This window comes from Schistocerca nitens, chromosome 4 (genome assembly GCF_023898315.1).
Source record: "Schistocerca nitens isolate TAMUIC-IGC-003100 chromosome 4, iqSchNite1.1, whole genome shotgun sequence".
Taxonomy (NCBI): Eukaryota; Metazoa; Arthropoda; class Insecta; order Orthoptera; family Acrididae; genus Schistocerca; species Schistocerca nitens.
The window spans coordinates 253,856,590-253,928,678 of NC_064617.1; positions in this window are offsets into that span (position 1 = coordinate 253,856,590).

Below are 72,089 nucleotides of genomic sequence, written 5' to 3' on the forward strand. Positions count from 1 at the left end.
AGAGTCTCTAGGGCTTTCAAATTCCTACATACATAATTAATGAAGGGTCTGTAATTGCTCACCGTGCCATGCTTAACACTAGGTAAGGCCAACAAATGCTCCGCATCCATTGCTGCACTTATTGTGGAATCATCGTATTTCTGCATGATGCAGACACCCTCCACTCCTCCCTCCCCCCTCCCCCCCCCCCCGTCCCCAGAAATCGTTATACTTCCTGATGTGATTGGTTTTTTGCTTCACCTATCATAGGAGAACTGAGGTACTGAAATTTTTGCTCGTCACCACTTCAGTTATTGGTCGTAACTGGAATCGAAAAGGCATGCGTGTTCGACGACCACTTAAGACAGCCCCTTCAATATTTAGCAGGTTAATACACGTTAACTTTAAAGAAGTGACATTGCCTGACGCACTCGGTAATTTTATAGGCTGCGGGAGGTGAGTCTGCCCCTTCTTTAAACGCTTGGTAGTGGATTCAAATGAAGTCACAGTAATTCTCGAATTTTGCGCTGTCCTTCCTGTGATACACGGATTCGTTTCCAATTTACAGCCACGCCTGAGACACTGAAAATCAATCCGAATCCACAACAATCTTCTTAATTTTGCTTCCGGCATTTCAATACTAGGACTGTTTGTTACTTGCACAGAACTCCCTATGCGCCTGAGAGAGGCCTTTGCCACACCTCTCTGTTTAACCAGTCTCGCCCCCTCAAAATAATCCATTTTTGGAATGGGCAGATGGTTGCAGGAGGCCAACAGTTGCACTTACCATGCTGCAGTCATCGCAATAGGGCTGTTCCCACTTCAACCCCAGTGACGTCACGGACGCTCATAAGGTGCTGTGGTACATCTACATCATACTTCGCAAGTCACCTAAAGGTGTCTGGCACAGTGTTCTTCTGGTACTATTAAATGACACTCCCTTTCCTGTTCCACACGCGAATGGCGCGTGGGACAAAGACTGCCGTAACCCGCTATATTAGCTCTAATTTCTCGAAATTTCTCGTCGTGGTCGTTTTGCGAGTTTCAGCAGTAAAACTTTCCGCAATGCACAGCGCCTCTCTTGTAACTCTTGTCACTGGAGATTGTTGAGCATCTCCTTAACGCTCTCTGGCCGACTAAACGATCCCGTGACGAAACACGCTGCATATCGTTGGATCCCCTCTATCTCTTCTATCAGTCCTGCCTTTAAGGATCCCAGGTAGTTTAACAATACTCAAAAATCGATCGAATAAGTGTCTTTCTTGCCACTTACTTCATGGGTGAGTTACATTTCCTTAATATTCTTCCTATGAATGACAGTCTGGCATATGGTTTGCCTATTATATGCTTCGTGTGGTCATTCCGGATAGTTACTCCTACATATTTTACGGTAGATTGTGTTTCCAAAAATTTGTCATCAATAGTGCACAGTAGTGGATTTCCTTTGCTATCTATGCAGTATATTACATTTATTTACGTTCGGGGTCAACTGTCACAGCCTGTGTCATTCATCAATCCGCTGCAATTCATTCTGCAAATCGAAACTGTCTTCTAGCGTTGTTGCTTTCTTATAGACAACCGTGTCATTTGCGAACAGTAACGAGCTTCCGACACTTCTTAGTAGATTATCTACATACATTATTAGCAGCAACGGTCCTATCACATTTCCTTGGGATATTGGGGGAATTATATTTACACGTGTCGATTCTGTTCGGTTCAGGGCGATGTGTCGAGTTCCATCTGCAGTAGCAAATCGGGTCCGATACTTGGTAACAATATCGAGAGCATCTCAATAGTTCTGTTTAGGGGAGCTTCACGAGAAGTGGTACACCGTCAGAATATCTGTTACACTACACGTAAGGCCTACCTAGGCGACTTATCAGGAGTGACAGAGGGGATAAAACACTTAGATTCACTTTCATGACGTCAAAAAATACATTTATTTATTTGTTAATGCTTTTGTCTTAGGTTGCAAGATGAGGGCTTTCAAGCCCTATCTTACAGCTAGGCAGATCTCCTTAGTGAATTAATATTATAAAAAGGATAGTTCATGTGCAGCATATAATTATAATAATACACTCATACTCATAAATTAAGGATATCTGCAGAATGTGGTGTCACACAACGTGGTACTACACAAAACTAGCGCTAATAGAATAGGCACATACGGAACACACACGACACAGATCTGTAAGTCCACGGTACTGGTGATAAGTTGAGGAAACCGTCCCGAAACACGTGTACCACAAAACGCCACTATTTCCTGCACACGTACACAGGCCGCAAAACGGATTGGCATACTCTGGATCAGGTAGTCGAGCAGATGCTGGGGTATAGATTCTCATTCTAGCACCAATGCCTGTCGGAGCTCCTGAAGTGTCCTAGAGGTTTGAAGACGTGCAGCGATACGTCGACCGAGAGCATCTGAGACGTGCTCGATGGGGCTTAGGTCTGGAGATCAGGAAGGCCTTTCCATTCGCCTGATATCTTCTGTTTCAAGGTACTCCTCCACGATGGCAGCTCGGTGGGGCCGTGCGTTATCATCCATCAGGAGGAAGGTGGGACCCACTGCACCCCTGAGAAGGTGGAAATACTGGTACAAAATGACGTCTCGATACACCTGACCTGTTACACTTCCTGTGTAAAAGACATGCAGGGGTGTTAGTGCACCAATCATAATCCCATCCCCGCACCATCAAACTACGACCTCCATACGGGTCCATTTCAAGGACATTAAGGGGTTCACGCCAGATGAAAACCCGGCGAGAATTACTGTTCAGACTATGCGCGGACTCGTCTGTGAACATAACCTGGGACCACTTTTCCAATGCCCATGTGCTATGTTCTTGACACCAGGGTTTACAGGCTCTCCTGTGACCAGGGGTCAGTGGAATGTACCCTGCAGGTCTCCCAGCGAATAAACCACGTCTGTTCAGTCGTCTGTAGACTGTGTGTCCGGAGACAACTGTTCCAGTGGCTGCGGTAAGGTCCAGAGCAAGGCTACCTGCAATACTCCGTGGCCATCTGCGGGCAATGATGGTGATATGTCGGTCTTCTTGTGGTGTAGTACACTGTGGACGTCCCGTACTGTAGCGTCTGGACACATTTTCTGTCTTTTGGAATCGTTGCCATAATCTTGAGATCACACTTTGTGACACACAGAGGGCCCATGCTACGACCTGCTGTGTTTGACCTGCCTCGAGTCGCCCTGATATTCTACCCCTCATACGTCATCAAGATGTGTCCTTTGAGCCATTTTCAACACACAGTCACCATTAGCACGTCTGCAAACGTCTGCACACTTACTCGCTGCACCGGTACTCTGACATGCACCAACACACGTCTGCATATGTGGACTGCTGCCAGCACCACCGTGCGACGACCGCAGGTCAAATGCACCGCATGGTCATACCCCGAGGTGATTTAAACCCGCAAACCGCCCACCAAAGCGTCGTTTCACCATGTATCAGCATTATCCTTAATTTATGAGCATGAGTGTATAATAACTTCAATATACCAATGATTATAGGGAAGTCAAGAAATTTTAGTGTTTTTAACAGTTTTAACCAATTTACTGACTATTTTCTTCTTGAATATGAGTAACGTCAGCTAATATCTAGGGACCTCAAAAAGTGAGTGGCACATGGTGTACCACTTTAAAATCATTACGTAAGAAGATTGGAACATTGTCTGAAAAGAGCACATATTCCAGGCTTCCTCCAATCACAGTTCTGGCATGGTGAGACTTACAGGAGGGTCACAGTGTGAGAGTGAATAGCCCATCAACTGGAAATGTATGCGGGAGAATACAATTCTTGTGGGCAAAATGTCTAAATTGCACACATATTCAGTGTGAAAATCTGGTGCTATATAAACCAAACACAACGTCGCGTCCAGCCAAAGTGACTCCTGTCATCTATGTTTGACCATGGTTCGCACAGATGTGGCGGATGCCGATCGGGAAGTTCATATCTTGCCCTATGCGACGTCGGTATTTTCGACTAGCTGAATAAACATCTTCGGGGAAACAGACTGTCGAGTTATGAGGACTTATATGGATATGGTGTCTGTCCTTTCGGACATGTCCGAAAGAACAGACACCATTGATGACCTGCAGCTGTCTAGAAAGAAATTAGAATTATATTAATACCTTAAATTATGGAAATTACTTACAAAAATTTTGTTTAATTCTGTTCGGTCATTTAGGATATCTTGGTGAATATGTTGAAAAACGATGTGATGTATCTATGTCTCTCTGAAGAGCCGTGCAGGATTCAGTTAAACTCACTTGCCTTGTCATAATAATGTGTAAGTTACTTTTCGAAGTCCCCTCGTAGCAATGTATGGCGGATCGCATAAGGAATCAAACTTCGGGAAGGGAATGACTTGTCAGAGGAAGATCGAAAAACAATTGGATCGGTTCGGACATGAGATGGGGGGGAAGAAAACAAATAGATAGGAAAAACGAAACCACGCGTTGTGTTAATAATGTGGCCGAAATACTCCACTGATTCACAGCTGGACCGAAGGAGTATAGTATTTGATAACGTTCACTGGAATACACTCACTAAAATTCTGAAGGTAGCAGGGGTAAAATACATGGAGTGAAGGGTTATATACAATTTGTACCGACACCAGACGGCAGCCGGCCATTGTAGCCGAGCGGTTCTAGGCGCTTCAGTCTGGAACCGCACTGCTGTTACAGTCGCAGGTTCGAATCCTGCCTCGGGCATGGATGTGTGTGATGTCCTTAGGTTAGTTAAGCTGAAATAGTTCTACGTCTAGGGGACTTGGACTGATGACCTCAGATAGTGAGTCCCATAGTGCTCAGAGCCATTTGAACTAGACGGCAGTTATAAGAATCATAGGGTATGAAAGCGAAGCAGTGATTGAGAAAGGATTGAGACAGGGCTGTATATCCCCAATGTTATTCAGTCTAAACATCGAGCAGCCCGTGAAAGAAATCAAGGAGAAATATGGAAAGAGAATTAAAGTTCAGGGAGAAGAAATAAAAAACTGAGGTTTGCTGACGATATTGTAATTGGAGATGGCAAAGCAATTGGAAGATCAACTGAACGGAATGGCCAGTGTCTTAAGAGGAGGATACAAAATGACTAAAAAGAAAAACAAGGGTAACGGAATGTAGTCGAGTAAATCAGTCGATGCTGAAGGAATTAAATTACAAAAATTGATCACTAAAAGTAGTAGATGAGTTTTTCTGTTGGGCAGAAAAATAATTCATGATGTCCGAAATAGAAGGAATATAAAATGTAGACTGGAATAACAAGAAAAATATTTCTGAAGAAAATAAATTTGTTAACATCAAATATACACTCCTGGAAATTGAAATAAGAACACCGTGAATTCATTGTCCCAGGAAGGGGAAATTTTATTGACACATTCCTGGGGTCAGATACATCACATGATCACACTGACAGAACCACAGGCACATAGACACAGGCAACAGAGCATGCACAATGTCGGCACTAGTACAGTGTATATCCACCTTTCGCAGCAATGCAGGCTGCTATTCTCCCATGGAGACGATCGTAGAGATGCTGGATGTAGTCCTGTGGAACGGCTTGCCATGCCATTTCCACCTGGCGCCTCAGTTGCACCGGCGTTCGTGCTGGACGTGCAGACCGCGTGAGACGACGCTTCATCCAGTCCCAAACATGCTCAATGGGGGACAGATCCGGAGATCTTGCTGGCCAGGGTAGTTGACTTACACCTTCTAGAGCACGTTGGGTGGCACGGGATACATGCGGACGTGCATTGTCCTGTTGGAACAGCAAGTTCCCTTGCCGGTCTAGGAATGGTAGAACGATGGGTTCGATGACGGTTTGGATGTACCGTGCACTATTCAGTGTCCCCTCGACGATCACCAGTGGTGTACGGCCAGTGTAGGAGATCGCTCCCCACACCATGATGCCGGGTGTTGGCCCTGTGTGCCTCGGTCGTATGCAGTCCTGATTGTGGCGCTCACCAAACACGCATACGACCATCATTGGCACCAAGGCAGAAGCGACTCTCATCGCTGAAGACGACACGTCTCCATTCGTCCCTCCATTCACGCCTGTCGCGACACCACTGGAGGCGGGCTGCACGATGTTGGGGCGTGAGCGGAAGACGGCCTAACGGTGTGCGGGACCGTAGCCCAGCTTCATGGAGACGGTTGCGAATGGTCCTCGCCGATACCCCAGGAGCAACAGTGTCCCTAATTTGCTGGGAAGTGGCGGTGCGGTCCCCTACGGCACTGCGTAGGATCCTACGGTCTTGGCGTGCATCCGTGCGTCGCCGCGGTCCGGTCCCTGGTCGACGGGCACGTGCACCTTCCGCCGACCACTGGCGACAACATCGATGTACTGTGGAGACCTCACGCCCCACGTGTTGAGCAATTCGGCGGTACGTCCACCCGGCCTCCCGCATGCCCACTATACGCCCTCGCTCAAAGTCCGTCAACTGCAGATACGGTTCACGTCCACGCTGTCGCGGCATGCTACCAGTGTTAAAGACTGCGATTGGAGCTCCGTATGCCACGGCAAACTGGCTGACACTGACGGCGGCGGTGCACAAATGCTGCGCAGCTAGCGCCATTCGACGGCCAACACCGCGGTTCCTGATGTGTCCGCTGTGCCGTGCGTGTGATCATTGCTTGTACAGCCCTCTCGCAGTGTCCGGAGCAAGTATGGTGGGTCTGACACACCGGTGTCAATGTGTTCTTTTTTCCATTTCCAGGAGTGTAAGTTTAAAAGACAGGAAGTATTTTCTGGTATTTGTCTTGAGTGTATTCTTGTACGGAAGTGAAACGTGGGAGATCAACTTTCACACAAGAAGAGAAAGAAGCCCTTAAAACGTGGTGCTACAGAATAATGCTGAAGACAGTTGGATAGATGCGTAACTAATGAGGAAGTATTGAACAGAATTGGGGATAATAACTATCGAAAAATAAATCATCCAAAGTAAAAGTCTTTACGAATATTATTCGTGAAGAAGGTTACTGGAATAAAAGTTTCTGACGTTTGACGGGTGTAACTCAGATTGTTCAAAAATAACGTTGGCGTGAACTTAATTTTTTTTTTTCCTTTCTCCGCTGCAGTTGATTCTTCCAGTAAATTTCTTAAGTGATGACGGGCCCTGGTTCTCAATAACGTGAAAGGTGAAAGAGCGATACGGGTGTAGTCTGAATGTTGTTTACTTCATGACGTGATGTTACGCCACACATTGCAGCTCAGCATCTCAACTTGTATGGCCTTCTCGCGAGATTTCTTGCGGGTGTTATATACACTGGCTGACAATCGGAACATTGTAGATATAGTAATTTCGTTAATTACAGTCACAGAAGTTGCCCAAAACTATGGAAAATGTTATCATTCGGTGGTTACAAAAGACATACATGGAACAGGATACAAGGTCGAATAGGTATATGTCGTTTTCATGGAGAGATAAGTGAAATGATTCAAGTAGACAATGCTGATTACATTTTTGTTAACTGCACTGAGACTACAATATCTCTAGTAATCATACCACGTTTCCTGCTTCAATTACGAGCCCATTATTTTTCAATGTAGACGGAATTTCAGTTGATAGTCCAGTAGCCTAAATCAACAATTTGTTTATATTCTCAATTTAGTTTCGTATTATGACATAAAGGAAATACGAAGGAATTAAATTTCATTATGTTAAACAATAGTACAACAAACTGAGAACATGAAATACAGAGTTGTTAGAGGTTTGTAATATCACAAAATACAATATATTCGGTGCTTTCTTGTTATCTAATTGTTTATAAACGAATAGTGCTAATTGCAATTAAACGAATAGACGATACAAGTTCTTAAAAATGAGTGGACGTACTATTAGCGACTAAATCGATATGAAATTGTTGAAAATCACATTGCAGAGCTCAAAAGGCGAAATTACATGTGTGGGTCCTACGTAGTTAATCAGAAGACCTAATTTATCATCGAAAACGTATGAAAAACGGGCAGTTACGTTTCAGGAGCAAAGAAATTTGTGTCATAATTTAAATAATTTAAATAAAAGAAGTGATCTGTAGAAAGGACATATTCTGAGACATCAAGGGATCACGAGCTTAGTATTGGAGGAGTGTGTGTTATCTGTGTGGGGAAGGGTGGGGGAGGGGGGCAGGAAACGTGCTGTAGACGGAAAACGAGAGATGAATACCGTAAGTAGGTTCAAACGTATGTAGGTTGGAGCAACTGTTCGGAGATAAGGAGGCTCGCGTAGGATAGTGTGGACGGGCCGGCCTATGTGGCCGAGCGGTTCTAGGCGCTACAGTCTGCAAGCGCGCGACCGACACGGTCGCAGGTTCGAATCCTGCCTCGGGCATGGATGTGTGTGATGTCCTTAGGTTAGTTAGGTTTAAGTAGTTCTAAGTTGTAGGTGACAGATGACCTCAGATGTTAAGTCTCATATTGTTCTGAGCCATTTGAAACATTTGAAGTGTGGACGGCTGCATCAAACCAGTCTTCAGACTGAAGACCACAAGACATGGCCTTAAGAAAGTGAATCGTTGGTGACTTTTGTGGTTTCAGAAACAAAGTTCTGTCTCCGCTTAGATACCGAAGTGCATTTGGCGCCAGCACAGCGTTCGGGCCCTGGCCAGTGTTACGGGGCACAACTTCTCGCCGCCGACACTTGTTGTGACTATGGTGGTTTGCCGCCATTGCGACTGCTGCGGCGCTTTTATCGCGGTGGCGTCTCGGAGGGCGGCGCCGGCGCCAGGTCGTGGGTGGCAGGTAGCGAGCGGCCTCGCTGGGAACGCACGCGCCGCCTCACCGCCTGCGGCTGATGCTTATCGCCGGTCGAGTGTCTCCGAAGCGGCAGCCCGGCCTCTTACCGCGCCACGCAGTGTCTCTTCCATTTACGACTATCTCTCTGTTGCGCGAGGACGCGCGACTCCTTGGCGCCACGCGCCACACTTCGCATCTTCCTCAGGGGACGCCTCGCGTCCAGACAACTGCCACATGTGGCTCACAGTGCCAATCTTTCTACGCAGGTTCCTCCAATGTTAGCTTTATTGGCGAAATTACAGAAGCTGCGTATTTATAAGCTTTCATTTTGATAGCCCTACACCATTCAATTTCGGGATCTGTATTTTGATGGTGATTACCACGATTTACGATGATATGATGTTCAAATAACATACAGCAATGTAAGTAGGAAACGCACTAGACGTCATCCAATAGTTCGATTGGTGAACACTCTTAGCCGCGCGGGGTAGCCGAGCGGTCTGAGGCGGCTTGTCACGATACGCGCGGCTGCCCCCGTCAGAGGTTCGAGTCCCCCCTCGGGCATGGGTGTGTGTGTGTTGCCCTTAGCGTAAGATTAAGTTAGATTAAGTAGTGTGTAAGCTTAGGGACTGATGACCTCAGCAGTTTGGTCCCGTAAGACCTTACCACAAATTTCCAATTGAACACTCCGTCATTTGCAGTGTACAAATGAAACGAGAAATAGCTTTGCATGACAGTTTTGGCTGTTCATGTGCTGGCCTGCGCAGACCAGAAGACCAGAAGACAAAGTATGCAGAAAGACAACATACATCGTAAACAACTACGGCTACCACGCCATCAAATACGAGCAACGTCAGACGTTATCGATAGTGAAATATTAAGCAACTTCAGCTGACTATGTCGTGCTAACTCTGTTCCTCTGGTGTTTGACCAGAGAAAGAGAGAGAGAGTGAGAGAGAGTGAGAGAAAGAGAGAGAAGGAGCAGAATTTAAGCAACAACCTCCGTCTCTTTAAAGTCACTGCTTATATGATTTAACTGCTTCCTTAAGGGGAGATTTACTATCTTTTGGTTCAAAAAATCGATTTTTTTAATTGCACTTTTGGATCCACAAAAAAAGTGTTTAGAATCCACCCCTGAAACGGTTTTTCCGAATACTGAACGGAAATGTTTGTTATTCGCGGTTGAACAAAAAAAATGGAACTGCTTGAAATCGGCCTTTCTCACGCACCAATTTTTTTCGGGAATTTCGCCTTTGTAGCAGCGAAATATTATTCTATGTGCTTGCCCATGACTAAAACTGATAAAGGGATCAAGGAGCTGACGGCGTACTACGGCTTGGCAAACCGACAGCATTCCAATTCGGTGGAACAGATGAAGAAGGCAATTTGGGTAACGTACTTCCACAAGTGTTCGACGGATGACCACGAACAACACTAAAATTGTCCGGCTGGGCAAACTAGTTGGTGCAAGAGGCGCATTGCAGAGGCTACCAGACATCTGGATGAATATCAATAAGGCCAGCCGCTCTCTAAAGAAGTTCAAAAAGTGATTCATCCGATCTACGAGGTCCTTTAAGAGGACGAGTTACTGTACCGGTGCTTAGGAGGAAACACACAAAATTCAAATGAATGTTTGAACGCATGTGTTTGGAAGTTAGCCCCCAAGCATTTGCATTCTGGCGCGAACACTGTGGAGATTCCGACTTTCCTGCCAGTGAGCAGCTTCAACGCAGGGTATTCAGCAATTCCGAAGACCATGGCCACGATGGACGTCATGCTGGGACTCTATTAGACGCAGTTCGCCAAGCATTCGAACGACCACCGTATTCAAGGGGCCGAAAACCGCTTGTCACCGGCCGTACGAGCGGCTTTGGAGCAGCGCAGGCTGGCCCAGATCAAGCAAACGCCCTCTATGAGGAAGAGGAAGGACTAGTTTATGGACTCGGAATAGCAGATTGAACGTAAGTTGCATAATATTGCATTTATATGTAGTCAAAACTTCAAACGTGTTTTTCTCGAAATGATTTTTTTTTTTAATTGCACGGTATGGTAACGTCATATCTACTCAATCAATTGGCGTGATTCTTTGTTTCCGACGTAGCTACCTAAATTTTCTAGGAATTGTACCACTTCTATTCCGATCCATCAACTATAAATATTTTTACCTGGCCGACAAAGTCGAAAAATCGATGAGAAAACCCAATTTTTTCAAATGGCCGCCATTTCGTTTCCTATTATCCAAATAACTTAAGCGTGGTCCAACTCCTAAAGAATCTTATATACTTCGCTAACGTCAACTCAATTTTGATTTCAGATGAGCCTGCTGACCTGTGACATACCGCGTGTGGAGGTCTACATTGAAATTTTGTTTCGTTCCGACGGCACTTCCGCCTTTGCTCTTCGACATTTCCGGTCGAAAAAATTCCAGTTCGTAGAGGAAATATCAGTAAACATTTTGACCAAATTTGACATTGATGTCTATAACACATCCCGAGAAAAAAAACATGCTTTTTTCGGGCCAAAGATAATAAACCTTCCCTTAATAACAGTACCCCAGTAACCGTAGGTGTTCACCAGTATCGCTGTGTTGTTCTATTCGATCGGATGACCAGTCCCAAGACAATATTCTGCAATGTTGAATCTGTCTGCCTCTTATAAGCATGTGTTACATGTATGGTCGATACTCCTATCCTGCACAATCTTGATGGTTTGACCTATAGATGACGTGCCACAACTGCAGAGAAACCGTAGAAACTGGCCTTGTGGGTGAAAGCACCCAAGCTCATAGTCTGCAGATCCTAAAAGGGTTCTAATGTTTAAAAGGGTCTAATTTCCCTCAGAATATGATGAATCCTGTTATAAATATTAACTGCTTCAGACAATAAAACTGTAGACTTAGGTACCATATCTTTAGTCTCATCATTCAAATAATTCAGGACTGATCGATAACCCAACTCCCGCCTGAGCTGTCTTTTACCATATCCATTATGGTGGAAGGTTACGTCTTGGTGGACTAATTCGAATGACAAACCCTCAAGGTCTAACCGGAAGTGCTCCTTTGAACATAGGTATGGGCCAGTACGGCAGGGAGATCTGTAGTTCTGTGCTAAAATCACTCCTGAGACAAAAGTGGTTGGAAGACGTGAAACAATTTAAAAAATCAACAGTAATTGAAATATTACAGTTCCCAGTCCTTCTCAAAATAGTTGTAGTTTCATGAAAAAATCGATAACAGCACAAGTTCGGCTGGCTGACCAGTGGACCAACCCAGGATAAGCTAGTCACTGAATAACACACTACATGCCCTCCGTTACAATATTTCGTAGAGTGATTTGTGCGTCGCAACCATTGTAGACAACGGAAGGTGGTGAGACAGGGGGGGGGGGGGGGCAGGCTATCGTCCCCGACGAATGTATAAAGCTGTGCCTTAAACGACTGTATCCTTTAAGGTACATGTGAAGCATCACCTCTGGAAATGCTTCAGCGACCACCTTGTGGTGCTGTAGTGTAATACAACCCTCCATTAAAAAAATGCCAGTCTCAAGGTGTGCTGCGCGCCGATGTGGTACATGGCTGTTGAGGCAGAACAGCTGTTAGCGTGCGACCTCTAGGGAACTGGCTGCACCTCACCTGCATAAGGCGTACCCAGGCAAACAGGGCTTTGTCTGGGTGGACCTTCATATACCTAACTGCTTGTAGGAATACCATGACTAATGGCAGTGAATGTACCATATGGGAGTATTCACACCCGCTCTTCCAAGACACTGAAGGAGGCTAGTCCTCCATCGTCCAGCCATTTCAAAGTCAGCCGCTTTGTACTTTTACACTCGCGGAGTGCGCAACAGACGATGATGGGTCGATCCACGCGAGGATGTCGACGTATCACTGCTTGCTGTACTATGTCGCCGTCTTTATAAGTTTATTACAGAAAGTGGCGAATTCCACGATTTATCCTAGCTGAAGCCGCTACATGTATTAATTAAATACGTAACTAACATGACTTCAGTTCCTTCTTTCACATTTGAGTCCCAGAAAGATGAACATGCTGCTAAAATTTCGACGTTTTCGTATACCAGCAAGTGGCCAGTGTCAGTACAGTTCTCTTCCACCACCGATATATTAGGCTGTAAGAGCCGGGTATACCTGTGGTGTTCGAGCATCGTTTCGCTCGTCTAAAGTATGAAAGGCCACGCTCACAGGGGATCTTGTAAATGTCGGGCTTCCGAAGCACCAAATCATCACTGATTGAATCCAGGACTGTCTTTGGTGGAGGGTGAAGTATCACTTTGTGTTTGCTGAGGGTGCGTCCCGATTTTATGATAGGCCTCCAACACATCGCAGAAAAGCTCTTTCCTTTTCTTCTTCTGCATTTCCTATCTCCATCGATGGGTTCATTCATTGTGCCTTACGTATCTCGTGTGGATTCAAAAACTCTCTTCAAGGGTAGAAACCCATCCTCCCTACTGCTCTCGTCAGCAATGATGTGCGCTTTGTGTACTCATCGTCTTGGGAGGATGGTGACAACTATTTGATCTAGTATGCATCGGCTTCAGATATACTGCATGTCTCAAAGTGCCAGCATCTTTGAGTCGTACCAGAACATCAAAAAATGCCATCCCTCTTCTTCGACTTCCTTTGTAAGCTGCACTTGTCTGTGGATCGAATTCTTGTAATTTATGTACACCATGAGGCCGCACTACAAATGTGTCATAAACGTTTCTCCAAAATACTGTAGGCTTCAAGCTAGCAGATTGCAGCGCCTTTTCCTTGATCTCTACAAACAAGGACGGAGCGAGTTCTGGAGCGTCAGCCACTCGGTTCACACTGAAGGTGGTTGAACGATACACAACCTAAATGTCAGAAGAAGAAGTGGAATTTATGCGGCTACACGACCGCAGTTTCCTGGAGCAGTCATCGCCCCGCGAAAACATGAAGATGCACAAAGCACACTGTTCATAGAGGCTTAGAAGGGGTTTCTGGTGACTTAAAATCTATTAAACGTTTATAAATGGCTTCCTGCTGATAGAAACTAACAGGTCGAAGCAGGTGGAACTTCGAAGGAAGTTAAAAAAAATTTGTTGCATACGATACAGTTGTTGAGATGCACAACTCCCTGAAATCAAGCAAGCTTGCGGTCACGTGCCATGATATTGTGGACATAGGCGTAGGGCTCCAATACATGTTTCTCAGCACCGTGTTCTCTCGAACCATATTTTTCTTTTTGGAATAGTGGAGTATCGATCTTTGATAGTAGCATAGTTTTTGGCCATACCCAGGAATCACGTGTATTAAGTCAGATAAGGCGAGTAGAGTTGTGGTTAGTGTCGTGTGTCGATGCGCAGCTGATCACTTTGTTGACCATATACCCCATATTAGTGAAAGCGTTTGTCAAATAAAAATGTTTAAGTGACGTTTCTTTAACCATTCTTTTTGTCTTGTGACGTTAAAAATGAATAAACCTATTGTCATTTAGATCACAACTCCTCCCTATGTTCTGATTAACATTACCTTTGCCATTTTTATTAATGTCCATAATATAAAAGAAATTAGCATGCTTGCAATAATTCGGAGAAAAACTGTGTGAATGGATATAAGATCCATACGGACTCTCCTCTTAAGGAATAGATCTTTTTGTCTCTGTCCCCATGAGACTCGTATTAAAAATAGGGACGCCCTTGTACTTGGGGCTGTCACCTCCACAGGATAGACATACTTAGTGTTGACAGGGCCAAAGGTGGGCTTTCGTCAAAGGTACGTTCCACTCCTCACCTATGTCCTTACCCAAACGCTATAAGGATCCACATTAATGTCACAAAGTGTCCATGAGCCTGCTCACAGGGAGATTCTCAAACAGCTTGTTCCTGAACTGCTGCGTCCCTTTCTCCTCATAGAACATTTTAGTGCACACAGTGCTCTATGTGCATGCGCACTACTTGCCCCAGGAGTGAAATACTGGGGGATCTCACACAGAATGCAGATATCATGCTGATGAACATTGGTGAAACTATTCATTTTAGCCCTGCTCCGGTTCCTTTACAGTCATATAGTCATATACCCCTCTCTTTCTGCTCACCTGCCCTTGTAGACACTGCTCTGTGGGAAGTGGATGACGACTTTCATGGAACGAACACTACCTCTTCTGGATCGATCTGCCAAACGGGTGCAGATCCTTAAACAAATCCGCAGAGATAACTGTTCAGGGGGGCTGACAGTTTACAGACAGTTGGCTATTTTCGAGCGTTGTGAATACATCCACTACGAGGTGGATCACAGTACAGCCGTGATTCGTCAAGATGCTGATGTATCCACCCCCAAGTCTTCAGAAATACCTACGTGGCGGTCTGTCCCCTTGTGGTATCGTTCTGCAATTAAGGATATAATCGTGGCTCTACGAAGGTTCGGACGGTTCGCTCAAAAGGTTGCAACCTTTCTGTTGACAAGGTCAAAGGCAGGGATCCTAATTCGAGAGAGTAAGAAGAGGAGTTGGGAAAAGTTCCCGAAATTCATCCATAGACTCACAGCCAGCAGTTAAGTATGGGAATCCATTAGGAAGATTTCCTTGCGGAACTGGCGACTGTCGACAGCGGCTGTCAGAGAGCAGGTATGCCTGCTAGAATGGCCAGGAGACATAGCTCGTACGCTGACTGAAACTTGTAAGACCATAACGGCCGATTGTTGCCCGTATCCGACTTTCTGTCGCTATCGGGCTACACAGGTGAGGGTTGGGTGATGTTTCCGTTCGATTAATTTGGAGAAACAAAGAAGTCCTTTCTTTCTTTAGGAAGTAGACTCCTCATTATCAGTAACTCGTAATACTGTGACCGGTCGGGACCTCATAACTTAAATCGTGCTAAAACACTTCAACCAGCAGTTGAAGCGCGTCCTCTTTTAGCTTTTAATGAAATTTGGATGGCTGGAGTATTTCCCGCCATGTGGAAAAAAGCTATTTTAAAACGACGGAAGATCCAAACTCCTGTAGTTGTCATAGCTTCATTGGCACTAGGTGTATAGGTCATACATTAGAACGTATGGTCAACTGGCGCCTAATGTGCGTTCTCGAGACCATGTCATTACTAACTCACTCCTGTTGAGAATTCAGGAGGTATCAGTCTACAACCTGTCGATGTATTCTTCAATTTGTAATGGCCTATGGTATTATATGGAGACATAATATTTTGTTTCGGCTCTACCAGTGCAGTTTCCATTGGTATCTCCTCACCTCCCGGAAATATATTTTAGATACAGGGTCTGGATTGTCTCGTTTGATCGTTTTAAGCAGGGGAACGACGTCCCTGTACGCAATGTTTGAAGCGTAATGGCGTTCGCCATTGTGATAAACAGTGCTACACCCACGGTAAAGAGTCACTACAGTGTTCTGTATTCGTGGACGACTTCTCCACCTTCTGTGCGTCCTCCAAACTTGAGACGACTTCTCAACAATGGCATTAGACGATCAGCAGTTAGGCAGAATGGGGAAACACCACAGGTTTCACGTTCTCTTTGGATAAATCTGTGTGTGTTGATTTTAACAGCTCCCGCTCGCTTTTTAATTTACTTTTGAAACATCCCCTTTGAAAAATTAATGAACTCAATGCATTTCTCCCAGTTCATCGTAACTCATTCTCTTATATAGCCTATCCCCTCTTAAGCTCACTTAAATCTACTGAGCTCAGATGCATAAACTAAGGGATGAGGCAATGCAGCAGCACAAAACAATTAATACAAACAGCAATGACAAAAACAATGCAGATTGTCAAAGCAAGCAGAGGTATATCTAAATTAGGAAAGCAAATGCAGCATTTCGACTAATATGAGGCAATGTGTAGCAAACAAGAAAAATAAATCAGTAGTAAAACTGGCTTAACAGAGTAATACAAAGTGAAATTCAGTAGCACTATGTCTGGCAAACAGCAGCAGCAAATGCAATAACTTATATCTAAACATGACCAAGCTCAAGCAGAAAAGATATTACAGTAAAGATGGCCATGTCTAATACCTATGTCACATCTTAACACTAGAGTGATGCATCACGATAACTTGGTCTAGCACACAAGTTACTAAATCGTTAAAAAAATATTTATGCAATTCCTGTGAAGGGAACTGTCTATTTGTGTTCCCTTTTTTTAAGAGAGTAGATCATAAAATTATTGTTTAATGGACCTGTAGACAGAAAATATTTACATTAGTACAACTATTAAATTTTATTTAAACCAATACTGCAGTGCAGCTAGAAACTAGATATTAAACAAAATAGGCAAATGTATATACAAAGCAAAGTATGAAATATCATTCACTAGCCATATGGCATTTCATAAGGCAGTAGAAAAATCTCTCAACTAGAAAGACAGTAGTCATAATCAGGTGTATAGACATAAAATATTTCTCATCATTTCATTAGGCATTTCAGTAAATATCAGAAAGTATGAGCTCAAAAGTGTAATCATATGTTTCAAGTATGAGCGTGTCTTATTTGAAATGTCTCTACAAAGAAATGCCAATAGCGAGGTTAATGGCCTCTATTTTTTTCCACCTAATGGCTTTTTCTCCAGGCGACTGGCACAGCTGGGCTTCCACAATGCATTACGTCAAGGTCACTTTGCTTTTTTACCGGAATATTTACGACAGCAGTTTGTGCTACAGTGCCAGTCTCATATTAAAAAATTTCACAGTTCGGGAATTTGTGTTGCAAATGTGTAGAAGCAAAATCCTATAAATATAACAGTGTCCAAGAAATTTTCGCTGGCATTGTGATACATTCACGAATGTATGCACATTTCATAACTCATAAAGTATGATTCTTGGTTTCCCACATCCTTTTCACAAATCAGAGTCCCTAACTACTACTCACTATTCCTTACCTTATTACACCAATACATACTTGTCGACTATTCTTCAATATTTCATCATAATAAATATGTATCATAATCAAATTCCTCATATAGCATCAGCTTATTGATCATAAAGATACCTCAACAGCATAATACACATCGTCGTTGTAATAATAACATCATAACACCTCAGTCAAATCTCCAAAACGTCGCAACTTCTTTCAATTATGTCATCTACCTCAAATTTACTTCAAAAATCATGATCCCTTACCAAATACATCATTCAAAGCTCTCATAGTATCACAATGGTTCCGAAAAAATATGAACAGTTCACAAAGTACAGACAAAATACAATTTCATAAGTGTGAAGTTATCCAACTGTGTAATTGCGTAAACATGTGTCACTGACATACTAAAAAAAATGTTTGTTTCTTTGTTAGATAATCAGATAGCTGTGTAATTCTGTGTTAGAGAAATATGGTACCGATGTGTAAAGTTGTAAAAGCAAATACCATATTAGCTAGGGCTCCTTGTGCTTGCCTCACACATGGTACACAAAGTAAGCGTGTACCCCCCTGAGGATTAATGTAATTATACCCTCAGGTGTTACAGATTACAGCAATGGAATGAAATGTATCATGGAAAACCTTTGTATCTTTGTAATTCAAAAATGTTTAAAAATAAATGTTTTAAGTACAAAATTAATCACTCAAATACGTGTAGTGTAGCGCTAAACTGTGCGGCTTGTTGTAAGATAATCTCTGTCATTACTTAAGGGTAAAAAATGTGCCAAGTGTCGAAATTATCGTCGTCCATAAGCAAAGTACTGTGGAAGTCTATGTACTTACCTAGTTATAAACAAAAGCGAAATGCTATGCCTATCGTAGTTACTATGTACAGTACCGTGATCAAGAAAGTACTTTACTGTAACGTATTGTTGTACTACGAAAAGGCTGTCTCATTGTAGCTATATCACAAAAGTTACTATTAAAAATGTTTTACTTTCCAGAAGAATTCAGACAAACTGTGCAGATATAAAACAGATACAACGCAAAAGCAATAATGTAAATTGTGTCACTCATTAGTAGCGTCGTGATATAATCGTGTAGCTGTCAAATAAACTAACCACTGTGTCATCTGGTATCTCTCAGAAAGCACTTTAAATCCACAATGTATTTTCAAGTAAACCAAAATGTTGCATTAAAATCTCATCAGCAGTACCGGTATATGTTCTAAGTATGTAGCCGGCCGCAGTGGCCGAGCGGTTCTATGCGCTTCAGTCTGGAACCGCGCGACTGCTACGGTCGCTGGTTCGAATCCTGTCTCGGGTATGGACGTGTGTGATGTCCTTAGGTTAGTTAGGTTTAAGTAGTTCTAAGTTCTAGGGGACTGATGACCTCAGGTGTTAAGTCCCATAGTGCTCAGAGCCATTTTCTAAGTATGTAAACTTTGTAGTCGTTACGTAATCGTGCAAATAACAAGCAAGGATGTACACACACAGTAACACTGTGTCGTCTGTTTACTATAACAATGCATTTGTAATTACTGTCTAAATAAGTTCCCTAGGTTTTTGACTGGATAGTTAACTTTAAAACATAGTTACATGTTAACAGTTTCTAAGTGTGACAAAGAGTACTAGTAACGTGAAGTAAAAGATTTTATGGCAAAGACTAAGTTAAAATAACAGATTATCTCTCAGTAAACAGTTTTACATGTGAAATGTGGTGCAATCCTTTACTCTTCCTAGTGTGCAGAGTTTCAACTTCAAAGCAATTATCTTGTTGTTTACGTCGGTAAGGAATGCTAAACTTGTTCTCAAGGTTATTTTTCTCTGAGCCAGCTGGCGCACGTGGCTGTCTGCAGTGCGAGTCAGTGTCTGACCCTTTGTTGGCGCACGTCGTAATTGGGATTAGGAGACCTAACTTCTACAAATTCACCTTGTCGAGAGGGCCCTGCCCAGTTTGAATCCGGCCAGTTCTGATGTAATACATGTCTGTCGTTTTGTCGGTAGTTTACATAGTTTCTTTTTTGTCGGTCATGTGGCGGAGAATTTATCCCAGAATCATAACTGCGCGGTGCACCATTGCGTCTGAAGTTATTCTGTCTCCCTTAATAACAATTATTTTGGTTCCCATATTGTCTGTTTCTCTGACTGTCTCTGTAGTAGTTATTACTACTCTGCCAACGGTTGTCATATGGGTGGTGTCTGTTTTGGTCACGATTTCCGTTGTATGAATAGCCTTGTCGTCTCCAGTATTTACTTCTTTCATTGCGTAATTGTGCCGGATGTGACCTGTAATTGTTGTGTTCCTGTTTTCGCGTCCCGCGATTGTCAGTGTCAATTTCCAATTCTTATAACAGTCCCTGAAAAGCTTCAATGTCGTCTTTGCAACGTCCTGCCAAAATAATATGTCGTAAATGTTCAGTCAATTTGATTAAGCAAATGCGGATGAGTTCTGAGGGGCTGTATGGGTTTGACAGGTGCTGATTCTTGTGCAACATGTCTTCAAAATATTTCACAAGACTGGAAAATTCAGATTGTTCGAAATGTTTCATCATTATGATGCTGTGTTTTACTGGGACTTGTGTAGCTTGAGACCAATATGCTGAGAGGAAGGTATGATAAAATTCTCCTTCACTGTGACAATCGTGAATGACCGATCGCATTCTTACAGCTGGTTCATTCTCTAAGTAGCCACACATAAATTCTAATCTGTGCTCTAATGACCAGTTTGGAGGAAAACAATGAGAGAATTGATGAAGCCACGCTTGTGGATGAATGTCGTTGCCGGAATTCTTAAATGTTTTGAATTTACGTGTTGTAATGAACAGCTTATAGTCAAAGTCATCATGACGTCGAGTCGCATATCAGTCATTGTTACGTCGTGTCGGCGGTTCCATCTCAAAATTCGGTGCACCTTGCCAATTTCTTTCATAATTTCCGAAATTCCCTGTGTTATTATTTTGTGGCTTTTCCGTATTTCTAAGTCCCTCTTCCTGTGTTGGTGGGCGAGTGTCCTCTGAAATATGTAATTCTTGTATTACTTGTGCCAACTGATCTTGTACTTCCCGGATTTCTCTTTTGTACTGTATATCTACAGTGGTTGGGAAGGAGATGTTTTTATGCTGAGTGAGAGGGCACATTGGATTGGGGGAAACGAAAAGATAGGTGTTGTAGCCAAGGAGGACTATCACGATCCTCTGTTAATTGAATGTTCCATTCTCCCATTCCCTTGCATGATATCGTCTCGCTGTAGAGGTACAGAGTAATGCGTCGATGGGAAGAAGAACGGCTGGAAGTGACATATAATAAGATGACTGTAGTAAAGGCCACAACGCGGTGGTGGCATACCTTCTTCCAGCCACGCAGACGGGAAGAGGTCCTTCATACTCGTCTTCACATAGGCCCCAGCCCTATGCCACATGGCTTCTGTTGCGAGAGGACCGTCCAGTGTGTGTTGCTTCTCGCATGCAGACCACAGTGCACTACATTTTAGTAGACTGTGTTTTACTTTCGGACCAAATGGTGGCAGCTCATTTGCCGACACGCTCGCCCTCTATTTTAGCTAACATCAAACAGGTGTGATACGACTTTTAAAATTTTATGAACTGTCTTCAAGTTTCGTGATTTTCATGAACAATAGTTTGCAGTTCTTTTATGGATGCTTCGTGATTCTGTAATGCAATTTCATTTCGCGAAAAAAGTGGTTGAAAATGCCCACAAATTTGTGTTTTTACCTCATTACAGACTTTTTGACATTTCGGTTCGATGTCATGTAACTCAGTAGTTAAATTTTCATGTGTTTGTTGAATTGTATCTTTAATTTGTTTCTGATTTTGTTCCATTTGTTGCTGTGACTGTTTTTCATTTTGTTCCATTGCGTCTAACTGTTGCCGTGTTTGCCTCTGGTGTTGTTCCATTGCGTCTAACTTTAGAAGATTTTGTCCCATTTGTTGCATTAACTGTAATAACAATGCACTGGTGTCTGAAACATGTTGCTGAGTGCTATTCGGTAGTGCATTTGAACCGGCAATATTCGCATTTTGAAAAGCAGAAAATATGTCTTGACGTATTTGAGAAAACGATGAGGACGCAAAACGTGAATCTACAGTTTTTGCAAGATTGTGTCCTGCCATTTTGGAATACTGAGGCGAGCTGTTGCCGACCGATCTATCGATAATGCGTCCCTGTTCACTAATTGTTTCACTGTCTTCACCATTATTTGCCACCCGCCCCATTTCCCTATGCACAATCAACAATTACCAAATTACTACTTTGACCGCTACGGTCGCAGGTTCGAATCCTGCCTCGGGCATGGGTGTGTGTGATGTCCTTAGGTTAGTTAGGTTTAAGCAGTTCTAAGTTCTGGGGGACTGATGACCTCAGAAGTTGCGTCCCATAGTCCTCAGAGCCATTTGAACTACTATGAATGTCTGTTAATTCATTACACAGTGGTGCTGATAAGATACGTTCGTCGTCACTATCGTTTCTCAGTTTACTTTGGAGCCTAGTGATACGTTTTTCACACGCCATAATTATCACGTATTTCACACGATAACAAGATAAGCACAACTTGAAGAGCAAAAATAAGAAAACACATTAACATAGCACAGAAAATAATATCTAATTAATTGCAAGCACAGCTGCGAAATACTTGGTGCAAATCTACGTGCATGCCACATCTGTTTTACTGTACAGCTATGAAAAACTACAACTACAGAGAAGATTCTCTCTACAATTACGCGCTAGCATTAAACAATAGCTACACTAATTACACAAACTGCAAGAAAAAATCAGAAGATTCCAGTGATGTATCCTCGGCTAAGGGTCGACATATGAAACATCCCCTTAGAAAAATTTATGAATGACTGTGCTGATAAACCTCTACGTTATTTGATTTTCAAACAGTTGAGCAAAACTGAATGTACTCAGACACTTCGCTCTTTACCTATTCTGATCAACACTAAACTGACACACTACATTTTTAGCGCTACGCAATCTGACTTTGAAAAATCCCTACAAAAGAATGGCCCTGACTAATATTAACCTATACTTTCACAAATCACTTACCTCACAAAAATCTTAGTTACTCGAACTACTGCAATACAGCGAGCGCCACTACTGCCAGCTAAATAAAAGATTCTACTTACTGAAGGCACTAACTACTGATAGGCATAGTTAGCAAATGAAAGATTTTGATACAGAACAAACAATGTATGTATTTACCTTAATAATGTTTAAAAGTCATCATATATATATATATATATATATATATATATATATATATATATATATATATATATATCAGTTCATGATATCCACTATTACAAATTTACTCTTTCGGATGGACACACGTCCAGATCGTCCGCTCTCAGAATTCTGCCATCTCTCTCCCCACATCCACCACTGCTGGCAGCTCACCTCCAACTTCGCAACGCTACGCGCTGTTCACATCCAACTGCCCAACACTACAATAGCGGATATTCCAACAATGCCAACCAACCACAAATTGCACACAGCACAGTCAGTGATTTTCATAAAGACCGCTAAGTGACGTTACCAACATATAAACCTAAACAGCCTACTTACACCTCATTAATATTGTTCCCACCTTTAAGATAAAGGGGACATATGTATGTCTCACTTTAGATGAAAGGGTTACGTGGCTTCCACACCTTAAGAACTGAAATTATGATAACCCAAAACTTTAAACATAGTAAAATGAGTCCGTCATCGGATCACGTCTGTTCCAATTGCTTAAGAATAGTTATGGAACAGACGTTACAGTGGCGGCTGGGCAACGAAGACGGCTGTTGGCGGTTTTGGAACGGACTGAGACCTGAAAGATTGGTCTTCGTGCAACCCTGGTTTGAATATGCACACCACATCTATGAACCTGCAAGGCCTTCAAACCTCAGCATACTCATTGTGGACAACCACTAGTTTAGTCTGTCAACAGGGGCTCATCGCACGAGTCTAGCTGCTACCTTGTGTGCGGTAACTGTCCATTCGACACTTTCTCCTCGTGGTACAGGAAGTAGTCAGGCCTCAGCCCGTTCAGCCAACAGCACTCTTGGTGCCCAGCAGCCACTGAAAAGTCAGTTCCATAACTGTCCATGGGCAAAGAGGCCATTTGTATTCCGTATGAGGGAGAGCCTTGAGTTATTGCAGGTGGTGGGCATTAACGTCCAAAGCGAGGTGTGGTGCAGGGTATCCCGCTGGCTACTAAAGAAGCCCAGGTTACTTTTTGAACTAAATTTTAGAAAATTTTAAATCGTTAACCATATTTTGCTAGTGTTTAGACTGAAAAATTCAAGCAGGAGGTCTTTCTTGCCTGCTCCATCTTGTACCGTGAATTCGGCCTTGGTATAGGGTTCCCAGAGCATTTGCCCGTTTACTACGCGGAAATGTTTGCTGTTCTGAGGCCACTGGAGCAGGTTAGTTGTGGCAAGAAATTTCTGATCTGCTCAGATTTCCGAAGTCCTCTTTTTGCCTTTGGTCAGATATACCTTGCGGGTAGGATGGACCAAGACGTCCAGGACGCTCTCCTTCTATTGCAAAGGCAGGAAAAGAAAAAGAAAAAGTTCTGCTGGATTTCAGGGCACATAGGATCCAGGGAAATGAACTCGCTGATATGACTGCCAAGGAAGCTTGCTTCCTTCCTTCCACCTCCAACTATCTTTCTGTCCCCTTGCAGCTTGTTACCACATATGTTACACGGAAGACTATGTGTTTTTCAAGGCTCAGTGACTAAAGAGAGGAGAAATAAGCTGTGGCCAGGGAACATTCAGCGCGACCGTAGCTTATCTCCTTCCCGCCAAGGCGAGCTGAAGAAGCAGCAATTGCAAGGCCCATATTGGGATGTTACTCATTCACACATGGATTTCTCTTACTTCACGAAGAACCACCAGTTGACACAGATGTGGAACACAGCCACCGATACAACATATTTTAATTGGGTGAGTTTGGTATCAAAAGACGCCAACTGTTTATTGATCAACCCAAATCTTTAAATGCGATTACTTTAGATTAGGCTTTACCGTGACTGTTACTGATACCGAATGAAACAAGTTTACAGTTACCAGTCACTGTTTATTTACCTCCACGACGCGTTTCGAAGGTTTATACCTTATACCTCCATAATACCTCCACTTTCTCCTGGTGGTACACGAAGTAGTCAGGCCTCAGTCTGTTCAGCCAACCATACCTCCATAATCAGGTGGATTTACGTTTATTAGTATGAGATATATTTGTGTTGTACTACCATTTTAGGGGACCTTGTGGCACTGTCTAGTGGAGAAACAAAACATTATTTCGAACAAAGTTTTGGTTTTTTTTTTTTCTTACTAAAGCCTAAACGTGTATCGAACAGCGAAAATAAAACAAGTAAAACGGAATACTTCCAGTGGTCACAAGTTCCTTTCACTTTAATAACTCATCGCATGATCACATATAAACTGCCATATTTTATTTAGAAAAAAGACAGTTTACATGTGATCATGCGATGAGCTACTAAAGTGAAAGGAACGTGTGACCACTGGACGTATTCTGTTTTACTTTTTTTATCTTCACTGTTAGATATAAGTTTAGTTTTTAGTCAGAAATCCCCGAAAACTTTGTTCGGAATCGTGTCTTGTTTCTCCACTAGACAGTGCCACAAGTTCCCCTAAAATCCTAACGCAGCACACACATATGTCATACTAACAAATGTAAATCCACCTGATGATGGAGGTTAAAACTTTCAAAACGCATCGTGGAGATAAATAAACAATGACTGGTAACAGTAATCTTTTTGTTTCATTCGATAACCCGAATGTTTAAAAATTGGTAGTTGTTTCTTCGGATGGACGCTATTTCGTCATATACCATGGCCTTCTCATAGCTGTGAGCTTGCTACTGAACAAAGCAGTGCTATCTGCCCCTGAATTCCCAGCTACCTGAAAGCACAGAAATATTAACTGAATGCAGCCCTAGCTTCTGTCTCAAAGGAATGGCGCAACAGGAGTCGAAAACCGCACTGAAGATCGACTGACAAGGGACTGAGCTTTACTAAATGCTTTCAAGTAACTTTCACATACGTGGTACATGAGGTTCGCGAACGCTGGAGGAAGGAAGGTGTGTTGGTGTGCACATTGAGAAAATGTTTAACGAACTAAACTGATGCCGGCTGGTGTGGCCGAACGGTTCTAGGCGCTACAGTCTGCAACAGCGTGACGGCTACGGTCGCAGTTTCGAATCCTGCTTCGGGCATGGAGGTGTGTGATGCCCTTAGATTAGTTAGGTTTAAGTAGTTCTAAGTTCTAGGGGACTGATGAGCTGAGAAGTTGAGTCCCATAGTGCTCAGAGCCATTTTTGAACTAACTTGATGTTTAAAGTACATTTATTCAAAAAACAGAACGCTTATTAAATCCTAACCTTGTGGTTCCAAAAGAGTAAATCATCATTATTCAGTGAGGAGCAGTTTTGCTCAGAGCCACAACATGGATTCTCAGGTGTGCACCGTAAAGACTCCAACATTCAGAGAATAACCGAAGATAACGTTCACTATTTTGTAGCTAAAGCTGTGTCGTCAAAACTGACTTCTGCCGTCTCAGCAGAAAGAAAGAGGAAACTCAGTCGGGTTCACGATGCTTGAAGTGAATCTTGAGCGGGTGAGGAACAAGTTAGGTCTCATCTTATCCTAGTTAAATACTAGCAAAATTATCACTCACGAGAAACCCATAATGCTTCCAGCAGATGAGTTTAAAATTACAGAAAATTCCTAACCCGAGAACTCTGAACTTACTGCAGCTGGTAAACCTATCTGGGTGTAACGTCGTGGTCCACGAAATTTTTCTGTTCGTAATGTTTAATCCAGAACTGCGCTGGACATATTCAGAGGCGTTTCTCCTGCGGTTACCAGCGGAAATATTATCCGGTCGTGAAAACCTTCATTGTAACATCCGAACTATGTGGTGGTGGTGGTTAGTGTTTAACGTCCCGTCGACAGCGAGGTCATTAGAGACGGAGCGCAAGCTCGGGTTAGGGAAGGATTGGGAAGGAAATCGGCCGTGCCCTTTCAAAGGAACCATCCCGGCATTTGCCTGAAACGATTTAGGGAAATCACGGAAAACCTAAATCAGGATGGCCGGAGACGGGATTGAACCGTCGTCCTCCCGAATGCATCTGAACTAATTCCCATCCAAAATCACTCCACATCATTGTCTACATACGCGATGGCCACCAGAACTCGAATCCAACCGCCAAGATATCTGATATCTGACTGGTTGACAAGGTTCTGCCTTCATAGTATTGCTTACACGTGTGCTGTGTAACCAAAGATGAGACTAAGCTGGTAGACGAAAGCATGGACAGTGATGACTTTCAGTATTATGATACGAGCAATTAAAATGAATATGGTAGAATAGAAGTTTGGTTGAAATCGACTGTTTAAATACGGCGTGAGCTTAAACATTAGTCTACGTTACGGGTCAATTTGCTACCAGAGGATTTATTTGGCATTCACATTCATTGGATTCGCCAATTCAGAACCAAATTTTCACCTAGAACTTGAGCTACGCCACGATTCAGTTTGTCATCATAACCAAATCGACCAATTTCAGTGATATGAACGTGGTACCACACCGATTTCAGAGACTCACGGAAGTAACTCGCAACTCCCAGAGAGATAGGAAGTGTGAAAGACGTTTTTCAACTTTTCGACAGTATACTGTGTGAAGAACCTAATCCTGGTGTGGTACAGCATTCACTAGTTTTAAATGGCCTCCTGTTTCCGATTCGAAGCACCGCAGAATCAGTAATCATGGTCCAACTAATTTATTCATGCCTGACATAAGATAGAATCTGATTGAGTCTCTAAGCACGCAGTTTTAATACATGTTGAGATTTCATACAATCATACAAGCATACAAGTCCATAAAGTTTCCAGTGTTTCCTTAGGTTATGTACAGATAGGGGAACGTATGAAATTAGTTTTAGGATTGAGTGTAACCTAGTACGCAGAGAGTCTGGTGCAGGCGGGTTCTGGCGCTGCAGCCCAAGTGCAGAACAGCCATTACCGCTCGTGGCGCGTGTCTGCTGGAGGGGGGAGAAGGGCCGCTGTCCAGATAGGTCGTCGGGCCACGCTGCTTTATCAGCGGAGCTCGTGAGCTGAGCTGCTACTCCTCCAGCACAGCACAGGACGCTAACCTGCCCCAAACCGATACGCTGTGAGGGGTCCAGCAGCGAAGCAGTTCTCTTCCACAGTCCGCGGGCACAGTCTTATCGGAACAAATTACGAGGGGCATTCTATATGTAATGCAAAACGTTTTTTCTCATTGGCCAAATTTGGTTGAAAAAATGTGAAATTTGTTGTGGGATGTCTTGGAATATTTCCGGATGATCTCCTATAGTTTCATGAAGTTTTGATAGGATTGCGACACTGTACGTAACCTTCAAAATGGTGTCTGTGACGGAGGTGCTTTCCAGGCAGAGAGCTGTCATTGGGTTGCTTTTGGTGGAATACCACAACATCCTTGATATTAACAGGCGCTTGCAGAATGTCTATGAAGAACTGGAAGTGGACAAAAGCACGTTGAGTCGTTGGGCGAGTTGTCTGTCAGCATGGAATCAAGGTCGCGCAAATCTGTCCGGTCTGTCCAGCTGCACACACCCCCAGGAAATTGGAGAAACAACTTCAGCTTGTTCATCGCCACAAAAACACAAAAGAACTTCTCCATTGCAACGCAAGGCCTCACACAAATCAGCGCACCCGAGAGAGCTCACTAAGCTTCATTGGACTGTAGGTCCTCATTCACCCTGCAGCCCGGATCTCGGACCTTCCGACTTCCATCTATTTGGCACAACGCAGGATGCACTCCGCGGGAAGCAATATGTGGATAACCGGGATGTTATTGATGCAGCAAGACGTTGTCTCCGTCCTAGAGCAGTACAATGCGGGCATATAGGCCCCCACCGTAAGGTGCCGTAAGGTCGTCGCACTGAACGGATATTATGTTGAAAAATAGAGTTTTGTAGACAAAAGAATAGTGTTTTGGAATTATGAATAAAACCAATCTGCTTCAGAAGAAAGTGTTGCATTACTTATCGAACGCCCCTCATCTGAATAGCTGTAAGAAGGATCTACATTGCAGAATACAAAAAACAACTCTAATTTTTTCAGCTGTTTCCTCGTGTCTTCCCATTTGCACAAAATTTTGTGAAAACATCAACATTCAGAGCTAATGACCTGAATCAATCGGAACTCGGAGTAAGTAAAGGAAAAAGCTCTGGCAGTAACCAGTTGAGACTGCAGATAGCTGGTTCACATTTAGCTTCGACAGAGTTGACTCTTGTGTAACAGAAATGTCAACGTTACTTCAGAGCAAGTGTGAGTGCAACCTGTCGAAGTCAAAGCTCGTGTTATAGTTGCATCTACATCCATATTCTGAAAACAGCTAGAGAATCATAGCCTGTCTTTGTTATTGGAGTATCCTCCCATTCCATTCACGTATGGGACTGTAATATATTACTAGATTCCTCAATACTGGTTCTTGGAGCTTCGTAAGTAGTTTTCACGGGGTAACTGACGTCTCTCTATTCAGACAATTCCGCAAGTGAAAGAAAACTGTGAGCCACTGTGTTGGCCTTCTATGCATCCATTCATTGTGTCTGTTAGTAGTACCAGGAACGGGTACCACATATGTGAGTCATGTTCTATGACGGGCATTATGAGTACTTGCAGGAGATATCATTTGCAGACAGCGCAGTTTTCCAGTATCCTGCCAAAGGAAATCTGTCACCTGCTACAGTTAACACTGAGACTACGTGATCATTCCGTTTCAGATCCCCATATTAGCTACACTCAGTTATTTGTATAAGTTGACTGACTGCAGTATTGAGTCGTTGATATCGTAAGTTGATACAAAACTGCACCTGAAACCCATATGAAATGTAATCACGCCAATGCAGCCCAAGCATGTTAAGTTCCCACCTTAATTAAGTTGCAGTGGAGTAATGGTCATCTCAACTCATTAATATGAAAACGTGTTTTAACTTTTACTAAGTCGTCGACGTGCAACACGAAGTAAAAAGAGTCTGCAGCTCTGAATGAAGCGTATAAGGTAGAAGGAGTAAGTACAATTCTTTCACATATGTGAGGGCCAAGCGAAATCAAATCTAGAGATCTGATTGGTTGACAAGGCTTTTCAACACCCCTAGAGTGTTTAAAACGTTGATCTTGACCCAGGAAGTTAATCAACGGCCAGACACGCCTTTAAGACCCAAGCTAAAATTACTGTACACAACGGAGTGACTAGCAGGAAGAATTTATAACCCTGCAAGAACTGGACCAATGACGACTGAAGAGAATCGTTCAACGTGACAGAAGTGCAACCCTTCCGCAAATTGCTGCAGATTTCAATGCTGGACCAACAACAAGTGTCAGCGTCCGAACAGTTAAACGAAACATGATCGATATGGGCTTTCGGAGCTGAAGGCCCACTTGTGTATTGCACGGCACAAAGCTTTACGCCTCGGCTAGGCCCATCAAGACCGACATTGGACCGTTGATGACTGGAAACATGTTGCCTGGTCGGAAAGGTCTCGTTTCAAACATTGTATCGAGCGGATGGACGTGTACGGGTATGGCGACAACTTCATGAAACCATGGGCACTGCATATCAGCAGGGGACTGTTCATGCTGGTGGAGGCTCTGTAATGGTGTGGGGCGTGTGCAGCTGGAGTGATATGAGACCGCTGAAACGTCTAGATACGACTCCGACAGGTGAGACGTACGTAAGCATCCTGTTTGATTGTCTGCATCCTATCGTGTCAGGGACTTAGGACAGGAATATCCTTTGAGTAGCAACGGCCGGGACAAATTGTCAGTTCGACAGATTAGGAAATATCAAGTACAGTTTACTTTCTGAAGAAATGGTTGCGATATCCCGGGGAAGAACAGTCACTATTGGGACCTTCTCTCAAAGTTTCGAACAAGCTGTTCTTGTGTAAGCGACTGAGCAGAGTAGTTGAACGTTTATCGGATTTCCTAGTTTACACGGACATACATAGGTATAAAGGGAACTCGTAATTTCATTTTCTTAAGCATTAAATCAAATAGTGCTTCAAACATTACAATCATGCAAATTTTTTAGAGTGTTCACTGAAGTACTAAACTTCACAAATTTCCTTTTCTTTTCTAAAACATCACAACCAATAACTTTTTAAAAAACTTTATATTATTCAAAATATTTAATGCTAGTTATTGAGTTTGTAAATTAGCCAAAATTCCCTTTTCCTTAAACATTATAACCTATAACTTAAAAAAATTTAATCATCTAATAATCTCTGAAGCTCTAGAATCCGCAAGTTTCCTTATCTTTAAACATTAAAACCAATAACTTTAAAAAAATTAAAATTCACCCAGGTATACTTTTTAAAACAATTAAACCTAAGTTTAGAATCACTTTCACATTAGTACACCTTATTTGGCCATAGTGATACTAACATGTGAACAACTTAACTCCATTTCAACCAATCTGGTTGTCAGATAACAAACTTTAAGATATAACCAAATTTAATTACAATTTACACAAGCATAACATGCGCTGATACAATCGCCTTTCATCAGTATCAGATACATAGGTTTACGGCTCACCTTACAGCAGTCCCAAGCTAAGGACAAACACTGTAAACGAGAAATTATCACTATCTGTCTTAACCTACTTCACTCTCACCCTGCCTCTTGATCAAGAGGCGATTTCGAACAATGGAGTTATTAACAGCTTTGTAATCATAGAAATTAATTAACCCCTACTTACAGGCAAATTGCCGGCCGCTGTGACCGAGCGGTTCCAGGCTCTTCAGTCCGCAAACGCGATGCTGCTACGGTAACAGATTCGAATCCCGTTTTGGGCATGGATGTGTGTGATGTCCTTAGGTTAGTTAGGTTTAAGTGGTTTTAAGTCTAGGGGACTGATGACTTCAGATGTTAAGTCCCATAGTGCTTAGAGCCATTCGAGCCATTCGAACAGGCAAATTTCGGCCAGTGGAACCTGAGAACATATATACACATTTACGAAGTGCCCAGGAGCTGACATAACTTCTGTAGAACACCAGTCGCACAGTTCAACATCATTTGCACAGGCCAGAAAGTCTAAAACAGAAAGGCATCCGATTAACCACACGTAACATGGAAATTTTCATAACACAGCCAGGATACAGTTTCGTGAGACTACCGTGAATGACAAGACCAACCCGCTCTTCGGCGCTACATCCAGTGTGAAGTATTCCAAAAGAAACAGGAAACATGCAAAAAAAATGGTTCAAATGGCTCTGAGCACTATGGGGCTTAACATCTATGGTCATCAGTCCCATAGAACTTAGAACTACTTAAACCTAACTAACCTAAGGACAGCACACAACACCCAGTCATCACGAGGCAGAGAAAATCCCTGACCCCGCCGGGAATCGAACCCGGGAACCCTCGCGCGGGAAGCGAGACCCTACCGCACGACCACGAGCTGCGGACAGGAAAAATGCTCCCGAGACTGGCTAACCGAAAACTGTTTAATTTACAGGATGAACCTGCACGCGACCGGGGTCGATGACAGACGGGCGAACTATTTTTCCAGCTAAGGCTAATGGCCCATTTCAAATTCCAAAGAGAATGCCGATGCTCACCAAAATCAGTAGAAGTGCGAGGCACTAATTGCGATGTGATGTGCTCTTCGCCATCCACCGATTAAACAGCAACTTCCCGGCCGCTGACCCGTCACTAGGATGACGCCGTAGCACTTGCGCGCCTCCAATCCACAACCTGCATCCGCCCGGCTATCGGTACATGACTTACTCCGCCCTATGTCGTCCAGTCTACAAGTTTCCTAAAGCCGTCGGCATACGGACCGTGCATCCGAACGTTGAGCGTTGAGCGTACCGAGTTTCTGACCTCATAGCGTGGAATAGCACGTTCGAGAGTCTTTCCGAACGTGCAGAGCAATATCTGGCATGCCAGATATTCTGAGCGTGTGTCTCAGCGTTGACCAATGAGATGGCACAACGCCACTTACGTCACACGCACGCCGTCTCCCTTGGCATTCATTTCAAGCCTATACGTATATATACCGTTTCTGAGCACCAGCAAATTGAGAATCACTGGAAAAACTGTTGTTAACTGTGTGGTTCGTTCCAATAAAATAATGAGAAACATCATATTCGTGGCAAAAGAATTATTGTAACTTACGTATTATGAGAGTAGGCTGTTTGAAGGCAGCGACGCACTGAAGACTTGCATGGGGGCTTAATTAAAATATAATGCAAATAATTTTAATTTTTTGTTTCAGTAACTGTCTGTTCGGTTACGAAGTCTCGTAACGGTTGGCCCTGACTAGTATTATTACGCAATCTGACTGCTAGAACAACAACAAAGAATGAAATGGAAATTTTCATTAACACAATTAATTAATTAAGTCCCCAGCAACTATAAAACCTACGAAATCAAAGCACAAGTATAACTGTTCTGTGTGTGGAAGTGTGACTCAACGTACGCATCTGGCATGGTTCTTCTTCAACAACACAAGAAATTTTAAATATCATTTATACTGAATTAATTAAAGAAAATAAAAATACCATAATTACTCAAGAAAACCAGAATTACACTCTAATACAAGAACACAAGCCAGATGCTTTGTTGACTGAACCTGTAATGACGCATTATTTAAAACATGGAAATAATGAAAAATAAATCAAGTTTCGTTACCTTCATATACTGACCAAAATCACTCTAATCATTACAATATATCTCCACACCGACTCGCTATTACCACATCTCAACAAGAACTTTTCAGTATCACATCTCAGCAAGCACTCTCTACTAGCACATCTGAACACGAACTGACTACCACGAGTTCTCCCAAAGCACTGCCACTACGACATCTCAATAATCACTGCCAGTGGAGGCGGCCGAACAATGCTCTCTAGCGATCTCTGGCGCTGTGGCTCAGTGTAGCCACCTTTCATATGCCCTTCCTCCACGGGCTAGAATTTGATGGTATTTTTGCCAGCATTGGTGGTGAAAATACCACCAAATTCGTAAAAAAAATACAGACAAAAATAAAAGATAATATTCATGCGTAAATATCATATAACTAGATAAAATTTTGGCTTTGCACTGACCTTTCAATAACATATTATATAGAATACAGTAAGCAATACAAATTCTTTCATACATGTGACTTTACATAATAGTTTAAACAAGTATTATGTGGTTAAACAATTCAATCAATAGCGTCAGCAATGACGAATATGTGTAGGTAAGAGTCTCATAACTTTTCACAACCAGTAATACACAAAAAATCAGTTTATACAGATATTCACATAAACGCTTTCCATAGCTCAAGAATAAGCAGTTGACAGGTCCAGCAGTAGCACCCAGCAATGGTCAACAGGTGCAAAAACCAACAAGTAACATTTTTTCAATAGAAACAGTCCATCAGTGGCACCCAGTAATGTTGAATAGGTGCAGACACCAACAAGTAACACCATTTCAGTATAAGCAGTTCCATTAGTGGCACCAGCAATGTTGAGCAGGTGCACACAGCAACAGGTGACATCTTTTCAGTAGAAGCAGTCCATCAGTGGCACCCAGCAATGTTGAGCAGGTGCAGACACCAACAAGTAACACCATTTCAGTATAAGCAGTTCCATTAGTGGCACCAGCAATGTTGAGCAGATGCACACAGCAACAGGTGACATCTTTTCAGTAGAAGCAGTCCATCAGTGGCACCCAGCAATGTTGAGCAGGTGCAGACACCAACAAGTAACACCATTTCAGTAGAAGCAGTCCATCAGTGGCACCCAGTAATGTTGACCAGGTGCAGACAGCAAGAAGCAACATCATTTCAGTAGAAGCAGTCCATCAGTGGCACCCAGCAATGTTGAGCAGGTGCAGACACCAACAAGTAACACCATTTCAGTAGAAGCAGTCCATCAGTGGCACCCAGTAATGTTGACCAGGTGCAGACAGCAAGAAGCAACATCATTTCAGTAGAAGCAGTCCATCAGTGGTACCCAGCAATGTTGAGCAGGTACACACAGCAACAAGTCACATTTCTCAGCAGAAGCAGTTCCATAAAATTCAGTATCACTGATCACACTGTTCATCAGAGTTTATAAGCAGAAATTAAACATGTCCTAGTGGCACCAATCATGTAGAAAAGGTACAAGTAACAGTCCATAATTTTTACAATCACTGATCACACAGTTCATCAGCAGAAATTAAACATGACTAAATGTCACACATCATGTTGAAAAGTGAAGCACCATCACTAATCAGACAGTTCAGGCATGAACAATAGTTTGAATACACATACGATGCTTTTACACTAAACATACAAATCATAACAAACACACAAATGATATCAGATAATTGTCCTATTACTATTACAATACACAAATACCAGTAAACCTATAACATTTATGGGTGTCAGTGCAAGCCACTACCAACAAATAAAATAATATTTAGGAGATAGGTGGGTAGGATTAGGAAAGGAAAACACACAAAACACACTCACTCATCTTTCATCCACATTAAGTACTACTGTGTAATTGAATAGTGTTAACTGTGTAAATGTAACTCTGTCCAAGATTTGATGTTCATCATGTGTACCAAGTAGTAGTGGCAGCAATGTATAACAGTCAATAATAGTTAAGTCAACGTCATAGTCATCATGTCTAGACCAATGTTTGCCAAGCCAGATCAAAATGTACGGTTGCTGAACAACTGTCAGTGAGCCAAGATATGCACATGCTTCCTCTCTCAAAAAAAAGTATATACTGCTTAGTGATTTGACAAAGTGTGTGTGTAGACAATCTTCCTTCTACTTGAGTGTTCTAGTCTGCCATCTTCATCCTCCTTGTTCCATATGGACCAACAAAAAAAAATATGCTCCTCACTTACTTTACCTCTTATCCACCAAAACTCCAATAATCATCAGCATAATCTCAATACTTCACTAATACCTCTTCAATACGTCGATACATATAAACCTTATCTTCAATATCATTTACCTTACCTCTTGTCCACGAAAACTCCAATAATCATCACTTAATCTTAATACTTCAATAATACTTCTTCACTACGTCGATATATATAAACCTCAGCACCAATATCATTTCACTTCCATAACAACTCTTTCCTCTAGTCAGTCTCCTCGAACAAGTACAGACAAAATCCTAGTGCAACTTCAATTCATCATCCCATACAATCCGAAGACACAGTGTCTACACACAACCTCTGTGTAATCCATCTGACCCAAATTTTCTACTCATTATAAATTATAAGATACATTTTGGTTCCTTGTCCATCATTAAATAAAAGAAATGCATACATGACCTCTAACAGACTTAGTTCGAATAACTTTCAGTAATTAAGTACGATTACGGAGTGTGAATGATCATAATATTTCACAGTGTGTACACCACTTCAAGAATCATAGCAGAAGCAAACATGTGGAGTATTTTTTGTGTCAAGTGTCACTTCCTATTTCAATTGCTCACGAAAAATGCAGTGTAATAACTGTCAATGGTCTAAACCTAGTTTTGGTATGTCATGTATGTCATGTCGTTAGCTTCCTTCCTATTAGCATAAATTTATACAGCTTCCATAAAACCTCAGCTCATGTGACTTCTATGAAGTTTCTTGTACTCATGTCGTTCGTCGAATTATAGCAGTTCATTTTCTTATCTTAAAATATAAGGCACTGAGCGTAAGCAAAACATCCAATAGCAAGTAAATATACCAGTAGAGAACTGAATGTCAACAAGTGGATGCAGCACAATTCCTACAACGAGGCTCTGCCAAGCGAACAATCTATAATTAATACCACAGTGTAACCTAAACTCTATATTTGTACCCAGTATATCAGCATTTCTATATACTAAATTGAAGAGTAGTTATGACAACAAAACAGAAATGTGTAAATATGCAATCCATACGCACAGCAGCAAACATATATCTTACGTAATAAACAAGTCATTAGCATCATATCAGCATAAGCAAATAAATGTTTATATGTAATCTTAATAAGTAAACATGAAGGCGCAAGCAGAGAAATCACAAAGTGTAACCTACATAAATAACCATATCAGCACAATTAATCAGGTGACAATTACAATTTAAGTAAATAAGCACAGCAGGCACATAATTAAAAAATATGACATCAGTGAAAAAGCAGTGCAGCCAAGCAATGCATAATATATACAAATAACAACCCTGTTCATTAGTCAATCATTGTCAAAATCAGTTAATGTGCGCAAGCACGTCGCTTCACTAGTAAATTCATAGAACATGAAATTTAGCACAAAGTATGAATCACGTAATCGCGAGCAGCAAATTACGTCTAAAGTACGTACCTAAGTGGAAATATGTTACCTGAAAAATAAACTCAATTAATCGTTACCTTTTTGGTTTTTTACTTTCCTTTTTTTTTTTTTTTTTTTTTTTTTTGAAATTACATTATTCCTGAAATTTTCTCCATAGCAAGTCCTCTTAACGTCGGACACACATAGAATTTACCTGAAGGTCTTAAATATTTTATACAACCGTATCCTGAAAAATACTGAACGTTAATAACATAATTTATCAAGTCACTATAGCTTTATACTGAATTTAGTCGGAGAAATTAGACTGTGTATTTGTTTACGTCTGTCAGTACATTCGCACTGAGCGCTCGATCAGCTGTAGGCGCGTGACGTAGGAAGCGTTTGTTTGCGGTCAACGACTGCCTTGTGCGGCGCGCCGACTTGACTGTTGCTTTGAGTATGTGCCGCCGCCGGAACACGGCGCGGTATCCTTGTATTCTCTGCATGTTTACATGTAGCTGTTAGTTTCTCTAAAGTATGTCATTCCACAAAAAATTTAACGTTGCCTGTTGACATAATTTGCATTTGGCAAGAACAGATCGAATACGTTTTTCTATATTACTGAAGTAGCAATTTTCTCGTAATTTATGAAAGCATTTTCTGGGACCAAAGTGCGCATAACTAAAATGTGTGTACCAAATCAATTTATTGACCCACTCATCAGGAATACAAACTAACCAAACAGAGTTGTCGACCGATTTTCGTTTGAAAAGAATATCATTGCGAACTAAATAATACTGTCTGATCGCTACGCTTTCCTTTCTCCTCCACTTCTCCTTAATGTCCTTCCAGATTGGATCCTTATTTTGCTCCTTAGCGATGTCCTGGAGCGAAGATGAAATAAAGTTCTCAAACGCAACACCTTGAATGTACATCAAACAATAATGGTATTCTCTGCAGTCCTCTTCAGCACTTTGTTTCAAACCCATAGGTGCACGTGATAAAGCATCAGCAACAATATTTGAAGATCCCTGTATGTAAACAATACTAAAATCAAATTCCTGTAGATACAGCGCCCATCGTGACAATCTGCCATGAGTTAATTTTGTCGACATAAGAAATTCCAAAGCTCGATGATCAGTGTAAACCTTAGTATGTCTACCGAACAAAAATGTGCGAAATTTTGTGAAAGCCCAAACAACAGCCAAAGCTTCAAGTTCCGTAATCGAATAATTCTTTTCGGATTTAGAGAGAACACGACTTCCAAATGCAATAGTCTTCTGTACTACAACGCCGTCTTCTTCTATCTCTTGAAATAAGTGTGCACCTAGGCCTTTGTATGATGAGTCCGTCGCCAAACAAAAATCTTTAGATAGATCCGGATGTGAAAGAAGTGGAGCAGCAACTAAAGCATCACGAAGTTGTTCAAATTCTGACTGAGCTTCCTCATCCCAACACCAATTAGATTTCTTTCCAGATAGTTCACATAAACGAGGTGTGGCCAAATTGTCCAATCTAACAAAGCGTCTAAGAAAATTACAGACACCAAGGAAACTACGAACATCACGTTTTGTGGAAGGAACAACATAATTGCGAATAGCGTCTAGCTTCTCTGGATCAGGAAGAATACCGTCTGTAGAAATAATGTGACCGAAAAATTTCACCTGAGAACGACCAAATTCAGATTTTTCCAAGTTCACTGTCATGCCAACTCGTGCAAAAATACGTAATAATGAATCCAAAATTTTGTTATGCTCACTCCAAGAACGTTTAGCAATAAGAATATCGTCAACATATGAAGTAATATTGTCACGAAGATAAACAGGTAAAATTTCATTTAAGCTACGAATGAATGCTGCAGAAGGTACAGTAAGTCCAAACGGTAATTTCCAAAGTCACTTTTGGGTAAAACAGTCAAATCCGGTTAATCTTTACCTACTGTCTAGATAGATTGATAGTAGAAGAATTGTTTTTATAGATGCAAAGAATAGTAAAAGAGTAGGCAGCGGTGCAGAAAACTAAAAGGGAAATAGCACCACTACAGCTCGGGGCCCTGTGAGCGCTACGGCACATATTCACTTAGTATAGTGAATCCCCTGAGGACATTAATAGCTGCACATAAATTCCAGTTTGTGACTCAGTGGCAAATCTGGCGGAAGTGCGCACGTAAATCGATCCAACCATGAACATGGACGTATGTCATTTCTAGAATTGCAAAAGATCTTAAATTTCCGAACAGTCAAGAAGTGTTTACAGTCAAAGCTTCCGCCTCGCGGCGACAAAGACCTACCGCGTCTGTCCCAGTCCCAATGTCGATTATTGTCAAGTTCCCGCGCCTGGCGCTCTCTTGTTACATCCCGTAAATGAAACAAACTACTTTCTTCAAAGCCCTCTGCTATCTGTGATACTAAATTTCGTCTGCTGTCTTTTCCTGCGATTTCGCTTTCAATATATTTGTCTTGCTTTTGTAATGCCTCAGATTCCCTTTTGACGCGTTGATTAACTTTTCCCTGATTTTCAACATGCTTATTTATGTTCTGGTACTCTTCGGTTTCTGCAAATGGCAATGGTGCTGTATCATCTGAATCTCTGTCCCCATTTAAGTTAAGACTTGTCAATTTATCTGGAATCTCCTCAACTCTTTCCGATAAGTTTACGTCTTCCGTCAGTGTCGCAACTCGGGTTTCGGTATTGTCACATTTAGTAGTTGACTGCTCACACTGTTGCGTTAAGTCATTTGTTACGGATTCCTCGATTCTCACAAATATTTCTTCCTTATCATGTGCAAGTTGTAAATTTAACTCTGAAAATTTTTGAACTATCACGCAATCTTTTTCTTCCCGTTCTCTGTCCTGTTCCTCTTCTCTGATTTCTGTTGAAATTAAGCTATTATTGTGAGCATTCAAAACCGGTTGTACTTCTTCTGTAATTTCTTTGTTTGATTCATCATTCGTATTTTTGAAACATGTCCCTATTCGTGAGTCTAACCGTGTTGTCATTGCTTTCATCGTGGTTCTAATTGTTCCTATATCTGTTTTAAATTCAGATCGAAACTGCTCCATTGTTCCCATACCAGTTGTAATTATTCCTATTTGTGATCCCTGTGAGCCTAACCGTGTTGCTAAAGTTCCTATCTCTGTTTTAATTGTTTCCATTCGTGCTCCCAAATTTAATATAGCACTCATCAACTGCTCCGTAATAGCCGGTTCGAAATTCTTTTCGCCCCCAACATTTCCCGCGAAACCAACTTCTTTCGTCATGGCTGTAAAGCTATCTGTGTTCGATACTATTTCAGAATCTTCTGTCGTTAATCTCGGATTCTGTGAATTTTCTGATTGAGAAAAATTTTGAAATGGTTCCGGACTATTTTCCCGACTTATTACATTGTTTTCCACTTCATTATCCATCATACTGTTTTCCTCTGTTGGCGAGTTCGCCATGTTAACAATTTCGTCATTCTCACTATCCATCATTTTCGCCTTTTTCATTGATCGCGTAATCATTTACAAAACATACAAAACTCGTCACTGTACGGAAATTATACACAATGACTCTTTATCTCCAACAATACCATTCACTCGAAATGTTTCCCTCAAACACGATTAACGAACAATTGAAATAATTGCACTAAATCGTCAAACGCGTATACAAGACAACAAATCAAATTCAGACAAAAAAAATACCATTAGAAGAATGACAATTACCAAATCTACACATGCAAAATAGACTACAATTACTAAACTACAAATTACTACAACAATACTACTGTCTACTATTTTTACAATCAGAAGAATTCCAAGGGACGATCCGAAGCAGCGGTCGCCACGTGCATGGGGGCTTAATTAATATAGAATGCAAATAATTTTAATTTTTTGTTTCAGTAACTGTCTGTTCGGTTACCAAGTCTCGTAACGGTTGGCCCTGACTAGTATTATTACGCAATCTGACTGCTAGAACAACAACAAAGAATGAAATGGAAATTTTCATTAACACAATTAATTAATTAAGTCCCCAGCAACTATAAAACCTACGAAATCAAAGCACAAGTATAACTGTTCTGTGTGTGGAAGTATGACTCAACGTACGCATCTGGCACGGTTCTTCTTCAACAACACAAGAAATTTTAAATATCATTTATACTGAATTAATTAAAGAAAATAAAAATACCATAATTACTCAAGAAAACCAGAATTACACTCTAATACAAGAACACAAGCCAGATGCTTTGTTGACTGAACCTGTAATGACGCATTATTTAAAACATGGAAATAATGAAAAATAAATCAAGTTTCGTTACCTTCATATATTGACCAAAATCACTCTAATCATTACAATATATCTCCACACCGACTCGCTATTACCACATCTCAACAAGAACTTTTCAGTATCACATCTCAGCAAGCACTCTCTACTAGCACATCTGAACACGAACTGACTACCACGAGTTCTCCCAAAGCACTGCCACTACGACATCTCAATAATCACTGCCAGTGGAGGCGGCCGAACAATGCTCTCTAGCTATCTCTGGCGCTGTGGCTCAGTGTAGCCACCTTTCAGACTCACTCAAAACGCATCGTTATTGGTACAATTTGTTGTAACTAAATTTCAATTAGTAACATAATTATCTACAATTAACGAATTTAGCAAGGGCTAACAAAATAATATTAGAGACACTGTATATGTTGTTGGTGTAGCGTAACGAGTAACGTCAGTGTCCAGTATGGAGTACATTGTTGGGGCGGTAGTTCGCGTCTTATTCCAAATTTTTCCTAACATTCGCTTTTTTATTAGGTTCTGATATTTTATTATTAGTTTAATATAAGTATTTGCTATAACATTTGATGTTATGTAAATCGAAGTTCACCTTTTTTTGAGGGGTGACTTTGTTCGATTGGCTTAATCTACAGCACAGCTTGCGCTACTTGTATAACGATATTTTGCTCCTTTTTCTTTTACGGTTCGTAATTCAAATGTTTGCAAAGATTCTGCTACTGGGTAGGAACAGTGATCAAGTAAGACTGACCTTCGGGTTTTACTAGAATGTGGGAATGATGAAATAATGTTTATCTTATGCGGAGAAGTATTCCAAATTTGTACCGCACTGTTTGTAATTGAACTTTTATAAGCCTGTCTCCTTACTGATTGGACGTGGTACTTTCCTTTTCGTGGACGATGGAGGAAATGTGCGTTTTAATAGAGCTAACGTGGGAATTTTACACGCGTCCTTTGAGTAAACAATGTGATTTACGAACTAGAATGGTTCTGAGCACTATGGGACTTAACATCTGTGGTCATCAGTCCCCCAGAACTTAGAACTACTTAAACCTAACCAACCTAAGGACATCACACACATCCATGCCCGAGGCAGGATTCGAACCTGCGACCGTAGCAGTCGCGCGGTTCCGGACTGCGCGCCTAGAACCGCTAGTACGAACTAGAAACATCCCTCAACTGCCGCTGGAGTGCGTTGCGATCGCGTATACCACGTTGGGGCCCACGTACGGTGTGCACAAGGCCCATCGTCCCTGAGCGTTCAGCAGCGTGTTGAACTTGACACGCTCAACGTTAACGTTCGATAGCACGGTCCGTGTGCTATCCGCGCTCGTCATCACTGAGCACAGAACAATTTTTATTCGCGTGAAGGTGCACTGATGCCAGAAATCGATACGGTCGCGTGTATGCACCGTAGAAGTACAAACCGAAACTCATATGACCGTATTAACTATTACAATTAGATATAAAGCCTTTGTACTCCCCTCGACAAGAACGGCCGTAATAAATCAAGGCTGTCCAAACCATTTAACGTCACATTTATTCAAGAACACGGCCGCGAATAACTAAGGGAAAACAAATAGCAATACTGTTAAACACAAGGCTCTGAATTCTCTTTAACCGAGGAACAACAGACTTAATAATTTAGAACAACCTCAGGCAAAGGCATACGGGCATTTCACACAGCTACCAGCCGTACTCATACATGGCACACCAAACTTTCAATCAGTGAGTGACGACGTTTTAACGTAACATTTTGCAGTTCTCAGTGCCTCAGCACACTGTTCCAGGTGATATGAGGAGATGGCCAAATCATCAGAACACTATAGCAGATAGAGAAATGCAATTAGGTTCAGCACAAATTACATCGTAGGATTATCACAAGTGGATCTTAACGAATGACACTTTGTACACAACTGCACTTAACATAGAAAATCAGAGTCAAATCAATTTCTTTCCAAATATGAACAGTTAACTCAAGCTTGGTAAAACAGAGCAGACACCGGCCTTCAAGCTCGCCCGCACAGCCAAAAGACGCACAGCCAAAAGCAGACCTGGAAGTCTTAAGCACAGAGCAATGTTACGTTGAGATGGCCACCCATCTCTGCTCGCACTGCTCTGCCGCTACGGGCTTGTATGCAACAAACACGTAATCCCAGTGCTTGCCCTTCGCAGCGTGCGCGCCATTGGGCACAAATCCACTTACGTAACTGCATGCCGTCTCAAGTGAAAAATCAGGCGAACCGCGGCGGTGCGTGCCCTCTGAGCCGGTGCCACACGTCAACATCTTTGAAGGACCATATCGACCGCTGAGCAAAATTGATGGACAAACATCAGAAGTGTTTTGTGGGAGTGGGAAACGTTTGTAAACAAAATCAGATAGTAGATGCTCGAGTCTCCGATTCAGAAGCGAGGCCTGAAGGTTTGGTGTCGTTATCAAATAAGCCTCACAGAAGACAGAACCCATTCAAAGAACCCCGGTTAGGTTCTTACACGTTGGTATATCCTCGTGCTTAAGTATAACAGATTTTTCAAGGAGCTTAGACTGAAACTTGGGAAAGAATGTCACATACATTTCGACGACCACTTTCGAGGAAGAATGTGTAATTGTTCTTTTACGTCCATCGTATATCTCCCATGGGAGTCAAGAGAATAAGATAAGAGACATTAGGATGCATACTAAGGCATAAAGACAGTCACTTTTCTGTTGCTCCAGGCATGTACCGGATATGGCAGAAAAATCACTATTAGTGGTGTTAAGCATCCTCGACAAGCACACTGTACAGTGGCATTCGAAGTACATATGATGTACCAAGACGGTAGTGATAAACTTCGAGGGGTTGTAGGGGACGTCAGTAGAAAGAATTCCAGGATAGTAACTCATGCCAGGAAACATTATCCAACGACGTTACAGAGTGCTTTCTTTAAAAAAATAAAAATTAGAAATAAATAAAATGTAAAAAGGACACTGCAGAGGCTACTGGCCTCATGTGTGTCACCGAGGTCGTGGGCTAATAGCCGGCGTTAATCCTTTGTCACGACCTATGTATTCGACTTTTTTTTTTTTTTTTTTTTACAGTCACAGTGCAGAACTAATGCTGCTTCCCCTTGAGCGCTATTTTAAAACAAAATTAGTTCTCTCTTGGCTTACCAATGGGAATGCATAAAACCAGGCCTTTTCCTAATCTTTTGATCCTTGCAGTCACTGTCGGTAACATAAAATATTGTCAAGGAGTAAAATTACACACTGTTACCTTAAAGGGACAGTAGTTCTGGCTCAGAAGTTCACTTTTTCTGTTCAAGTAAGTGTACCATATATATTCGGAATCTCGTAGTGCAATGACACTACCACTACATATACTCACCACTAGGCACTGGAACAGCTGCCGTATGAAGTACTGCATCGAGTTTCGGAAGATTTTTGACATTTAATGATAAAGAAATTGTTTCTGATGAAGGATTTAACACCGTGAAGACCTGTTTGTGGCAAAATAGTTTTTATATAAGTTTGGTAAACTGTTCTATAGGCTACACGTATTCTTAAAGAAATAATGAAATGGGCAAGGATAACAATTTCTAGTTAATTGTCATTGGCATTTTAGTAAAAAATAAGAAAAATTAGAACTTTTTGAATTCTAGATTAGAACTATTGCTCTGAAAACTTCAGTCGAGCTTATCAAAGGAAGCTTCCATAAAGACTTTTAACGGCACTTACCGCTCAGTAATTATTCGCCAAGCATTGTTAGTCATTTAAACTCTTGTACAAAGATAAGCGATCAGTTGTCATGTTTAGATAACACTATTGACTCCAATTATTAAAATCATAGTAGTTTCATTTATATATTCCAGCTTTTTAAAAAAAAGAAACACTATTACCGACCCACAGTTAGGTGACACGCATCGACACACTAATCAGCGTAATTATATTCAATTGTATTTCCTATGTAGAATATGAATAATTTTCTTTAGAGTAGAACGAATATAATTAAAGAAGTTCAGCTCAACTAAAAATAAGACAATGGATTTTGCGAGAAACACAGTACATTTCAATAACAATTACAAGACAAGAAGCAGGAGTGGCTAGATAAAAATATTCTTCATCAAATTTACAGATCTCTGCTTTATTACAGGCAATGGAGACTGTTATCTCTGAATCAAAAGTTAACAGCTATAGCATCTGTATTATTATTTATTTTGACATATTATATTGTTATCTTCGGTAATGTGCTTTTAAGCTCTTCGCTGTGTATCAACATCAGTAGGAGGTAAACATTGTATTTATAGTCCGTTTGATGTCACTCATGGCAGTGCATCTGCCTCTACAAATGCAGTATTGAAAGAGGAAAGAAATTAATTGCGGGACTATTAAATAAAGTATCAAAGATTTAAAGAGAAAAGGAGATGATAATAACTTAATGACCACACACAAACACACACACACACACACACACACACACACACACACACACGCAGGCTGCTCTAAGTGGAACAGAATATAATCAATGTGTTGTCGTTAAATCTCTGGACTCAATATTTATCCGAACTAGCAACTACATTCCACATCAGGATACCTCGATTCGGACTTTCCCCATAGCCTCTCCTCTTATTATTTCTGCCCTGTCCACCTGCCAGCCTCTTTACCTTCATTCTTCTCATGGTCCACACAATTTCGCACTTTAATCTCCATAGTTGCTACCCAACGTACTCCCATACGTTTCTATACACATCCTTCAACAATATAGAAAACGTTTTGTTCTCCTTAAATTCTCTCCCAGTGCAGATCTTTCTATTTGCAGGTGAGAGTGTAGTGTCGTTTTTTAGAGGTACGTCACCATGTTTGTTTCTATTCTTTTAAGCTTTCATTTTTAATTAAAAAAAGATATCGACTGTCTTAATGTTTTATGCAAACGCCGACAAATCGTACCCTTTTTATACTTTTAAAAATAACCTATAAATTTTTCACTTTTTAATAATACAAGGGTCGTTCAGTTGTTAATGAAACACTTTTTTTCTGAAAGCAGCTTCGTTTTATTCAGGATTCGAATACACCATGTTATTCCCCACTATTTTGGCTACAAAACCTCTTTTTTTTTCATCATAATCTCCGTTTAATGCGACGACCTTACGCCACATTACTGGGAGAGCCTATATGCTCACATGGTATCGTTCTACTGGAACGGGGCCAACGTCTCGCTGCATCGATAGCCTCTCCATCATCCACGTACTGTTGCCCGCGGAGTGCATTCTTAATTGGGCCAAGCTGCTGGAAGTCTAAAGGTGCGAGATCCAGGCTTTAGGGTGTATGCCTAAGAACAAGCCAATGTAGTTTTGTCAGCTCCTCTCGAGTGTGCAGACTTCTGCGAAGCTTTGCGTTGTCACGCAAAAGAGAAGTTCGCTTGCTTATAATCTGTCGATTACGTCGAATGTGAGTGTCTGCGCGTTCTAACAGTGCAGAAGACACAATTTTTGTGCGACTGGACGGCACATGGGAGATCACACAAATTTGTGCGGCTTTCTTACGATGATTACAGACGCCTCGCTCAACGACTCACCGTGCTTTTGTTCACTCCCAGATTTCCATAGACGTTCTGCAAGCGCCTATGAATACCTGCAATACTACTGTTTTCCGCCAAGAAACGCTCACTGACAGCTCTCTACTAAATAATAATAATGGCGTGTGACGAGGGCCTCCCGTCGGGTAGACTGCCCGCCTGGTGCAAGTCTCTCGATTTGACGCCACTTGGGCGACCTGCGCGTCTATGGGGTTGAGATGATGACGATTAGGACAACACAACACCCAGTCCCTCAGCGGAGAAAATCTCCGACCCAGCCGGGAATCGATCCCGAGCAGTTAGGATTGACCGTCTGTCGCGCTGATCGGGGACGGACAGCTGTCTACTTAGAGCGCACCCTCGTTACAGACGCCATTTTGAAGGCTGCGTGTAGCGCCGCCAGCTATCGGAACTTCATAGAACTGTAGTGGCTGAAGAGGCAATATTTAATATTTTTCAACTAAAATTTGCCAATAAAAAATGTGTTGCATGACTTATTCAATTTGTTTTCGCCTTTGTGTATATTTTTGAAGCACTTGCTGAAGAGCGGGGTTTTGTACCACTGATAGCCCCCACCACCCACCGAATAAAGGGGCGAGGTGAGTGAAATAACGATAACCAGAATAAAAGTAAATCGCTAGGTAACGTTTGTTCGCACTGTATCTCTTTCGCAGACAGCTTTATTAGACCCTGCAACGCCAACACTCCCCAGCGTCGTTCGATGACGTTTCAGACAAGGGTTCCCGTCCTCAATTTACTCCTCAAGACGCTCTTTCCTCAAAGAAGAAAACTGAAGAATACGGAAGGGATAAGGTATTGAAATAGCTGCTCTCGACTTCTTGTGCTGATATTCCACAGGCCTTCTGGCACGGCCTCCTTTCGACTATGACTGATGGTGCGTAGTGCAATGAACCTGTACACTGTTAACACCGGTGACGTAGAGGAGCACCGACAGCACGGCGGGACCCCACTGGTTGCCGGGCAGCGGGCTGCTATCTGCCGTGGGCGCGTCGAGTGGCGACGGCCGATGCGCGCGCAGCCCGCAGCCCACTCTGGCGGACAGACGGGGCGCTCGCTGGGCGCTGCGCTTTATTTCTGCCGCACCCCGGGCGGTCGCAGAGCGCGGCGTGCCGAGCCGTCTCCAAAATATTTAACGCCCGCCGCTACACAGCGTAAATATACAGCGCCGGGATGGCCTCTTGCACCGTGTTGCGCCGCGCCTCCCTGACCGCTGGAGGCCTGGAGCTACAGCTATCGCTCCTCACCTTATCTACGTACTGTAGCTGCGACCGACAAGTGGAACTTAGTAACAGTTTGCTAAGGACAGTCTACAACTCAATTACCACTACGAAAAAATCGAAGTTACTGAATGAGCTTTTTCTTTGTGTGCAGGTACATGTCTGCGATTCTCGTACAGAAAATGGAGGAGCCCATCTTAACTTTACCGAAGCGCCGTGACATTTTGTTTTGACTCCAATAGCGGCGTGCTACGGTACTGTAGCACGTGCATTTCAGTACCTGAAAAGAGTGGAGACATGTACCTAAAAAAAATTGACTGAGCGCGGCTGGTAGTCTTGCACTGAAGTTCCGTACAAACTTAATTGCGTATATAAATAGTTCACCCATTCCAGGAAATGGATGAAAATGTTCAAATGTGTAAATTCTTAAAGGACAAAACTGCTGAGCTCATCGAATGGTTCAAATGGCTCTGAGCACTATTGGACTTAACTTCTGAAGTCATCACTCCCCTAGAACTTAAAATTACTTAAATCTAACCTAAGGACATCATACACATCCATGCCCGAGGCAGGATTCGAACCTGTGACCGTAGCCGTCACGCAGTTACGGACTGTAGCGCCTAGAACCGGTGGACCACCCCGGCCGACCGTTGAGGTCATCGGTCCCTAAACACTATTTGAACTAACTTATGGTAAGAACATTACACACACCCGTGCCCGAAGGAGGATTCGAACCTCCGGAGGGAGGGGCAGTTAGAAGATCTTTGCCCATTATTGTGTGGCGTGAACACGGACAGAGTACTAGTTGAAAGCATGCGAGCGAGTGTTGAGTGGCATCGAGGTGAACTGGTTATCTGACCAGTGTACCACACCAATAGTTAGACTAGGGGCGGATAGGAGTCCTTGACTTCATCAAGGCGTAGGGAGAGTTTGATTGGCGAAGGTCAGTCCAGATAGAAAGAGATAGTTGTGTTATTTGTCAGCAGCGAGCGACGCAGGCAGCAGTCGTCGCAGCTCACGGTATTCTGCGCTACAGCGTATGCGAGCCCCATCTGTCCTCCATAATAGTACACTCCATTACACTTCTCACGCGACAGCCTTGACTGTACCTATAAAAGTTATTCAAGTTTCCTTACAGCGGACGACTCCAGAAGATATTTGTTGCTGAATATTTTTCAAGCAGTTTCTTGCAGGAGCCAAAGGGTACTTGCTGGAGCAATCCATTGCGCAACTTGACAAAATAAAACCCACACACACACACAAAATTTCAACTTGATACGTCTACCCGTTCCCCGAGAAAATGGGTTTTCAACAGTCGGACAGACAGACAGACCGACGGACCGAGAATAAAAGTGATCCTATAATGGCTCCGTTTTTAGCGATTGAGGTACGGAACGCTAAAAATGAACAAAAAAACTGATATTGTAACTTTATTTCTTCCGTCTAGTAATTAAAACTTTAAGATTACCTGTCGTATGCCTAGCTAGGCGTATGTGACAGCGTTGCGACTCGTGTCAGCACAGCTGTTCCAAGCGTCATTATCGTCTGCTGGACGGTGCCTTATCTGAAGATGGCCTACCACAAGAAGCCGAAACCAGTCATTTTTAATAAATGACTGTGCGATCAAGACAGGTTTTTAGTAATCGGGAATACAGAAATGCATCACAAAATGCAAAAATGTGAGAAATTCTATTGTACATGTTTAAATTTTGTGATGCATTTCGGTAGGCCTTATCCAGTTTTTGGTGTCTCTTGGACTGTGCTATATACTGTACAAGAGCACTGCGAGAAGTCTCTTAAAACTCGACAACGATAACTGGCTACTGAGGTCTTTTATGTATTTTAAACGTGGCTTCAAGTATATTCAACATTACTTTATATCAAGGCACCACGAAATGTTCTTAAAATTTTGAAGATGGTATTTGCCTGCTAAGACATTTGCATGGACGGCAGCCTATGTGTTTAACACCTGTTTGTCAGCCAATCTGAAGATGTGTCAAACAATGCGAAATGCGTTTTTGCCAAAATATAAAATAATGAAGCCTGTTTTGCAGCCAAGACTGCTTATCTCAACAAGTATAAAGCAGAACAGGCAACATATTTCTGTTCTGACCGAATAAATAAGCTGGACTCTTGCTAGAGGTAATGCAATGAACCGAAATGGAGTTCTTTCTTCGAAATGCCCGGTTAAAAAGTAGATCTGAAGAGCAGCTTCTATCTCTTCTTCTCGTCCCACAAGTTCTTCATGAATTCCCTGTGTATCTTTTTGCATTCCTCTGTCCACTGCTTCCGATGGTTTTCCTAGTTTCCCTTTGCGTGTGAAATTTGCAGATAGAATTCTAAAGACTATACGTTCCTTGATGGTATCTTCTATAGCATTTATTTCTCGTAGGTAACGAAATTATGTTAAAAAATTAATTTTTATTCTGAGAGATCTTACTTATGTGGCTCTTATCTAACGTATCAGTCGATCACTGCCCAGTGTCGGTGATATGTTGTTGTGAGAATAGTACGGCTCCTTTTGCAAGCATCGAATAAAGATTAAGCATCAGTTTAGGGAGAGCAGCAAACGTTTTTCAGATACGTTGATACAATATCCACTGCGTCATAACTGAGACATGTCATATATTTATAATTTACTTAAAGATTGAAATGCAAGATGAGCGAGGTACAGATACTTGTACAGTCTTCCACATTTGCATTTTTCATAGTTTTCCACTCTATCGACTGCGGAAAATGGTAGGATGTTTCATTTGGAAAAACACAGCCATTCCACGGTCATTTAAACTGTAGTAACATTTGATCTAGTGCCAACATTATTAAAATCAGCAAGTATCTGACGTGAAAATCTACATTGCAGATCACAGCTGATTTCCCTTTTCGTCCTTGTGTTTCCGGGTTTGAGGTCCATCTCTAACGACCTCGTTTCCGACGTGACGACAAGCCTCAATTCTCACTTTATTTTCAAGTTAGGAACAATTATGCCTTAGATAAACAATGTTTCTACAAGAATGGATAAATAAGACAGGGATAAACAATCCACCTGTGGTCATGGGATAGCGTCTTTGATCAGCAATCAAAACTTCATCATTGCCGGGTTCGAAAACCGCCACTTCTTGAATTTTAATTAATAATCAGCATTGGTGGCCGAAGACTTCCGGCATAAGAAGTCACTCTCATTCTGCCAACGGTCTTGTCAAAGAGAGTGCAGGAGCGGAAAGAGGTTCAGAGCACTCTCTTGTCCTTGGGGTGGGAATCTGCCCCTAAAGGCGAAAGAATCAGCAATGATCAACGGCATGAGGATGTAGAAGGCAACTGAAACCACTGCAGTAAAGACACAGAAAATGTATCCGCAGCACACGTAGCCTGTAACTGAAAAAGGGTTATGATGATCTCTCCATTGATAAAAGATTCCGAAATAGTCCCCCATTTGGACCTCCGGGAGGGCAATGACAAGGGGGAGGTCACCACGAGAAAAAGACTGAAAAACCAACGAAAGGATGACTTTCTACGAGTCGGGGCGCGGAATGTCAGAAGCTTGAACGTGCTAGGGAAGCTAGAAAATCTGATAAGGAAAATGCAATGGGTCAATCGATATATAGTAGGGGTCAGTGAAGTGAAATGGAAAGAAGTCAAGGTTTTCTTTGTTATATTAACAGCAGCAGAAAATGGTGTATCAGGAGTAGGATTCATTATGAATAGGAAGGTAGGGCAGAGGGTGCGTTACTGTGAACAGCTCAGTGATAAGGTTGTTCTTATCAGAATCGACAGCAAACCAACACAGACAACGATAGTCCAGATATACATGCCGACGTCGCAAGCTGAAGATACAGAGAAAGTATGTGAGGATATTGAAAGGGAAACACAATACGTAAAGGGGGATGAAAATCTAATGGTCATGAGGGACTGGGATGCAGTTGTAGGGGAAGGAGCAGAAGAAAATGTTACAGGAGCACGTGGGGTTGGGACAACGAGTGAGAGAGGAGAAAGACTAATTGAGTTCTTTAATAAATTTCAGCTAGTAATAGCGAATACTCTGTTCAACAATTGGGATACGAAAGCACTAAGGAATGACGAGATACGCTTGAAGTTCTCGAATGCTATAGATACAGCAATAAGGCTAGCTCAGTAGGCAGTAGAGTTGAAAGCAAATGGACATCTCTGAAAAAGACGACAGAAGTTGGAAAGAAAAACATAGGTACAGAGGAAGTGACTGAAAATAAACGGTGGGTAACAGAAGATATAGTTCAGATGATCGATGAAAGAAGAAAGTACAAAAATGTTCAAAGAAATTCAGGAATACAGAAATACCTGTCACTGAGTAATGAAATTAACAGGAAATGCAGGAAAGCTAAGAAAAAAAGGGCCGCATGAAAAATGTGTAGAAATCGCGAAAAAGAAATAATTGTCGGTAGGACTGACTCAGCATAAGCAAAGTCAAAACAACCTTCGGTGAAATTAAAAAAAAGGATGGTAACATTAAGAGTGCAACGGGAATTCCCCTGTTAAATACAGAGGAGAGAGCGGATAGTTGGAAAAAGTACATTGAAGGCCTCTATGAGGCGGAAGATTTCTCTGATGCGATAGGTAAAGAAACAGGCGTCGATGTAGAAGAGACAGGGTATCCAGCATTAGAATCGGAATTTAAAAAGCTTTGGAGGACTTGAGTTCAAATAAGACAGAAGGGATAGATAACATTCCATCAGAATTTCTAAAATCATTAGGGGAAGTGGCAACAAAATGACTATTCACGTTGGTGTGTAAAAAGTATGAGTCTGGCGCCATACCATCTGCCTTTCGGAAAAATATCATTCACACTATTCCGGAGACAGCAAGAGCTGACAAGTGCGATATTATCTCGCAGTCAGCTTAACAGCTCATGTATCCAAGTTCCTAGCAAGAATAATACCGTACACAGAAGAATGGAGAAGAAAGTTGAAGATGTGTTATATGACGATCAGCTTGGCTTTAGGAAAGGTATAGGCACCAGAGAGGCAACTTTGATTGCGCTGTCGATAATGTAAGAGAGACCAAAGAAAAATCAAGACAGATTCATAGGATTTGTCGACCTGGGAAAAGCATTCGACTATGTAAAATGGTACAAGATGTTGGAAATTCTCAGAAAAATAGAGTAAGCTATTGGCAGAGACGTGTAATATACAATATGTACATGAGCCAAGAGGGAATAATAAGATGTCCAAGATCGAAGTGCTCGGATTAAAAATGGTGTAATACAGGGCTGTAATCTTTCACCCTTCTGTTCGGTCTGTGCATCGGAGTAGCAACGATGGAAATGAAAGAAAGGTTCAGGCGTGACACTAAAATTCCAGGTGAAAGGATATCAATGATACGATTCGCTGACGACTTTTCTATCCTGAGTGAAAGTGAAGAAGAACTGCATGATCTGCTGAATGGAATGAACAGTCTAATGAGTACAGAATATGGATTGAGAGTAAATCGAAGAGAGACGAAAGTAATGCGGTGGCAGAAATGACAACAGCGAGAAACTTAACATCAGGTTTGGTGGTCACGAAGTAGATGAAGTAAAGGAATTCTACTGCCTAGGCAGCAAAATAACCAGTGACGGACGGAACAAGGAGGACATCAAAACCAGACTAGTTCTGAGAAAAATAGCATTACTGGCCAAGAGACTACTATAATCAAACATTGGTCTTAAATTGAGGAAAAAATTTCTGAGAATGTACGTTTGGAGCACAATATGACAGTGAAGCATGAACTGTGTGAAAACCGGAACAGAAGAGAATTGAAGCATTTGAGAAATGGTGCTACAGAAGAACGTAGATAATTAGATGGACTGATAGGTAAGGAATGACGAAGATCTGCGCAGAACAGGAGAGGAAAGAAATGTACAGGAAACACTGACAATGAGAACGTACAGGATGATACGACATCTGTTAAGACATCACGGAATATCTTCCATGGTACTACAGGGAGCTATAGGGTGCAAAAGCTGTAGAGGAAGACAGAGATTGGAATACATACAGCAAATAATTGAGGATGTAGGCTGCAACTGCTTCTCTGAGATGTAGAGGTTGGCACTGGAGAGGAGTTCGTGGTGGGCCGTATCAAATCAGTCAGAAGACTGATGACAAAGAGAATAGTAACCGGACAATTTTTATGTGAGTTGCAGCCCGCCACGAATATCTATCTTGTGCGAACCTCTTCATCCCAGCGTACCATGTGCAACTTACGTCCTCAATTATTTGCTAGATGTATTCCAATCTCCCCCCCCCCCATGAACCATGGACCTTGCCGTTGGTGGGGAGGCTTGCGTGCCTCAGCGATACAGATAGCCGTACCGTAGGTACAACCACAACGGAAGGGTATCTGTTGAGAGGCCAGACAAACGTGTGGTTCCTGAAGAGGGGCAGCAGCCTTTTCAGTAGTTGCAAGGGCAACAGTCTGGATGATTGACTGATCTGGCCTTGTAACAATAACCAAAACGGCCTTGCTGTGCTGGTACTGCGAACGGCTGAAAGCAAGGGGAAACTACGGCCGTAATTTTTCCCGAGGGCATGCAGCTTTACTGTATGATTAAATGATGATGGCGTCCTCTTGGGTAAAATATTCCGGAGGTAAAATAGTCAGCCATTCGGATCTCCGGGCGGGGACTACTCAAGAGGATGTCGTTATCAGGAGAAAAAAACTGGCGTGCCGGCCGCGGTGGTCTAGCGGTTCTGGCGCTGCAGTCCGGAACCGCGGGACTGCTGCGGTCGCAGGTTCGAATCCTGCCTCGTGCATGGGTGTGTGTGATGTCCTTAGGTTAGTTACGTTTAAGTAGTTCTAAGTTCTAAGGGACTTATGACCTAATATGTTGAGTCCCATAGTGCTCAGAGCCATTTGAACCATTTGAACCAAAACTGGCGTTCTACGGATCGGAGCGTGGAATGTCAGGTCCCTTAATCGGGCAGGTAGGTTAGAAAATTTGAAAAGGGAAATGGATAGGTTAAAGTTAGATATAGTGGGAATTAGTGAAGTTCGGTGGCAGGAGGAACAAGACTTCTGGTCAGGTGACTACAGGGTTATAAACACAAAGTCAAATAGGGGTAATACAGGAGTTGGTTTAATAATGAATAGGAAAATAGGAACGCGGGTAAGCTACTACAAACAGCTTAGTGAACGCATTATTGTGGCCAAGATAGATACGAAGCCCACACCTACTACAGTAGTACAAGTTTATATGCCAACTAGCTCTGCAGATGACGAAGAAATTGAAGAAATGTAAGATGAAATAAAAGAAATTATTCAGATAGTGAAGGGAGACGAAAATTTAATAGTCATGGGTGACTGGAATTCGAGTGTAGGAAAAGGGAGAGAAGGAAACGTAGTAGGTGAATATGGATTGGGGCTACGAAATGAATGAGGAAGCCGCCTGGTAGAATTTTGCACAGAGCACAACTTAATCATAGCTAACACTTGGTTTAAGAATCATGAAAGAAGGTTGTATACATGGAAGAAGCCTGGAGATACTAAAAGGTATCAGATAGATTATATAATGGTAAGAAAGAGATTCAGGAACCAGGTTTTAAATTGTAAGACGTTTCCAGATGTAGATGTGGACTCTTACCACAATCTATTGGTTATGACCTGTAGATTAAAACTGAAGAAACTGCAAAAAGGTGGGAATTTAAGGAGATGGGACCTGGATAATCTGAAAGAACCAGAGGTTGTACAGAGTTTCAGGGAGAGCATAAGGGAACAATTGACAGGAATGGGGGAAAGAAATTCAGTAGAAGAAGAATGGGTAGCTCTGAGGGATGAAGTAGTGAAGGCAGCAGAGGATCAAATAGGTAAAAAGACGAGGGCTAGCAGAAATCCTTGGGTAACAGAAGAAATGTTGAATTTAATTGATGAAAGGAGAAAATATGAAAATGCAGTAAATGAAGCAGGCAAAAAGGAATACAAACGTCTCAAAAAGATCGACAGGAAGTGCAAAATAGCTAAGCAGGGATGGCTAGAGGACAAATGTAAGGATGTAGAGGCTTATCTTACTAGGGGTAAGATAGATACTGCCTACAGGAAAATTAAAGAGACCTTTGGAGATAAGAGAACCACTTGTATGAATATCAAGAGCTCAGATGGAAACCCAGTTCTAAGTAAAGAAGGGAAAGCAGAAAGGTGGAAGGAGTATATAGAGGGTCTATACAAGGGCGATGTACTTGAGGACAATATTATGAAAATGGAAGATGAAATGGGAGATACGATACTGCGTGAAGAGTTTGACAGAGCACTGAAAGACCTGAATCGAAACAAGGCCCCCAGAGTAGACAACATTCCATTGGAACTACCGGTGGCCTTGGGAGAGCCAGTCCTGACAAAACTCTACCATATGGTGAGCAAGATGTATGAAACAGGCGAAATACCCTAAGACTTCAAGAAGAATATAATAATTCCAATCCCAAAGAAAGCAGGTGACAGATGTGAAAATTATCGAACTATCAGTTTAATAAGCCACGGCTGCAAAATACTAACGCGAATTCTTTACAGACGAATGGAAAGACTAGTAGAAGCCGACCTCGGGGAAGATCAGTTTGGATTTCGTAGAAATACTGGAACACGTGAGGCAATACTGACCTTACGACTTATCTTAGAAGAAAGATTAAGGAAAGGCAAACCTACGTTTCTAGCATTTGTAGACTTAGAGAAAGCTTTTGACAATGTTAACTGGAATACTCTCTTTCAAATTGTAAAGGTGGCAGGGGTAAAATACAGGGAGCGAAAGGCTATTTACAATTTGTACAGAAACCAGATGGCAGTTATAAGAGTCGAGGGACATGAAAGGGAAGCAGTGGTTGGGAAGGGAGTAAGATAGGGTTGTAGCCTCTCCCCGATGTTATTCAATCTGTATATTGAGCGAGCAAGCAGTAAAGGAAACAAAAGAAAAATTCGGAGTAGGTATTAAAATCCATGGAGAAGAAATAAAACCTTTGAAGTTCGCCGATGACATTGTAATTCTGTCAGAGACAGCAAAGGACTTGGAAGAGCAGTTGAACGGAATGGATGGTGTCTTGAAGGGAGGATATAAGATGAACATCAACAAAAGCAAAACGAGGATAATGGAATGTAATCGAAATAAGTCGGGAGATGTTGAGGGTATTAGATTAGGAAATGAGACACTTAAAGTGGTAAAGGAGTTTTGCTATTTGGGGAGCAAAATAACTGATGATGGTCGAAGTAGAGAGGATATAAAATGTAGACTGGCAATGGCAAGGAAAGCGTTTCTGAAGAAGAGAAATTTGTTAACATCGAGTATAGATTTAAGTGTCAGGAAGTCATTTCTGAAAGTATTTGTATGGAGTGTGGCCATGTATGGAAGTGAAACATGGACGGTAAATAGTTTGGACAAGAAGAGAATAGAAGCTTTCGAAATGTGGTGCTACAGAAGAATGCTGAAGATTAGATGGGTAGATCACATAACTAATGAGGAGGTACTGAATAGGATTGGGGAGAAGAGGAGTTTGTGGCACAACTTGACCAGAAGAAGGGATCGGTTGGTAGGACATGTTCTGAGGCATCAAGGGATCACCAGTTTAGTATTGGAGGGCAGCGTGGAGGGTAAAAATCGTAGGGGGAGATCAAGAGATGAATACACTAAGCAGATTCAGAAGGATGTGGGTTGCGGTAGGTACTGGGAGATGAAGAAGCTTGCACAGGATAGAGTAGCATGGAGAGCTGCATCAAACCAGTCTCAGGACTGAATACCACAACAACAACAACATTCCAATCTCTGTCTTCCTCTACAGTTTTTACCCTCTACAGCTCCCTCTAGTACCAGGGAGGCTAATCCCTGATGCCTTAACGGATGTCCTGTTATGCTTTTCGTTCTCCTTGTCAGTCTTTCCATGCAGTCGTTTCGCCGCTGAATATGCGGAGAACGTCCTCATTTCTTAGCATACCAGTCCACCTAATTTTCAACATTCTTCTGTAGCACCACATCTCAAATGCTTCGATTCTGTTCTGTTCCGGTTTTCCCACAGTCCATGTGTCACTACCTTACAAAGCTGTACTCCAGAAGTACATTCACAGATATTTCTCTCTCAAATTACAGCCTATGTTGATACTAGTAGACTTCACCTCTTTTTGCCAGTGCCAGTCTGCTTTTCATGGCCTCTCTGCTCTGACCGTTGTTGGTAATTTTGCTGCCTAGATAGCAGAATTCCTTATCTTCACCTAATTCGTGATCACCAATTCCTACACTAACTTTCTCGCTGTTCTCATTTCAGCTTCTTCTTCGTCTTTCTTGGACTTACTCTCACTGAGGATAGCAATATCATCAACGACACTTATCACTGATATCTTTTTACCGTGAATTTTAATCCCACTCTTGAACCTTCCTTTTATTCTCATCATTACTTCTTCGACGTATAGATTGAATAGCAGAGGCAAAGGACTACATCCTTGTCTTACACCCTTCTTAATCCGGACACTTCGTTCTTCGGCTTCCACTCTTATTGTTCCCTCTTGGTTCTTGTACATGTTGTATATTAACCGCCTTTCCCTGAGATGTACGGCTGATCCCGGCGGAGGTTCGAGTCCTCCATCGGGCACGGGTGCGTGTGTTTGTCCTTAGCATAGTTTAGGTTGTAAGTAGGTTGTTTAGGTATTCTTATTCGTAACGCCACGTAGCGCTCTGTATGAAAATCACTGGCTGTGCTGTGTGCAGTCTGTGGCTAGTTTGCATTGTTATCTGCCATTGTAGTGTTGGGCTGTTGGCTGTTAACAGCGCGTAGCGTTGCGCAGTTGGAGGTGAGCCGCCAGCAGTGGTGGATGTGGGGAAGTGAGATGGCGGATTTTTGAGAGCGGATGGTCTGGACGTGTGTCCATCAGAAACAGTACATTTGTAAGAATGGATGTCATGAACTGCTATATATATTATGACTTTTGAACACTATAAAGGTAAATACATTGTTTGTTCTCTATTAAAATCTTTCATTTGCTAACTATGCCTATCAGTAGTTAGAATCTTTTATTTAGCTGGCAGTAGTGGCGCTCGCCGTATTGCAGTAGTTCGAGTAACGAAGATTTTTTTGAGGTAAGTGATTTGTGAAAGGTATAGGTTAATGTTAGTCAGGGCCATTCTTTTGTAGGGATTACAGAAAGACAGATTGCGTTGCGCTAAAAAATATTGTGTGTCAGTTTAAACACAGTCATGTATAATTTTTCTAAGGGGACGTTTCATATGTCGACCCTTAGCCGAGGATACCTCACTGGAATCTTCTGATTTTTTCTTGTAGTTTGTGTAATTAGTGCAGCCTTTGTTTATTGCTAGCGCGTAATTGTATGCTCTTCAAATTGTGCTTTTCTGTGTTGTCGTGTGAAATATTGTGATAATAATGGCGTGTCAAAAACGTAATACTAGGCTCCAAACTAAACTTAGAAATGACAATGAAGACGAAAGCAGTGTGTTAGCGCCGCCGAGTAATGAATTAACTAATGTTCAAAGTAGTAATTTGGTAATTGTGCATAGGGAAATGGAGCGGGCTGCAAATAATGGTGTAGGCAGTGAAACAATTAGTGAACAGGGAAGCATTATCGATCGATCGGTCGGCAACAGCTCGCCTCAGGAATCCGAAATGACAGGTCACAATCTTGCAAATACTGTAGATTCAGGTTTTGCATCCTCACCGTTTTCTCAAATAAGTCAAGACACATTTTCTGCTTGTCAAAATGTGACTGTTGCCGGTGCAAATGCACTGCCGGAAAGCATAGAAGAACAGATTCCGGACACTAATACATTATTATTGCAATTAATGCAACAAATGAAACAAAATCAGAGACAAACACAGCAAATGCTTCAAAAGTTAGATACAATGGAACAAAATCTTCGGAAGTTAGACACCACACTTGAACAAACACGTGAAGATTTAACTACTGAGTTACATAACATTGAATCGAAATGTCAAAAAGTCTGTAATGATGTAAAAACAAAAAAATTGTGAGCATTTTCAACCTATTTTTTCACGGCATGAAAATGCATTACAGAATCACGAAGCAGCCATAAAAGAACTGCAAACCATTCTTCATGAAAATCATGAGACCTTGTTGGCTGAAATTGATTCAGTTGCATCTACCGTTTCGGTTACGCTACTTGCAAAAACTCAGGAAAACTTAAAAGACACAGTAGATACTCTGAAAATTGGTTCAGAAAGGCACATGGAGGAAATTAGTTCATTATCAGAGAAAGTAGTCGAACTTTCGGATCAGCTAAATAATTTATCTACGATGGTAGATGATAATCTGAATGACGCAAGACCGGTAGTCTTTAATGACACAGAAGAGTACGAACAAATTAGGAAACTCAAACAAAATCAGAATCAAATTAATACGCAACACCAAAGAGAAATCCGGGAAGTACAAGATCAGTTGGCACAAGTAATACAAGAATTACATGTTTCAGAGGACACTCGCGATCCAACACGGGAAGAGGGACTTAGAAATACGGAAAAGCCACAAAATAATAATACAGGGCATTTCGGAAATTATGAAAGAAATTGGCAAGGTGCACCGAATTTTGAGATGGAACCGCTGACACGACGTAACAATGACCGATATGCGACTCGCCGTGATGATGATTTTGACTATCAGCTGCTCATTACTACACGTAAATTCAAAAAAATTAAGAATTCTGGCAACGACATTCATCCACAAGCGTGGCTTCATCAATTCTCTCATTGTTTTCCTCCCAACTGGTCATTAGAGCATAGATTAGAATTTATGTGTGGCTACTTAGAGAATGAACCAGCTGTGAGAATGTGATCGGTCATTCACGATTGTCACAGTGAAGGAGAATTTTACCATGCCTTCCTCTCAACATATTTGTCTCAAGCCACACAAGACCGAGTAAAACATAGTATCATAATGACGAAACATTTCGAACAATCTGAATTTTCCAGTCTGGTGAAATATTTTGAAGACATGTTGCACAAGAATCAGTACCTGTCAAACCCTTACAGCCCCTCAGAACTCATCTGCATTTGCTTAATCAAATTGCCTGAACATTTACGACATATTATTTTGGCAGGTCGTTGCGAAGACGACATTGAAGCTTTACAGGGACTGTTACAAGAACTGGAAATTGACACTGACAATCGCGGAACGCGAAAACAGGAGCACAACAATTACAGGTCACATCCATCACAATTCCGCGATGACAGAAATAATAAATGGACACGACAAGGCTATTCTTACAACGTAAATCGTGACCAAAACAGACACCACCCGTATGACAACCGTTGACACAGTAGTAATAATTACTGGGAAAGATCACCTCACTGCGGTAATGACAATCACAGAGACAATCAAAGAAACAGACAATATGGGAACCAAAATAATTATTATCAAAGGAGACAGAATAACTTCAGAGGCAACGGTCCAGCGCGCAGTTACGATTCAGGCAGAAATTCTCCACCACGTGACCGACACGAAAGAAACTATGGAATCTACCGACATGACGACAGACAATATGATCGTAACGACAGACCTGAATTGCATTCAAACAGAGCAGGGCCCTCTCGACAAGGTGAATTTGTAGAAGTTAGGTCTCCAAATCCCAATAACGACGCGCGCCAACAAAGAGAATAGGCAATGACTCATACCGCTGGAAGCCACAAAACGTACTTATGAAACTGATGACGCAGCTGCCGTAGCTAGTAATCACGTAAAAATGGAAGACATTAGGGACATCTTACTCCAGGAACACGACGTAAAACATAACAACATTGCATATCCTGTGATTCACATTACAGTAAATGACGTAAAGTTTACGGCAGTACTTGACTCTGGCAGTCCCATTTCAGTAATTAATGAAACAGCTTTTAGCAAATGCAACAAATCGAACGATTGCCCCACACTTCCTTTACGTACGATTAAATTACAAGGTGCAATTTTTGGAAAAAGTGTAGATGTACGCGAACAAACCAACTTAGAATTCTTTTGTCAAAGCCACTGCTTCTCTATGAACTTTCTTATTGTTCTATTACTGTCGACGGAAATTATATTGGGAGTAGACTTTTTCAATGAATACAAAGCAATCTTAAACTTTCACAATGCTGAAATAAGTTTAGAGAAAGAAGGTAAGTCAATAGCTTTGAGATTTGAAGATTGGCTCTCAAACCATGACGAGGAAATTAATCGGCTTTAACTTCTGTTAGACAACAGTTCGGAATTTTCTACGGAACTAGACACTAACAATTACTCAGCAAGTACTGATAGGGATGATATCGACGGCATATTTGATACTAATGAGTTAATTCAGAATAAAATTCAAACAACTGAGAATTGTAATGACACTGATAGGCAGAACCTTTTTGAGATTTTACAAGCACATTCCACAGCTTTTACTCACAAAACACGAACAATCAAGGGATTTCAATACCAATTTCGTGTTCGTGAGTATACTAAATTTTGTGTTCTACCATACGTAATTCCAGCTCATTATAGGGACCCTGTTAGAACAGAAATACAATCTATGCTTGACGAGGGCATTATTGAGCCTGCAGTAAGCTCATACAACAATCCATTACATGTTGTTGATAAGAAAAATGGATCGATCAGGCTTGTCTTCGATTCGAGACAAATCAATACTATCATCATTCCTGAAACAGACAGGCCGCAAACGATGGAAGAACTCCTTCAAAATTTTAATGGTGTAAAAGTGTTGTCTTCTATTGATCTCATATCCAGCTTTTATCAGATCGAACTTCATCCAGAATGTAGAAAATACACAGCTTTTCTTTGTTTCGGCGTTTGTTATCAATTTCGGAAACTTCCTTTTGGTTTGAACATTTCTTCGGCAGCATTCATTCGCAGGCTAAATTCGATATTGCCAGATTTTTTAAAACGTCACATCACCTTATATGTGGATGATATTCTAATACCAGAAGCCTCATGGGAACAACATAATCGCATCCTCAACAGTTTGTTACGTATTTTTGCAGAATCTGGAATTACAGTTAACTTGGAAAAGTCTGAATTCGGTAGGTCAAAGGTGAGGTTTTCGGGACATATTATTTCTTCTGAAGGCATTCAGCCGGATCCTGAAAAGTTAGAAGCAATCAGAGCTATTCCAGTTCCATCCACAAAAAGACAAGTCCGCAGTTTTCTAGGTCTCGTAAATTTTTACCGTCGTTTTCTGAATATGCAAATTCTAGTTACACCTAAACTTTGTTCTCTCACTGGAAAAAATACTATTTGGAACTGGTAAGAACAAGCACAGTTGGAATTCAGTTCTTTGAAAGAATCGCTACTTAACGCGCCAATACTAGCTCATCCAGATCTCTCAAAAGATTTCTGCCTTAGCACGGATTCTTCTAAAGTCGGTCTTGGTGCCCATTTATTTCAAGAAGCCATAGAAAATGACACTACTGTTCAGAAAACCATTGCTTTTGTTAGCCGAGTGCTAACAAAATCTGAAAAAAATTATTCCGTTACTGAATTAGAAGCTTTAGCTATCGTTTGGGCATTTAACAAATTCCGTTTCTTTCTTTCTAGTAAGCACGTAAAAGTATACAGTGATCATCGTGCATTACAATTTCTTATGTCTTCAAAATTAAATCATGACAGGTTAAAACGTTGGGCATTGTTTCTGCAAGAATTCCACTTCACAATAGACTACATTCCCGGCAAGGAGAACATTGTTGCGGACGCACTGTCACGCGCACCGGCTGGGCTTGAGAAAAGTAACACAGAAGGCAACCTCGAAAAAAATTTCAGTATTCTTTACATTCAGAAAGTCGCCTTTGAAAATTTCATCACCAAATCTTTAAAGGACATTTCTCATTAACAAGATAAAGATCCGATTTGGAAAGACATCAAAAGTAAATGGCTTGAAAAGACACACACACAGATTCGGCATTATTGTCTGGTTAGAAACAACATACTCTTCAAACGCTGCACTGTTGATGACAAGCTATGGGTACTTTGCATTCCAGACGATTTTGTTAATTAGCTCATTTGGTACATTCATTTCAGCTACGCACATTTTGGTCCACGAAAATGTTATCATATTCTTCGAACGACTTGTTATTTTAACAATATGGAAAAGAGAATTCGAAGAGTCTTGTCTTTTTGTAAACTTTGTCAAAAGGCGAAACCATCAACTATCTCACATCGTGTTCCGTTTTTTCCTATAATTCCTTCTACATTAAAAGTATTGGCTGCTGTTGATCTCTTGGGATCCCTTGTCAGAACATCGAATGGATTTTCATACGTTCAAATCTGCTGTTGAACATACTTCAAATTTGTTTCTTTCACTCCGTTACGTAAAGCCACTGGATGGTCTATATCCAACGCCTTTGCTAAAAATTTCTTACGTGAAGTTGGACACGATAGTAAAGTTATTTCAGATAACGGACCGCAATTCAGATCTGGTGTTTGGTCACGCATGCTTCGGAACCATAAAATCAAACCTGTTTTTATTTCATTGCACTCACCACATTGTAGCCCGTCTGAACGGATTATGAAATAAATCAATAACCTTTGCAGACTTTATTGTCACAGAAAGCATCAGCATTGGGACTGATATTTACACTTATTTTAAAATGTGCTGAATGAAATGCCTCATGACTCCCCTGCTTTATCACCTATTCTTGTACTGAAGAATGAAGAATCAACGAACAGAATCATGGAGCTTGTTCCTTTTCCGAATACACGTAAACTTCGACACAAAGACATAATTGATTTGGCTATTAAAAATATAAATTCTGCAGCAAACAAAAGGAGAAAACTACACGGTAAAGCAAATGCAAAGAAATTATATATTGGTCAGAAAGTTCTCATTAAAGCTCATTCATTGTCGCATAAGAAGAAACACTAGAGTCACAAATTCTTTCTGATTTACAATGGACCTTACAGAATCCGACGTATACCACATGATAATTGCGTTGAAATTGAAACTCTGCATACTAGGAAGAGTAAAGGTTTACACTACATTTCACATGTAAAACCGTTTATTGAAAGATAATCTGCTTTTTAGCTTTGTCTTTGCCACAAAACTTTTCACTTCACATTTCTAGTATGCTTTGTCAGACTTAGAAACTGTCAACATGCAACAATGTTTGAAGTTAAATATCCAGTCAAGAACCAAGAGAACTTATTTAAACAGAAATTACGAATTCATTGTTATAGTGAACAGACAACACAGTGTTGTTATTTGTAGATTCTTGCTTGTTAGTTGCACGATTACGTAACGACTATCAGGCTTACATACTTAGAACATATAAGATATACTGCTAATGAGATTTTAATGCAACATTTTGCTTTACTTGAAAAGACATTCTTTATTTGAAGTACTTTCTGTGAGATTAAAGATGACTTAGTATTTGGTTTCTTTGACAGCTACATGATTATATCACGATGCTACTAATGTGTGACACAATTTACATTGCTGCTTTTGCGGGGTATCTGTTTCATATCTGCACAGTTTTTATGTATTATTCTAGAAAGTAAAACATGTTTTAGTAGTAACATTTGTGGTATAGCTACAATGTGACAGCCTTTATCGTAGCACAACAATAAGTTACAGTATAGTACTTTCTTGATCACGATAATGTACGTAATAACTACGATATCTACACGCATAGCATTTCACTTTTGTTTATCATGAGGTAAGTACATTGACTTCTGCAGAACTTAGTTTTCGGAGGACGATAACTACGACACTTCCATAGAATTATCTTACAGCAAGACGCACATTTAGCACTACAGGACACGCATATGAGTGATTAATTTTGTACTTAAAACATTTATTTTTAAAGATTTTGAATTACAAAGAAAGTTTTCCGTGATACATTTCATTCCATTGCTGTAATCTGTAACACCTGAGGGTATAATTACATTAATCCTCAGGGGGGTACAACCTTACTTTATGTACCATGTGTGTAGCAAGCACAAGGAGTCCTAGCTAATATTGTATTTGCTTATACAACTTTACACATCGGTACCATATTTCTGTAAGACATAATTACACAGCTATCTGATCATTTAACTGAGAGAGACAAACATTTTCTTTACTACATCAGTGACAGGTGTTTATGTAATTACACAGCTGGATAACTCCACAATTATGAAATTGTATCTTGTCTGTACTTTGTGAACTGTTCATATTTTTTCGAAAACTATTGTGATACTATGAGAGCTTTGAATGTTGTATTTGGTATGGGATCATGATTTTTAAAGTACGTTTGAGGTAGATGACACTATTGAAATGAGCAGAGAATTTTTTAGGTGTTGAAATTATTGCAGAAAGCTACGACGTTTTTAAGATTTGACTGAGGTGTTATGATGTTATTATGACGACGACGATGTGTATTATGCTGTTGAGGTATGTTTCTGATCAATAAGCTGATGCTATATGAGGAATTTGATTATGCTACGTATCTGTTATGATGAAATATTGAAGAAGTGTCGACGAATATGTATATGTGTTATAAGGTAAGGAGTAATGAGTAGTGGTTAGGGACTCTGACTTGCGAAAAAGGATGTTGGAAACCAAGAACCGTACTTTAAGAGTTAAAAAATGTGTGTAAATGCGTAAATGTATCACAATGCCGGCGAAAATTTTTTGGTCACTGTTATATTTATAGGATTTTGTTTCTAAAGATTTGTAACGCAAATATTTCGGCCTGTGAAATTTTTTTCATGAGACTGTCACTGTAGCGAAAACTGCTGTCGTAAATATTTCGTTAAGAAAGCTAAGTAACCTTTACGTAATGCGTTGTGGACGCCCAGCTGTGCCAATCGCTCGAAAAAAGAAAGCCATTAGGAGGAGAAAAAAAAGGGGCTATTAACCTCGCTAGTGACATTCCTTTGTAGAAAGCATTGCAAATACGACACGCTCAAACTAGAAAACATATGATTACACTGTGGAGCTCTTAATTTATTATATTTACTAAAATGCCTAATGAAATGATGAGAAACATTTTACATCTATTGTTTTTATAGTTGAGAGATTGCTCATTTTGTTTAATATCTAGTTTCTAGCTGCACTGCAGCATTGGTTAAAATAAAATGTAATAGATGTACTAATATAGTTATTTTATGCCTACAGATCCAGTAAATAATAATTTTATGATGTACTTCCAAGAAAATGAGGGAACATAAATAGAATTTTCCCTTCACAGGAATTGTATAAATAATTTTTTTACGATTTGGTAACTTGTTTGCCAGAGTAAGTTCTCGTGATGCATCACTCTAGTGTTAAGATGTGACATAGGTATTAGACATGGCCATTTTTACTGTAATATTTTTTCTGCTTGAGCTTTGTCATGATTAGATATAAGTTATTGCATTTGCTGCTGCTGTTTGCCAGGCATAGTGCTACTGAATTTCACTTTGTATTACTCTGTTAAGCCAGTTTTACTACGGATTTATTTTTCTTTTTTGCTGTACAGTGCTTTATATTAGTTTTAATATTGCAATTGCTTTTCTAATTTATATTTATTGCTTCTTACTTTGCCAATTTCCATTTTTTTGTCATTGCTGTTTGTGTTAATTGTTTTGTGCTGCTGCATTGCCTTGTCCCTTAGTTTAGCATCTGAGCCCAGTAGATTTAAGTTAGCTTAAGATGGGGTAGGCTATATAAGAGAATGAGTTGTGATGAATTGGAAGAAATGCATTGAGAAGCTATAAGAAAATGGTTTGGCCAAAAAAGTATTTTGAAAGAGGATATGAACAAAAAAGTAGGGTTTAGAGACAACAGGTTTAAGTAGGATTTTCTTGGAAATAAATGATGAGGTAAGATAATGGAAAATAAATAATGAGGTAAGAAATATGTGAACATATAAATACATAAAGTATGCTTGGATAGGATTTTTTTGGTGGAAACAAACGTTGAAATAAGACAAAAGATCTATGGGATAAAGTTTTGGGTTGGACTGCAGTACCAAATGTTACACTGAAAACAAACCCTGCCCTTTCCTCTTGTGGTATTCTGTATGTGTTTGTGTACCCTTGTGTATTTGTGTTTTTCCTGTCTTTATGTGTTTAGCTGATGAGAGTTATGTTGTAGAATTTTTCTAATACTATGTTATTTACTTTGTAAAGATGTTTAGACATTATTTATCTGTTCTGTTTTGTTGCTCATGTGTGAAGTTGATGTTTCTAAAGTTATTCTGATCTTTTATGTATGTACTTATCTCATAATTCCAGTAACACTGATGTATATGTTATTTCGATTCTTTTGTAAAGCCCATATTACACAAATGTTATCTGTATTGTTATGTTCTTTAATGATGTATTTTGTACCTTTGTTATTGTATTCTCATGTTATAAAATTGTAATTGGCACCAGTTCATCAAATTAAGTAACTTGTAAGCATTCATTTCACTGCACATATTTCTGTTGGTCATAGTATATGCACAATATGTGAAAAAAAGAGAACTGTTAGTGTTTGGACATGTGTTAATAATTCAGCAAGGGACTGGTTAACAGCATTGCTGGTTCTAAGGACAATTCCAAGAACTTTGTGAGTGCACAAGTGGTGGTTTATGGACTTGCTATATTCTCCGCAAGACTCTTCGATGGTGATTGTGCACCTGCACAGTCGCAACAGATGACTGCTGGCCATCTCTACAACGACTACAGTTGGTCTGCATCTTTGATGCCCCTCCAATACCATTATTTCTACAATGACTGCACTGGGTCTGCACCTCTGGTGGCCCACCAATACCGTAATATCTACCAGGACTACAGTGGGTCTACTCTGTGATGACCTACCTACCAATATTCTTCAAAACTTCGACTGACTCTGCAGTGGGTTTGCTCTGTTGTGGCCCATTACCTGTCTGCATGTCAAGAGTCAGCACTGTCTTTCCGTTGGAAGGACAACACTACTTCTTCAAGACTGCATGGAAGTCCACTACTTCCGTGTGCATTTTCTTTTACTGCTCAGACTTTGAGAAAAACACTGCTATTTTACTGTGGTGAACGATCAGGACTGTCTTTATGGACTGTGAGAAAATTTTAGCTTTTGACCAACATTGTATCAATAATTGTGTTCATTTGATTTCTTTGTTATTGTAATTATGAAAAATTTTTTCACATCTGTATTGGCCACAGCCCAAAACAATTTGTAAATTTTTTTTTGGGGAGCATGGGGGCTATGTAAGTAGGTTTTCTTATTGGTAACGCCACGTAGCGCTCTGTATGAAAATCACTGGCTGTGCTGTGTGCTGCCTGTGGCTAGTTTGCATTGTTGTCTGCCATTGTAGTGTTGGGCAGCTGGATGTTAACAGCGCGTAGCGTTGCGCAGTTGGATGGGAGCCGCCAACAGTGGTGGATGTGGGGAAGAGAGATGGCGGATTTTTGAGAGCGGATGATCTGGACGTGTGTCCATCAGAAACAATACATTTGTAAGAATGGATGTCATGAACTGCTATATATATATTATGACTTTTGAACACTATTAAGGTAAATACATTGTTTGTTCTCTATTAAAATCTTTCATTTGCTAACTATGCCTATCAGTAGTTAGTGCCTTCAGTAGTTAGAATCTTTTATTTAGCTGGCAGTAGTGGTGCTCGCCGTATTGCAGTAGTTCGAGTAACGAAGATTTTTGTGAGGTAAGTGATTTGTGAAAGGTATAGGTTAATGTTAGTCAGGGCCATTCTTTTGTAGGGATTTTTGACAGTCAGATTGCGTTGCGCTACAAAATATTGGGTGTCAGTTTAAACACAGTCATGTATAATTTTTCTAAGGGGACGTTTCAAGGTTAAGTAGTGTATAAGCTTAGGGACTGATGACCTTAGCAGTTAAGTCCCATCAGATTTCACACACATTTGAACACATTTTTTTCCTTGTGGTGTATCCCAGATTTTCTCAGAATTTCGATCACATTGCACCGTCTGACATTGTCGAACACTTTTTGCAGGTTCAAATCCTGTGAACGTGTCTTGATTTTTCTTTAGTCTTGCTTCCATTATCGACCACAACGTGAGAACTGCCTCTCTGGGAGCTTTACCTTTCCTAAACCCAGACTGATAGTCATCTAACATAGCACCAGTTTTCTTTTCCATACCTCTGTATATTATTAGTCTCAGAAATCGTGTAACTCCGATATTAGTGACCTGGTTAAAAGAGCACCCTGTTGGCTTTAGAGAGCTGTAGATCGTGAGAACTGGCACCAGGTGATCATAGAAAATCCTATCAATGTAGTAATTCATGGCGGTGAAGAGAATGTGTAAGCGCCAGTCGGCTGCATGGAATCAGTGCAAGAAATGGCACCTAATTTTACTGAGCAGCAGATGGCAAATGTTGGAGGATTCTTTGGCATGTGTGATCACTATCCATTTTCTCAGCAAACCGTCACCTCCTGGTGCTGCGTATTTGACGTTGAGTACGAGAAAACAACGGCAATCCAAGCATAATGCCCAAGATATGTAATACCTGTGGTCACCACACCTTATCCTCCTCACACTTCAAGTAACTTCATAAACATTACCAAAAGTATAATGTGAACATTAGAGTTTAACTGTAAGATCAATTAAATTAATTTGTTGGGATACACTGAAAAAAAAAGTAATTAGTACGCCCTTTTAGATGTTTTCAGTTCACTCAAGATTTATTGTTGGAACAGTGGATATGGAGCACATGAAATGATTACATGCACAGGTCAAAAGCGCAAGATGTTCTGAGACACCAGCTATCGGCCCATGCTGAAACACCCATATTAGTAAATGGTGTAGTCTCCACGAGCGACAATGCAGTCGCTGACTCTTCCACCTAGTCGAGGTTGTACAGATGGAGAATACTGTACTGGGCTACGTTATGCCGCGGCTGCTCGGCTTGTTCACGTAGTTCTGTAAGAGTTGTTGGTTGACGAGTCGCATGAGTGACTTCTCGTCCCATCGTATCCCATACGTGCTCGATTGGAGACAAGCTCGGTGATCGTGCTGCCCAGGTGCGTTGCTGCACGACTTGCTGAGGATGTTGACTTTCGTGGACATTGTATGGGCGAGTATTGTCCTGTTGGAACTTCACATCACCTCTCTGTTGCAAGAATTGCAAAAGAACGGGTCTAACATCGTTTAACACGTACAGAGCACTGGTTAGTGTCCCATCCAGAAACGGCAAATGTGAACGACAGTTGTAGCTTATTACACCCCAGACAATAAGGCCTGGTGTGAGACCAGTGTGTCTTGGACGATGGATTCTACGAGACAGCACTCACCATGCCTATGTGGTAAGCACAAACGACCATCACTTGCTCGCAGGCAGAATCTACTTTCATCGCTGAAGACCACGGTACGCCATCCATCTACCAAGTGATCCTCTGACGGCACAAGTCGAGGCATACACGTCGATGGTGTGGTGGGAGTGGAAGACGGGCTCGATAGAGATGTGCGTACCCACAGTCCCACTGATGATAACCGTTTTGCAACATTTCATGTTGATCCATCTGTGCTCAAAGCCCCCTTATCTATGCTGTGGTATCCGTACGATCTGCCGCTGCTGCCCTTAGAATATGACGATACTGGTGGACGTCTGTGCTGCGTAGATGTCCAGTACCTCATGAGCCTGTGTTAGAATGTTCAGGTGACCACCGGTGCCAGCATCGTTGCGTAACTGACGCAGTACGCCCAACATGAGTGGTAATTCTCCGAAAGGTCCATCCTGTCACTCCAAGGCCAAAATGTGATCCCTTTCAAAATCGCTCAGTCGGCTGTAGGAAAGACGAGTGCGTTTCCGTGTCATGGTTGACAGGTTGCATCACACATCTGCGTCACACTGAGCCTTCCGGTCGCGAGCATTCCCTATTGAAGAATAGACACGGATGGTGCTCTTGTAGCCATTCCACTACGCTATATGTTGTCGGACGGCGTTGAAAACATTTATCAGCACATCTACTCTTCCCCAAGTGCATATGCCGTCACCGGATCCAAATCGACGTCTTCTTTCCAGGTTTACTATTTCTTTCTCCGGCAGTGTATTTTGGCACAACTTGTATGTTATGATTACTAACAGCGATGACTGAAAGATTAAAAAATACGAGGCCTCTCCGTTTAGCAACCTCTTTTTACAGTGCTTTGGAAGTAGTGGGTGAGAGGGAATAATTGCTGCACTGACTCACATTATGGGTGAGTGTAATTCGAGCTGCGATTCCTATAAAG